Below are 72,089 nucleotides of genomic sequence, written 5' to 3' on the forward strand. Positions count from 1 at the left end.
GGATCTTGCAGAGAAGCTTATCGATGATTCGTTGCATTCCGAAACAGCGGATCAAATAGTGATAAAACGACAACTCGGTGTGAAATGTAATGGAACGTGGGATAATTCGTTTTGATCGCGGGAAATTTGATTTAATCTTGGGATACGATAAAGTTTCCAGTGAAAGAATTAACCCATTGCACTGTAATTTAACTGTAGATAATAATCTGGCACTACTTCATTTCCTTTTTTTAAATTTAAAAATAGGGTAAAGGCTAATACAGAAAGATAAGTGTTGTTAAACAATTGCTTGGATATTAATGTATAGGGATGCCTATTTTGTATGGTCTTTATGTGAATTTATGTATAGTAATGCACGGTTAAATGGGAAGAAATGTTAGTTAAAAATATAAGAAATTGGTGCCCTTGAAAGTTTTTTAAATGTAACCACGAAGACACGCGAGTGTTCAAATTTCGGTGGGTCACTCCGTATGGCAAAATATATCGTGTTATGCGAATTTTGTTTGCTGTTGAATAAAATGTCAGTAGATTCTATAAAGACGAGGGTGAATTTTGAAACCTCTTTGGCTCACCTAAGTGCAGCGCTAGCGTGCCTGAAACAGAATACGTAAATAAGGTTCCCCTTAAAAGGCGTACGGACGTGTGGCGTGCAGTTTGAATCATTTTTAAGTGCAAACGCGATATATATATACTTTTTCCTTTTAGAACACCTCTCAAAACGTTCAATTTCCCGAATTTTTCGAAGCGAACCTCGTATTTTCAGTGCAATGTTCGTGTATCCGTCTGCAGGCTGACGCACAACAGCTTTGTTTGCTTCTCTTCGGGCTTAAAATTGAATTAAATCGCGCGTTCGTAACGGAGAACAGAAATTAAAATACACTTTCAGTTGACCGACAAAGGTGCACGGAAATTCGCTCAATCTCGAAAAATCAACATTTCGCTGGAATTTGCATTGCCAGCTGAAAAACCGCACCTGCTCATCGTGTCCCAGATTCGAGTAACTAATGCGAAATGTAATTTTAATGAATATTACAATTTTCAATCCGTAACAAGTTTCGAATCAAAAGCGCGTGAAACGCATTTCGAATGAAAAATGGGAGTACCCGTGGTCCTAGTTACGATCTCGAAATACGTCGTTTAATGACGGCGAGTGAGGTTCTGAAAACTAACGGGAAATAAAAATTATCGACGAGAAACGGAGGAGGTAATAACAAAATAATTCGGTATTAACCGTGGAACCTTTGATAAAACGTTCACGAGCCGGTGAAATAATAAACGGGTCGTGTACTTGCAGCCTTCTCCCCTCCAAACGTTGGAAATTGCACGTTAAGACCGCGGAAGAAAGCTTTTGACGATATAAGCCAGCCGGATTAAACGCTCGGACTAAGCTTACGTTGTTTGAGCGTTCGCATTCCTTTATTATTTCGAAAGTCTGGTCAGCGCGTGCATCGAAGAATAGCGTAATTAAAAAGCGAATATTCTAGAAGATAAAGCTTGGCTGATCGATAATCGTAAAATATTCATCGTGTTGCAACGAAATTCCTAGCTTACGATGCATTTTCGTACGATCGATCAATTTACTAGTCTGATATTGTATCGTTCTTTATCTTTTTTTTATAAGGAAAGAATAAAATTTAGCGTTCAATTGGAAAACTATTATTCATCATCCTTTGGCTTCTTCCGTCTTACAGAAACTTGGTTAATCAATTTCAACGATAAATCAATCAGGAAGGATTCCAATGACATGAAAAATTTCCTTCTCAACGTTACAAGGTATTCGATAGAGGCTAAAATGATGAATCCATTCTTAATTTTCTAAAGTATCGATTTATTCGTAAAGTATATTCGCGTGATAACGCTTCAAATGTAAAGGAAAACAAAATTCAGGGTAATTGGCGGAGCGTATAAGCAATAGTTTCCATAAGTATCTAGTTCTTGTCTATATATAGATTCAAAATTTCGCGCGCGTTCTTCCCAGTTGCAAACGTTAAGGGAACGACAAATTAGAACAAATGGCCGCCGCGTCGTTCAATCCGTTCGTTCGTCGGAGAGTGTGTCGCGAAAATAAATTAATTGTGCTGTCGAAACAGACCTGGCCAGTGATAGATAACATTAGAACATTGAGATTATGGCATACGAAGGTGATGAAACAAGAAATAGTTTATTTGTATACGAGAGTGTCGTACATTTGCATACGTTGATATATTAACCTCACTCGCCGCTCGACCACGTGCACGTGTGTTAAACATCGTGTGTCCACTTTGCTATATACTGATATACGTCTGTCGTCCAGTGTCGTCCAGTGATTATATATAAGTGTTATCATGTGTGTATCGAATGGTTGAATTAACGAGAAAAATATTTTTCGTCGCAACGTTTACGTGTATAAACATTTCGGATGAAATTTTCTTACGAAACAATTTAATAATTGCACGGGATACCATTCGCTCTGTTGGCCGTTTAAGCTCACGACAGCCACGAATTAAATTTTTCGAGTGCGCGGAATGTTTCGCGATGGAAAAAGCCTTTATTGCATTACGCGAAACAATTTTCCAACATATCGGGAATGCGCTCGCATAAATAGCGAAATTGTCCGGATTACAGGCGAACGCGATCGCGTTTGATTAAAATCCTGGCCAGGCAGTGCTCGTGTACTTTTTTCGATTGCTCATCCAATTTCGTGCCGAACACATTGTTTTTCGTTCTCGTTATTACCGTAGACACTCCTCGTGCGAGCACACGCCGTGCCGTCGGACCGGTGCCGTCGGATCGTTGCCGTCGGACGCGTGCAAACGCGGCACGTGTTTCCCGTTGCGTTCCGGTTTCGTTGTCCGATGTAAATAAAGTTTTCGAAGGTGCGGGATTATACGAGATGGGCTGGTGGACAATAAATAGAACGGTGCAACGATGGAAACATTCGTATGCAAATAGTAACATTATTAATGTCGCGAGAATAAATAACATTCGTGCGTTGTGCGTGAATAGTGTTTGACAGAATGATGCACGTGCTAATGAAGGTTATGTGAACTTTCCTGGCTCATTACACATTTCAACAGAGCTTGTCGTATCTTTTCGAAGGCTATATATCAAGAAAATGTGAGTACTTTTATTTAGTATATAAATAAAGCTATTTTACATAATATGGTACAGATATTATATAATCGTTGATCGATCGAAATATGTCGTGTTTTATCGTGCGTATCGTGCAATCTTTTTATGCTATCGCCTAACCGTTTGAAATCCAGGAAATTTGAGTAGAATATTGTAACTATATTCAAGTGTAATTAGCAGATTATAATAAAGATAATGTTATACGATAGTTTTATATTTTATAAATTAAAATATGAAATACAATATAATCTGCTAATATTTTATACTTTATTTTGTAAGATATAAAACCTTCAAATAGAAAAGCAGATTATAATAACGATAATGTTACACGATAGGTTTATATTTTATAAATTAAAATATGAAATATAATATAATCTGCTAATATTTTATACTTTATTTTGTAAGATATAAAACCTTCAAATAGAAAAGCAGATTATAATAACGATAATGTTACACGATAGGTTTATATTTTATAAATTAAAATATGAAATATAATATAATCTGCTAATATTTTATACTTTATTTTGTAAGATATAAAACCTTCAAATAGAAAAGCAGATTATAATAACGATAATGTTACACGATAGGTTTATATTTTATAAATTAAAATATGAAATATAATATAATCTGCTAATATTTTATACTTTATTTTGTAAGATATAAAACCTTCAAATAGAAAAGCAGATTATAATAACGATAATGTTACACGATAGGTTTATATTTTATAAATTAAAATATGAAATATAATATAATCTGCTAATATTTTATACTTTATTTTGTAAGATATAAAACCTTCAAATAGAAAAGCAGATTATAATAACGATAATGTTACACGATAGGTTTATATTTTATAAATTAAAATATGAAATATAATATAATCTGCTAATATTTTATACTTTATTTTGTAAGATATAAAACCTTCAAATAGAAAAGCAGATTATAATAACGATAATGTTACACGATAGGTTTATATTTTATAAATTAAAATATGAAATATAATATAATTTGCTAATATTTTATAATTTATTTTGTAAGATAAAAATCCTTCAAATAGAGAAGTAGATTATAATAACGATAATGTTACAAGATAGTTTTATATTTTATAAATTAAAATATGATATACAATATAATCTGCTAATATTTTATACTTTATTTTGTAAAATATAAAACCTTCAAATAGAAAAGCAGATTATAATAACGATAATGTTGCACGATAGTTTTATATTTTATAAAACAATAACAATAATGTTACACGATAGTTCTATATCTTATAAAATAAACATAATCGTTATAAAATAACATTATTGTTATTACAATCTGCTATTCTATTTGAAGGTTTTATATCTTACAAAATAAAGTATAAAATATTAATAGATTATATTAGTTAATATTTTTATTACAATTCGATTTGAAGGTTTTATATTTTATAAAATAAAATATAAAATATTAGCAGATTATATTAGCAGATTATAATAACGATAATGTTACACGATAGTTTTACATTTTATATTCAATTTCATATTTTATTTTCTATTTTATTTCATACCTTATTTTCTACTTTATATTTTATTTTAATTTATAAGATATAGAACCTTCGAACATAATTGCTTCGAATAAAATATTTTCCCGTGAAAGATCATAGATGAAATAAAATATATTTATACCCAAATTTATTTTAATACTTCTATACTCGAGAATCGTTATTCATTTGATTACAAAAATTGTGATTGTATATGGAAAATAAATTGATGTTCTAAATGCCGGTAACGTTCAAATTTTGATATTTCGTGTCGGATTTATAGCTTGAGCGATGGCAAACAAATTAGAAACGCTAGTTCGAAACTAGTCGTGCGACGTAAACGCATAGTTCATAATATAACCGATTAATATTATTACGAGTGCACTGACCAGTTGAAAATCCACGAAGCACGTGTTACTTATCTACAAAATTTAACTGCGTTAACTGGGGGTCCATGGCTACTCCATTGGGCGGCACATTAATATCCGAAAATCAATTGAATCGGCAACGCGACTGATTAAATACCGTCACTGTTATATTACCCACCTTCGCGCAGCTGTGATTAAAACTATTTATACACACGTTCACTACATTGTTCGCGTTGCAACAGGAACGTCTCCACTTTGGGTATTGCTCGACCGGAAATTAACCTACAATTCGACGTTTCGAAAATATGTTTGTTCGATCGACGCATGGAATTATTTATATATGCATACCTTTTTTTTTCTTTTTTTTATCATACATAAAATCTGGAAAATTTTCTTAATTTTGAAAACGACAATTTCGAATTAAATTATTCCCGTTATCAATTTAAACGAATTAAGCAACCTAAATTCTGTCTTTCCTTTTTTTTAAATATTAAATAATCTAAATTTTTATATGATTTAAATTTTTTATAACCTTTTATTTTTTTCGTACATAATATTTGAAGAATTTAATCGATTTTAAAAACGAAAATCACGAATTAAATTGTTCTCGTTATCATTTTTAACGAATTCCTCAATCTATAAATATATATTTTTTTTAATATGGAATAATTTAAATTTCAATTTATAATCTTTCATTCTTTTCGTACATAATATCTTTAAAATTTGATCGATTGTAGAAGCGGAAATTATAAATTAAATTATGGCTGTTATTATTTTTGACAGATTCAGTAATTTATTTTTTTTTTTTAATATCAAATAATCAATCATTTTATTGAATTTTTAAATTTTAGCTCAATACAAATTTTTATTTAATATCGAATAATTAAATATTTATTATACTTTAGATAAAAATTGAATAAAGGAAAAGAGATTTCCACGCAGCTAAATGGACACCAATTATACCAATTGCACGTGACAGTAAAAGATAAAAGACAGAATTATTGAAAATTCTTTTTCATTTAGTTATATAAATAAATTAAAAGTTCTCTTTCCTTCAATTTTATAATCGAAATTATGATCTTGCAAATGCGAGCAAATATTCGAATAATTTCGACCAACGATTTATCCCGAAGTATTAACGTGTTTCGCATAAAATTTTGCGGCAATTTATCTTTAATCAACGTGGTCAGCGGAACGAGATCGAAGCGGGTGGTTTTTTTTTTTCACACGATTGAACGAACGAACGATGAAAATTTCATCGAAAATTCAGCAAGAAAGGAACACTCCGCGCTTCGGTTTGATTAATGGCAATATTATGAGACAAATATGTGCGGCGGAGAAACTTATTCGCAACGTCGGCAACGGGGAAAGTGGAAAGAGAGCATCGGAGCTATGCTACGTCACTGCTTCTTTCCTGCGCGCGCACCCACTATATCCGCGCGCGTATTTACATAATGTATTTACACAATACCGGCGATGATATATGTATATGTATATATCGCTCAGCGATACATTATTTCGCCGTCACTATGGAAAAACTTAAAACTGACAGCTGTGAAATATTTGCGGTATTAAACACGTCTAATATAAGTAACGAGTATCGTAAATAACACCTCTTTAGAAATGTTTTTCCTCTATGTATATATTATGGAAATGGTTGTAATGATTCAGATAATTACAATCTTCCATTGGCTACAAAATTTTTATTATGCGACAGAAATAATATTTCTGAAAATAAATTAAATAATTTCTAATTTAAATAATTTTATTAATTATAATTATATAATAATAGTAATTAATTTATTCGTTTTTCTTCTAATCAATCTTCAACGTGGTCACAGCCCTTTATCGTACATCGTTTTAATTAAAAATTGATAGTTTCTTTGTATAAAAATATTAATTGTATTATTTTTTTTTTATTATATAATAACAATTCGATTTTCGTTTAAAAAATATTCAAGTAACAAATCTTTCTCGATCGTTGGTTAGCGAAGTCACAAAATAACAAAAATATAATTGCATCTGTAAGCTGGGAACAGAGCAATAAATTCACACAAGAAATTCGTAACCATTCTGACTCAACGTCATATTCCTCAACCCTTGTGTCCTTTACTGTATCCAAATTTCTTCCCTGATTGATGGTCACCTTTCTTCCCATAAGAATCATGGTGACTATAATGCTCGTCGTGTCCATGCTTTCCATGATGACCTTTATGCTCCTCGTCAAGGTGACCCTTGTTATGATGACCTTTCTTGCCTTGGTGATCCTCATGGTATCCAGCATGCTGGTGACCTCCTTTCTTGTGCTCTCCTTCCTTCTTTTCGTGGTGTCCATGGAAGTCACCGTGCTTCTTATGGTGTCCCCCTTTATGATAATCATCATAGAACTTGTGCTCCTTGTGATACTCATCTTTATGAAACTTATTGTGGTACCCTTTCGTCTTGTGACCTTTCTTGTGTCCCTTCTTCTCCCCAAATTTGCCACCCTTGTGACCCTTCTCACCCTCGTGATGTTCTCCATACTTCTCGTGTTCGTCATGATGTCCCTTCTTGTGGCCACCATGCTCCTCGTGATGACCAGAATGATGCTGCTTGTCGTGTTCTCCCTTATCATTCTTGTCATGGTGATGATGACTCTTGTATCCCTTCCCGCCCTCCTCACCATGTTCCTCGTGATGATGCGAGTGATGACTCTGTCCACCTCCTGACTCGTGGTGATGAGCCTGGTGCCCTGAAGCAGCCGTCGCGAGGTCATCCTTCGACTCGTCGGTTTTCGAGCCAGGAATCAATGTGGCGGAAACCACACTCTCGCTGTCCTCCCTCTGGGCATCTCTGCGACCTCGCGCAGAGGTCAGTTCTCGCGCTAGGCATGTCTGCTGAAGCAACAGTAGCGCTACGATGACGGGGTACACGACACGCTGCATCTCGGTCTGGTTTCGACGCGATCATCCGACTGATGGACCAGGTTGCCACGGGTGACACTTAAATATCCACGGTTCGATTGTTCCGTCACGAGGCTTCCAATCGTTTCCTACGATTCCACTTTCATCCGCGCGACCGCAAGCCTTCCGTCGACGTGAGCTGATCCTTTCACACTTTCTCGAGCCCGTAATGAAATGGTCCGCTGTTTTTCGTGCGATTGACTTGGAGGGAAAAAGGCGGATAACTGGTCCGCTGTGACATGATGCAATGGCGGTATGGCTATTAGAGCTACATTGTTTGGCAACAGCGGAAGAGTGATCGAAGGATAATGACGAATCGAATAGTTCTTTCGGTATAGTCCACAAAGGAAGTAGGAAAACAAAAATGTGAGTATGGGAAGTAGGGGATGTATTCGAAGCATTGGACTAGGAAACAATGGAACTAGGAAACGATGTTAGGTTTCGTGTGTAATTAAAACGGTGGGAAAGTTCAAGTCGTTGATAGATTAATTCTATGAAGTATATAGGAAAGAACATGATTGGTCACGATTCCATTGTTTCTCCAGAAATAATGCGCGTCCATTCCATTTGTCACGCTTGTCGCGATGAACTAGAGTTTTTTTGTGGCACGTGTTATGGGAAACCAATTATTAGGTGATTTGTAAATTATCTTATTTCGTGTTTTGTCAAGTTTACTATCTGGTTCAGTATTTTATAACGAGTCAGAGAAAGTGGGTAATGGAGGAAAATGGTTCTACCTGACACCGCGATCGATTGCGATTAGATTTCGTATTATGAAATACGAAATAATTTCCTTTTTACTTAGCTTAATTTACCAAGAGGTATACCTGATTGCGTAAAACTTGGATACTGTTACGAAGTGACATTATTACTAGGTCCAGTCCTTGTGTTTTGCGAACACTTTGGTAAACGCTGTGACCAACCAGTGCATGACTAGTCCAAGCATCCAAAAACACTAGAATCTGTGACTTTCTATCGAGGTAATTAACCCAGGCATTCCATAGCGTTAGGCAATTTTTGTCACGATTTACTGATAGCCAGTAGAATAAAATTGCATTTCGGAATGGAAGAGAATTAGTAAGGTTATTATTATTTTATGATTTTATGTAGGTAATAAATTACCAAAAATATGGGTATTAATTTTCTGCAGTCCGGAGATTATTACACGAGTATACGCGAATCACAGTCATTAAACAATTATATAATATTTAAAAATATATATATATTCTTTCATATAATACCAATAAATGACGAATAAAATAATTTTTCTGACACTGCAATAGACTCATAGCTGTCAAGTTGGGTATCGTTACCGCAAAACTTGTCGTCGATGAACCTTCTAATACCACCATTAATCCTGTCTTTCGTGACGTGAATTCGCGGCTGAAATTCATGAAGTCCGCGTTATTTATAACGCGACAGGTCAAAAAACAATTTATGGAGTTTTACAGACGTCGGCAACGCGTATATCACAGCTGGATGGTCGCTTCTAGTTGCACCGCGTGCTCTGCTAACTGTTCGCCCATTCGATCCCGGTTCTGCTGACGATTCTGTCCCATGACCTTGCAAAATTCCGCCATCTAACGAGACCACTTAATGTCTTTAAGATATCAGCCACGTGCCAGCCAAGCATGAACGTACGTCTTCGAGGATATCCGAAACTCGTAGAAATCTCGCTACGTCGTTCGAGTCAATCGATCGGCAAAGTTGTTGTCCGAGCGCGCAAAATTTTGTTGGGTCTACTTGCTTCTAGAATTTCTGGGTTACGAAGTTTACGGAAGTTTCGTGAGCTAGTCGCCACCAGGTCAAGAAAACTCCACGTCCTGCTGTATAATTTTGTAATGTGTACCGCTCCGCCGTATAACGCATTCGTTCCCTAGTTGTTCTAAGGGATTGCATGCGAGCTTGGTGGGGCAGTAAGAAGGCTAATACGTGCCTTGGAGGGTGGTTTATGAGTCTTGTATGTTTGTGGGATGATAATTTCAGTGTGTATAATGCACAGGGGAAATATCTTTCAAGCTAATATTACCAGATGAGCCAGAATGGCTAGCCATTTTATATTTTCAAAATTTGATCAAAGTTAGGGTTGTAATTTGTTGGGATGGAAGTGTGACTAAATAAATTCAGTCCGCTTTATCAGTCTCATTGTTGGATATAAGTGTCTTCTGGGAATTTGAATCCCGATGGCTAACTTAAAATCTTCCTAAGCTATATAAGGATTTGAAATTAGTAGTAGCAGGATGGGGAAGCAATAAAAATTCCGAATAACCATCAAAAAATGTTCCCCAGGAATAGAACATAAATATATAGGAGGTCACTACCTGTGACAGTACCTCTTGTGTGCGTATGACTGTAAAGTGAATGGGAACGCCTGGGCCGTCCAGCGAGCAACAATAAACAGCGTCTTCGGGTTCGGTTTAAGCGTTCAGGATATTATCTAGAATGTGTGCGAAAGGACGAGTGACCACGTGCAAGGATCGTACGAATGGGATATTTATGGCGGTTTCGAATTCAAGTGAAGAATGACAGCTTAGGAATGCGTCCGAGTGTTTAGGATATATGACCCACCGATTGAAGAAGAGAACACGAGTATGAAAGAAAACAGAGTGCAAGGCTGAAATAAGGGTGAAAGGACGCAGAAGAGTCAGGGTGTGCTTTAGTGTCAGTTATAGAGTCAGTTGAGAGTTATTAGCGCTTGGAATAAGTTTCAGTTTGCAATCAATAATTTTTATACTTGCATCATTGTTTATTCTGTTGCCTACAAATATGAGTCGGTACTCGCCAATCCTGATTTACATAGTTATCTCTATATTTCCTCTAATCGAATTTCCAAGGCTGGAAAAAAATTCTCTACAGAAAGGAAAAGCGGAAGAGTAACCCAGAATTTCGTTCAGTATCGTAACTGTTAATAGAGCTATTAACGAACATTCATTTCTCTAACGAATCGATTTGAATTCAATGCCGAGTGTTATCCGTCCCCGGTTGTCAAGATTGCCCACGAAGTGTCAGGGGATAATCAGACAGCAGCTCGTTTTCTCTGCGCCCGATACAGGGAGTCAGAGTTTCTTCTGTTAGCTACTTATTCACTGGGTCCGCATCGTCGACGTCCTCATCCTTCTTCAATCTCCATTGCAAATCAGCAGCGCCGAATTTGCAGTTTGAAACGGTGATCGATAGATTCGGCCTCTTTACGACCTTATTTGGCAGCCTGTTCGGCTAGAGATTGGCTCCTCCGGCGTTGGCGCTGCATAATCAAGATAAAGATTGGTTACTGCCCAGTTCCACCATCCGGGCGTTCCTTTAGAGACTGGGAGAAAACCGGATACCGGAGGCTCTGCCAACTTCGATTTGGACTCGGCATCGTCGTAACGGAGATTAGATTAGGTGCCGTTCCCTTTGGACCTTCCCAGATGGAGAGATTGCTTTGTAAGCAGATCCAAGGACGCTGGTGGATCGCCGCTGAGGAGTATCCACCCCCTTCGTTTGGAAAAGAACAGGCCGCCGACTATTAAATTAAGGCTTCAAGTGCCGCTGGTAACTCGAAAACATTTCAACCGAGTGCCGCTGCTTCTACCGCTGGCTTTCAGAGTGCTGGCTTTTTCTCTTTCCTACCTTGCTTCCCTTTTTCCCCTTTGCTCGCCGTTCAAACGAAACCCCATTTTAGGCTCGATCCGTTAATTCTGCCATTCTTTTAACTCCGAGAGATCTCGCGTATTACGGGGGCATACTAAACTTGTGCAGGAGAGCGGAACTTGGATAGAATAATATTATTGACTCTGTTGTGTACTTTGGGCTTATGGTAAAAATAGCTGTAGTGTCCTCTTTGAACTCTGGGACAATTTCAGAATCGAGTTGCGAAGAAGGTTCTTAATATCGAACGTAAATGACAAAAGAAGTTCTTCAATTTACTAATTGAAGTTCCGCTTGAGTGAAGGTCAGATTAACCTGGGTTAAACAGGAAGGAAGCTTGTATTCGGATTTGTACAATGGAGTTTATTTCTTTGATATACGCAGAATAAAACGGCGACATAGAATTATCGAACACTTGATCGGAAACTCATCGGAACGTTTTTAGACTGCATACAAGAAGTTATACGTGGATGTTTCCCAACAGACGTCAGTTTCTATCTTCAAAGCGGAACAACTTCGATAAAAACGAAAGCAATAGTTTGGAGCGACATTGCACTTAACTCCCTTTTCCAAAGATTTACTTAATTGCACCGAGGTTGGAGCCCTTCTACGGCAAGGTGAGACAGCGGCACCCGGTCGCAATCAGTTGATGGCTCAGCGTAACCTGCGCCATCTTTCTTTCCTCCTCTCGCTGAAATTACTTTGCATTCAACTCGGAAGCTCCGTCGAACCAGCCACGATTTCACTCAGTTCGTTTTTTCTCCACCGCAACACAAGCATCCTTCGGCACTCTTTCGCCTCGGACCAATCGACCGATCGAGTCGTAGGCCGTGGAACAATGGCGTCTGTCGGGTGGCTAATGAAATTGTTTCCTAATTTGATCCCACTCCACTCCACAGTTACAAGCTCTGTTCACGAGTGGGAAGAAGGGTAACTAACATTGACATTCGACGATTCGAGCTGTCTGTCCCGAGGCACACCATGTGATTCGGATTAAGTGCACTCGAACATGGATTGCGTGCCGGTTTGAAAACGAGCCGAACTCGAGGACGGCTTGTTTATTGGGCACTGGGAAAGGATGATCGAATTTCACGCACGATACGGATTTTCGCGGAATCGTGCAACGGGCAAGAGTTGTACCTCTTTTCAGGGCATTTCAACGAAAGGTGGGTACACCGGAATAGTTGGGATATTAAACGGTTTCGTTTCGAGATTTATTGGAATATGATTCGTCCCATTTTCCCCTTTGATAGTCTTCGTTTCGGAGGCAGCTTTGTCAGAAGCTTTAGAAAATTTGGTATTTATTGTCCGTATTGATATTAGTTATTTTAGTAGATGTGATAACGTTCGTTATAATTTTAACTGCGCAATATTATTAAAAAAGAAAGAGGGAGAGTGAAATAGTTGCTGTCAATATTTTCCCAGAACTTCAGAGTAGTACTATGCATAGATAACTCGAAATATCGCACGGTCTTTAACCTGACTAAAGTGAAATCAAGTATATCACACGTACTCGAATCTTTATTTAACCCAATCAATTTTTCCCGTTGCCAAATTTTCAGTCAATAATGAACGAGGTGGGCAATAATGAATCGGTCTGCCCTTGAACGAAGATCGGTGAAGTTGCGCAACCACGGCAGAAAATTGATTTCCCTGCTAACCCGAGCCGGTGCTCGTTCCATATTCATCGAAATTTCTCGTTGAAAAATTAACAAACGAACGTAGTTCGGTGAGTGGCACGGTAGAGGGTGGAAAGTTTGACGAGTTTCGCGCGCGATCGTCCTCCAGCGAACACGGCGAATTAGCTAGGGGCCCCGATGACAGCGGCGGAATCATCCTTTGTCACGCGCGCGGCGTTTAACAATAATTATCTCGCGCAATTAACGAACCGATTGCCGGGCTGCGGCCGTCCCGAAAGTTTCCTCGTTATAAATAATTGCAAAATCCGTTGCGCCGCCCCCACAGGTTCCTGTGCGCCACCCTCCCCAACACGCGTCAAACGTCGTCCGCCCCTGAATGCGATATGGTCGCGTGACCGTTTGTACTTTTTAACAAACCGGTCTCTCGTTGCTTCTTCGTCAGCCAGAACCAGAACAGACAACGCTAATGGCGTACCGTTGGACACGGAGCTCGCGTTTTGCCATTTGCGTGAAACCCTGATACGATTTTAACTCTTTAACTTGGGCAACTTAACGAATTAAGTGAGCGGGGTTTTTAATGTTTTGCTAGCAATCAGTTGTTTACTAGGGGATGTTGCGAAGTAGATGGCGCTTGGGTTAGTCTTGAGGTACAATGGCGGAATGGTAACTCGTCTTCTGGATTGCTTACATCCATAGATCGTATGCAATAATTTACTGGAGAAGGTGCTTTCCCCCTTCTGTTTGGTATATTTACATCAAATCTTAATCTTGAAAATAATGTGTTATTCAGTAGATAGCGCTGTGCGTATTTATAATAATAATAACAAAGTGATAACTTGTCTTCCGTATTGTCAAAATATTAGAAATAATAATTCATTTGTCAATAGTCCTTACTTTCCAACTTCGTCTTTTTCTTTGTCTTTTCTTCTTTAATGTACTATAATGATTCGGATTGTGAATGGTAGATGTCTCCATGCAAGTTGCTAATATTCTAAAGAGGAATTAATTATTTACTGGAGAGTGTTAGTAAAATCTAAGAACTTAGTTTTTACATTGCCAATATTTTATTTATAAAGAATTATACTATATTACAGGAAACCAAATTATAGTTCTTCCATGGTCAATTCATAGGTCATTTTTCATTCCACAAATGAAGAAACTTGTACCAGAAAAGATTCGCAATCAGTTAATAAATCGATACTGCTATTGCGAAATCGTTTGTTACTGGGAGAAGGTAATAAGTACGATTTAAATGCGGTTGGCTTTATTTTTAAGCATGCATAGCATTATGGTATCGCCGGAAATATTACATGCTTTAATGCTTCGATCTGTCGAGCTGAAACAAATAATGGAGGCACAGGCAGGTAACAGATATATCATTATAATCTGCACAAAAAACCACGAGGACGACATATCAATATGTATACATCATTTCCATAAAGGGTTTACGAAATGATTGATAATGGAAGCTGTAGTATATTTTCTGAGATTGCTTAATTTACAAGTTTCGCCAAATGGATTCTTCTGTGTGCTTTCATTTCTTTTATGCCAAATTTGCTTTCAGCTTATAATTATTTTTGTTATATCATTGATTTATTTGTATCATTATATTTTTCGTGCTGCATTATTTTACTTTTCCCTTCCAGATGAGAAATAAATATGCATTGCAGTATGTCTTTCCATTCATTATACAGATATTCCGACATTAATACCGCTTTAATGAGGGACGAGCGAAAAAGAAATAATTTATGTAGATATTTTGTGATATAATTAAATTAATTTTAATCATAATTAGTATATTCTGCGATTGCCCAAACTAATCTTTCTGAATTCTCTTTGTAACCAAATTTTAATTCCAAATGATCATTAAGATTTATTATCAGTGAGCAAGGTAAAATTTTTTACTGGTCTATGAAAATCGAACAATCTGATATTTCTCTTTCATATCTCCACACACAACTCCACATTCTCAGGTAATAACCCATCAACATTTTTCCCGTGACTAATGACCAACCTCTGATTACAACTCTAACAGTTCGATCCACGAATAGACCAGGTAACCCTAAAAATAACAGAATGAGCGTGAAAATTTCGTAATAAAACTCGGTCGATGAATGTCCCCTAGGAAATGAAATTAACATGCCATCAGACTCAGCTAAATCCGTTCGAAGCGAGTTTACTTCCAGCCGGAAGAATTGATTTTCCGTCACAACCCGTCCCCCTATTCTTATCTCCCAAACCGTCACTTAACAAAACGGCGGGAAACATTCTTTTCTTTTTCAAATAGACCCTCCTGTCCGTCAATTATATCGATCTGTCCTCGAAGAAAATAGAAGGGTGTTGAAAAGTTAACTCGTATCCTCGTCGTTCCCTCTCAATTATATTAACGACGTCCGGAAGATCGATAGCTACTTATCACTTAACAGCGCGATACAGGATCTCGAACAAATTACTCACGCCAATAATCGTGGGTGGCTAGTGCAATGTAACAGACATGGAAGAACAACAGCAGTCGCTGACCAATTGCAATTTAGATCAGCTCATCAGTAAGATACAAGCATAATATCGTTAAATTTCGCAATAACAACGCCACCTTTGCAAGGAGGTATCGAAGTTGCGGGCCGTGCTCGTTACGCAACCGGTCCGCGCATGGGCCATGTTTGTTACGCAAGCGATTGGCGCATGCGCTCGTAGCCAGCGCGTTCCGCGTGTAATTGGTGTTCGCGTTATTACCGAACAACAATTGGAAGCATTGACAGCTCGAGCGTAACGCGAACGTGGAAATTCGTGTCCTAACAGGCTGCCTCGAAGCTTCGATCGTGGAATAATCGCGTTAAATCGGGTCAATCGATTTTTGATAACGTTGCAAACGAACGGATACTTACGTATTTATTATGGAACGTTTAATAACGGCATTGTATCAGCGCGATTATAATACGATACACGTTCGCGTTGGAGGATTAAAACAAAGCGCTTGTCGTTATTCAATGCGTTCTTTAAAATGCTTTGTCGAATTGTTTCCATTTTTAGTCGCGATCCGATTATTCCCGCAATTGTTCGAATCTGTGGATCTGACTTGTGCCTGTGTTCTGTGTTTTGTTTGTTCAAATTTTGTGTAATTTCTTCGCATCCATGTGTCAACCTGAAAAGAATCTTTCCGCAATTGTTGCTAAAATTTCATGTACCAGTTTCGTGAACTTTATTCAACTCCGGCAGCGTTGTGCACATACGATTGGAGAGTACAGGTTATATAGGTTAGGATATTAGTATCCGATATTTTGGGTTTCCTTCAGTTTCTGACTTTATTTGATGAACACGTGACACAAGGAGGGCATTCAAAGAGTTCATAATTGTGTCCCATTGTCAGATTTGTTTATAACTCGTTAAGCTAATTACAACGAATTTAGACTTTCTAGGTTAGTTTCACGAACGTGAGCTATTTATTTATAATCGAGTGACATCGATTGGAGATAAATACAAATGTACAAAAATAAATCTATAAATCTCATCTTGCTTAATAAAAACTCAGTAATTCAATTGTATCCTGTTTCGACAGTTTGTTAACAGTATCAATAAAAATTCTACTTCGAAAAGTATCACTTCTCGTTTCCATTCCACTATATAAGTTATTGGCATTTACTAGATATTCCTATTCGTAGATTTCATTTGGACATTCTTGATTCTCAAAATTATTTCAAATCACTTCTATTATATCGATACGTTGCATGGGAGATGAGGCAGCGAGATATCGTCCAATTGGCCAGAGATTAATAATAATGATCTCCGTTGCTGGAGTAGGAGCTACGGCTCCCGTAAGAACCGTCCTCGCCATTCTCGACCGTATAGCTCTCGCTGTGTCCGTAACTCGAAGGCTCTGGTCCATGATCCGTGTAGTGAGCGCCAACTTCGTGTGTATAGCCCTCGTGATCGCTGGCTTCGACGTGTTCACCGCTATCACCGCGATGGTCGCCCTCATCGGTTGCATAATGGGTATCGACTATGGTACCTAGGGAAATTGATAATACGATTGATATGGAAACTTCGGATAACGTAATTTAAAATCCATATAGTCACTGCGGAACGTGGACTTAAAGCACGACTTAAAAGTATATCTAACTCTACACGTTTGTAATTCGAAACCGAGATAATCGGTATGAAATGAATTTTAGAAGAAATAATAAAATTTACAGAACGTGCAGGGTAGTTAAGAGTGATCCAATGGCATTTTTCTGTAATGTAATTAGCAAAATGGTTAGGCGCTCGCGTTAAAGTAAGGACGAAACGAGCACATGAATGCGTTCAGTTAATATCGTTATCCCGATGGTGTAGTTTTATTGGCGATCGATACGCGGGACACTAAGTTTACGGGAGAAAACTTGCGATCGACGTTCATTAGAGTACCCTGTGCGACTAATGGCATGGATATATACCGTGAAAATTATGTACGGTATAAAGAAGAAAGTTTTGGGAACTTAGGATCTATCCGAACTTGGCAAATATTTTAATCATGTGGATTAAAAATACGTTGCTTCTCTCCCTCTATTTTCTAACTAAATATTTATATATTATAATTAATATTTTTTCGAAAGCTGTCGAAAGCTCACGAAAATTAATAGCTCATCAAACTTGGGTCACATTTTTCACATCCACTGCAATATATATTTCAGAAATATCTTTTAAATATTAATCAGGGAAAATCCCAATAAATATTTATATGCGTTAGGAAACATATTCGACAAATTTTCAAAATGCTTTCAATTTATTTCTGTAATTGCTCCATGATTAGTATTAAACCTGATATGAATTTCAAGTCATTCTGTCCTATACGTAATATGTATATATTGCAGTCTGTTTCATATTGTAATTATTGTAATTAAATCGTACAATATTACATGCCATGTCAAGTATGGTAACCGAATCATTACATTTTGTACCCAAGAATTAATTCCTAATCCATATTCAAGTAATGTTAAATTTTGTTTTACATACAGAAGGTACAACTAGCCATGTGATTACATTTACTATCTGATAGTTAATTCTAGAACACGATAAAATCAAATAAATTTTTTCTCTGAATACACCTAATACCGCTAAAAAGACCTACCATGACAAGATCAACCACGCGGTAAAGTTAAAAAGTGGCAAATTCTTATCTCTAAGCTGGTAAATTGACAAGAAGCTTGGCTCATCCAGTATGCTCTAAGGTTACCACGCAATTACGTACTCCACGTCGTGCAGTTTCTCTGTACCTGCACCCTCGTGATCACCGGCTTCCCCAGAACGAGAGGCTGCCTCGTCGTTGTGGCTACTTTTCTTGTCAGCACGCGCTTTGCCGTAGGCAACGTGCTTCTCGAATGCGTACTTGTCACCATCCTGCTTGTGGAAGGTGTCGAGGGTCTTATAGCCGTGATTGCCCTTGCTGTAGGTTGCCTTCAAGTAACCCTTCTCGCCCTCGGCGTCGCTGCCGTACGTCTTGTAGTATCCTCCCTCGTCTGATTTGCCTAAAACCACGGAATTATTCCTGCTTGTTACCGTCCACGATACTCTGAACACCGCGACAACTCGAGGGCCTGTTTAAGGCTCGTTTTCAGGGAACCCCTTTCACGATTTGTCTCTCTGAATTTGTTAAACCCCTTTTTTCCTTGGTTAGGCGTGAAACTCTAATGGTATCGCATTAACGAGTTGTGTAGGTTAAAGAAAAGTATAGATTTATGGGTGGATAATGATTATGAGTGATACTGCAATTTTATTTTACTTTCTAAGGTCGGGATTATGAAATTATATAAACAAATTGCTCATGGTTGAGTAGTTAATCTTCTAAAAATAATTTTTCTCTTTATACTCATTGATTGTGGCTTGTATATCGTTTATTTAGTCTCTATTCTACAGGTTCTTGATATGCCTAATGAAAATATTGTATTAATAACAGATATTACCGATTAGGAACTTTAGTTGATAAAAGGATACGTATTACCATACGAACATACTTACTTCTGTAGAGGATCAAAGTGGAGAAGATAAGTGAACGGAGCCACTACCCTGTGAATCACTTACATGACTGTGCTTTGTTATACACAATGTATATTGCAGAAAGTCACACAGACGCAATGGCTATCTGCACCTCCGACTGTTCTATACTTCAACTCTAGACTACTTCAGTACTCTACTCGAACTTTTAACTAACACGAACTCTATTCTACTAATAGAATAACGCTCTTGACCCCTGGACCCAGGCCTTAAGCTTGTCCAAAAGGCAAGCGCCACCTGAAAGGTGAAGGAACTCCTTACACGTTTAGATTAGAGGTGGAGAAGACCCCTCATTCATGGAGAGGCCCCCCGAGGTTACCCGTAGTGTCCCATCTTTGCCGAGGGATAACTGCGGCTGCGCAACCCTCAGTTTATGGCAGGAAAGGTCTGGGTTGCTCGAAGCCTGCGCACGTGGCCGGGCCCCGACCACCTGCGGTACATCTGTTAGCCAGACCCTAAGTGCTGAAGACTAATAGCTTAAACTAGACTTTTGAATGGCGCCACGTGTCCAGTGACCTGAGGCAATATGGATGTTTCACTACAATGCACAGTAAACAGATAAACACCAGAACCCGAATTACTCAGCATTTAGGACTTGGCTGACGGGCCCTGACGGGTCTTTTAAACCTGGCGCATTGCTCCTCAGGGAAACATTTCAGCTATCGATCTCTAAAATCATGTTCCACTTCTTTGAATTAATTGTACTAAAGTGAGTTTACTAAGAGACAGTTTAATTATCGTAATTGCTTGAAAGTTTATTCAACTTTTTGGAATATGTAGGACAATTTAATATTCGTTGCAATATCATCAGTATTCACACAGATCGGATAAATATCATTCTCTCAATTTTTTACGAATCAGCACGTTCGTTTATTTATTAACGTTATTTATTATACTGTTTACCGAGCATAAACAAACCGCTAAATAAGTCAATAAATGCAAATTCATTGATTATGCGAACGTAATTGGTCATAATTCCTGCTCCGAATATACCTTTGCATGCATGGTTACAATTTACTCATTTTAATTTGATTTCGTGTTATAATTAATTTTTTATGAAATCAAAAATACATTTATGCAGTACTCATTAACATTTCCAAGACACTTCTTTTTAAGAAACTGCATTAACGAGTTACAAATTCCTTTCCTTAACGCATACTTATTTTACTTTCTCAGCTCCCTTCACTAAATTGTAAGGAAATTAGCAATCCTAATTAATATTCCTAACTCCAAATATTTCTATCAATAATGCACCTAGTTAAGACAATTATGAAACATTTAGAACTATTCTATAATACACAACGATTTCATTATTACCAATAATATCGTCGATAACTACTCGGAAATTTCGAGAATGATTTAACCAAGGTTATCAAAACAATCTGTACGCAGACGTGATTTATGTTTACAGATACCGAGATATAAAACCATAAAACCGTAAAATACGATGAAAGATAACATACCGGATGTATTCTTCATACCCTTCTTAGATGCCTGCTGTTTTCCCGGCGAGTTTCCCTCGCCGAGCAAATCCTCGACTTCCGTAGCGAACGCCAACAATGGCGGCCCTCGGACGTCTTGGCGAGACGTGACACTAGCGACATCACCGTCGCGACCTGTAGCCACGAGCGAACCGCAACAGACGAGAAGTAACAACACAACGACCGATCCACACCACATGCTTTCGACGCTCTCGATTCACTCGATACCGATGTCGATCGTTTGTTGGTAAACTTCGGCAGAGGCTGCTTTATCCAGCTCCTCCCACTCGGCTCTATCACGAATTTTCTTCCAAGCAGAAGGGATATCGCGGCAGACGCCGGAGATCGAAGGGATTTCACAACGATCCCGAGGTCTTCGGCAGTCCCTGGATTTTGGTATAGTTGACAGGAATCGACGCGTTTCGATTGGGATAGGAAGAAATACGTGTAAAATGTAGAAGAGGTTTTCGGGGCTTGATGGAATCGGTTTCGAGACTTTCCAGTGGAAGCTTAAGTGCTATAATGGTCGATTGAAAGGAAAATGTGTATACTCATATAGTCACCGGCGGAAGTGTGCTTAAATGATTGCATACTGGAATATTTCTTATATTAGAAACATTTTTTGAGATTTTATATATATCGTCGATAATAGGAGATACGTTCTCTGATTAAATTGACAACATATTCTCGAAGGGAAGACATTACTGGTGAAAGTGAAGATCAGTATATAATTTGCTTATCCCAAAGGAGCCTCATAAATACAGGCAACCCTCCTATAACACGGTAGATAGGTTCCTAGGGAAAGCCGTGTAGTGTGAAATCGTGTTGTATGAGACCCAGAGCCAGTACGAAAAGGTGGGTTACGTTCCGAAGGCCTACTAAAAACAAATTTTTTCTTAATTCTACGTAAACAACTTAATTTTTATCAAAAATATAAATGTATGTACAACATAAAACAAAACAAGAAACAAAAATATTATTTTAATTTAATGCAACTTTAATTTAATAAATTTCTTCGTCGTCACTGCTCATGTAGAGGTACAGTGTTGTACAAAGGTTCTTGCAGTTTTTTTATTGTGTTAGAAACCGTGTTATAGGATGCCGTGCTGTAGGAGGGCTACATGTACTCCAATTATAAAATAAACCATAATTGAAATCCACGATGAGTACCGCTTTCTAATTTATTAAATTACTCGTGCATTAAAACGTATATTATGAACAACAGGAAGTAAATTTCGACTAACCTCACAGTCAGATGTACTCTGGACTAAGAAAAATCTCTGTGTCGCGACGAAAAGTTACTAAACAGAAATTTCCAGATTCTTTTTCCACTCGTCTATCTCCATCTGCAATTCCATTAGCGACGAATTTGTCTTCGACCGACTCATTGTTACCGAGTCTCGGACCAACGATCGATAAATCGAACAAAATCACGACACGTGCCGCACGAGCGATTTCACGCTTTCCACTGGATCACTGGAACGAAACGACCGTTAAGATCGTATCGATCGCAGCGCTATCGAATGACATAACGGCACTGAGACTGTTGGCCCTCGCGAAAGCGTTCCGCTTCTTGCCCCCACGGCTCCTTTCCTCCGCCATCGGATAAGCATGGCGTTCTTACGTGAAATCGTTTCCCGAACGGTTCGCGTTATCTCACGCCTGTTACGGGGACGTTTCAGTTAGTCGATTGTTACACGGAGTACATAGAACTCGCGCGATTGACCGTTTCTTGGCCGTTTTTGCCAGACGGTTTGCCGGGTCGCTGGAAATTGTGTAAGCCATACTAAGCGAAGAGAACGCGAGAAACTTCGTTGCATTAACACAGCGATCGAATATCTCGGACTATTCCGAGAAGAGGGGCTGGATGTTATCGTTTGGTAGCAAAGGAAGGCAGCGGGCAAGGAGGTAACCTTTTTTGTTGATATTTCTCTTCTAGCTGCAGGATAAAAGTCCTTTGTAGTGGAACTGTGTGATGTTTTGAGTTGAAAGTGAAATTTGAGGACGGCTATTTAGACGGGATATGAGATTTATTTGGACAGTAATGCAATTTCTTCTTTTTTCATAGGAATCACCTTTTGCACTCGAAAGAGATATTATTCCAGTGGGAATACTTCTAGAGGCAAAATTCTCCTTTTTAGAGAGGAGAAGTGTTATAAGTATGAATTTATTTACACAGTAACATTACTTCTTTTGTCCTCATTGGTGAAAATAGAAATGAACTATAAAATGCATATTATCATTCTCACCATAATGGCTACAGTCAAATGCAGAGAATTAAGGTTATCTGCTGGGAATAAAGTAACATTGTATCTTTAATACTATTCTTTAATATTATTTATTATCAGCAAATCTTATAAATCAAATTTATATACATACGTAGATATACATAACAATTTGTATATATACAGAGTGCTGTGCTGTGTATGTGTATCATAAAATACTTATCATATTGGAGCTCCAATCTATCTGCGTTTACATTTCAATATTATTATATATATACATTCAATTACATTGTAAAAATTTAGAAAAATTGGGAGTACTCTTTCTAAATCTTGAAATCTTATTATTTTTCAAAGAGCAATTTTCTTTTTGATGATCAGAAAGTAACTATATATATCTATGGGACAGTTTATGAATTTTATTATTATTAATAAATTTTAAAGAATTCTCAATTCGCGTGCTGCACGTGCCCCAGGCCATCTGCTCGATATTTTCTGCCACAGTGAAGAAAAAAATATCGCTTAAGAGAATTACCGGTTTCACAATGGAATCTCAGCCATTCGTTTGGAGCGCGATTCTTCTCCTCTATTTAAAAAGAGCCAACGCGTCGGAGGAGGCGTCGACATAATCGAGCTTAAAACCGCGCGGATGCCGCAAGCCGACGCTTAGCGTCCCGGATCCCTGCCACGCCAGCTACTTTCCATCCAGATAATCCGGTAATTTGAAAATCTGGAATGGAATGTAGCTCCATGGAACTAGTCGAAGTCTTGTCTGTGCCGCGAGGATTCCTCTTCTTTTCGGACCTTATTGCCAGTCGGGATCTCAATGGAAGGTGATGGATCAGGGTGAAAGGGAGGATGAAAATTAACCTAATTAATTTTGCATTTCAAGCGGCCTTCGTTAAAGCGTCGTTTGCGTTTGAGGGATTTGAAACGTGCAGAGATATGAGAGATTTCTACGCTGTGCGGAAAGTAGTTGGACGGGTTACGCGAGAACGTGAGAAAATCTGGCAATTTCGGTTTTCGCGTAGCTTGAAGGAGTTTGTTGGAATTTAGGCTGCAGGGGAACTGAGAAATTTCAAGGTATTCCAAACGTGGAATTTTAAGGGTTCTTGAAAATGAGAAAGAAATATGCAGTTTCATCTAACAGTAGAAAATTTAGGAAATTCGAATTCTTGTTTAACATTATAAGATTAAATACTTTAGAATATGAACAAACATTTGAGACAGTCCATTTGAAAGCAATTCTTACGCATTTCAATCATATACTACCCATTGACTGTGCTATAAAATTTCAGTTACCAAATTTTAGTTTACACGATAAAATGGAAATATCCCACGAAAAAGGGGGAAGGCAAGAGAAGGAGAAATTTCCGGTTGTATAAATTCACGCGAATGCAACCATTTACTCGCGTACATCCGTCTGTAGGGACCACAACTTGTTCGATGCGGAGGGATTTGACACGCACGCGAAGTCGATAGCCAGCTGGATCGTCGACGCGGGTGGCAGACGTTCTAATATATTCGGCGCCTGGAATATCGACGTACACGTGTCGTTCCGCCTACAGATACGACGCTATGGTTCGCGACGTCGTGTCGGGGTTTGGGATCCGACCGCGAAAAAGTGCGCGTATCAAGGACGACTCGCGTACTTTATTTCGCAAGAATGTCCTCCCGTTTCGCGATCTCGTGTCTGAAATCCGTGAATCGACGCGTCAAGTTAGAGCGTGGTTGGCGTGGTTTTTCCGTTTCGACGCATCCGCGTGCTTCGAACGAGAAAATTCGAGTTTAAGCCACGACTGTCAGGAATAAATCGTGAGCGACGTTTACTTTTAATTTCGTTGCAGTGAAACGGAATTAGCTGTTTCAATGGAGAGCCTGTAAAAATTGTGACACTTCGTTTTTGCCGAGTTTCGCGGTCATTTAGTTCCCTTTATTTCCGCTTGAGAGCGCTGCTTGTCGGCGTGGATGCTTTCTTTTGATCTCCCGCATTCTTAATCATTAATCATTTCGCGACGAATTTTTCGACGAGTACAAAGAATAACTTGTAGGTACACACTGATTTGTGATCGTTTGCGTGTGTTGTGTGCTTCGTGTGTGGATTTAAAGTATAACAGGAATACAGTAGAGTTATAAATTAATCTAAAAGACATAAGTTAATTTAATCATATTGAATGGATGTGAAAGGAAGCTCAAAATATACCTAATATTGTATAAAAATTATAAGCTATCAAGCAAGCTTAGTATTACTTTGATACTGATCACACTTCCTTTCCTTTTTTTTGAAAATTGTCTAAAGAAATGCTAGGTACTCGCCAAATTAATTGATTTAAAGCAATCGATAGAGAGATATCTTCGGGGATAATGTCAAATAATTTGAAAAATTATTTTTTAATTCTTCAATACGTGTTCTGTAAAATTTAGGTTAGGTCTACGCTTATGAACTGGGAAAGACTATAAATAAGCAGCCTCAGGAAGGAAATATTTAACGATTCATTTCCATATTGCGGCATGTGGAAACGTTCCCTAAAACTATGTTTAGTCTCCGATACAAAGCCAGTAATGTAGATGGTTTAAGACTTTTCCAGAGCCCAGTAGGTACACCGTGTATCCAGCACGTGATTTAAATTTAATTACGCAGTGGAAGAATTAAATGTATCCCGTTGTACTTTATATCGACCATACACGTGAAGCGTCGTTACGTATGGATCTAGAAACTTTGCCATAAATTTTATGATATACACGAGTAAGAACTACATCAAGTCATATTAATAAATCATCATAAAAAAAGTATAGAAAATATGTATCACGAAATAGAAAATTTAGAGAATACACGGAGTTTAAATCATGCTTCATAAAGATAATAAAGTAATTATCCACGTATCAACAAATGTTCGTCGTTCCAGTTGTATATCTACAGATTTATACCTAATCTAAACATCAAAATGATCCCTCGGTTTTACACCTTAGTTTCTTTATCCCTTCCCTTTGTACAAAATTCCTTCCTCAGTCCCATTCACGTCATTCTTAGTGGCAAGGAGAATCGATTACACAATCGACTGACCATGTGGAGCCACCTATTGAGGGATCTATGAAGCGTAACGCGTAACTTTGGATACTCAGGACCCTTTGTCTTGCCCAGCATCATCGTGTAGTGAACGTTGCTCTCGTCGGTTCCTTCATGTCTCAATTATAACCATATTTAACTTACTATTAACCTACGTGTCCCCTTCTTTTAGTATCCAATTTCTATCCACTCATAATCGCTAATACTTTGTTTCTTGATTATATGTATGTAGTTGATGATTTTAGGATTCCTTTGTTCAGATTGAAGACTGATACAATTATAATTGTAGGATAGGCACTTGTCATGATTCGGAATATAACTCAGAAGCATTAGGTGGACGATTTATTATTAGGTAAACGATTCATTCCCCATACTCATTATGCAATTTCTTAGATGCTAAGAAACAGAGAGTCATGATAATTTTCTATCGCTGATTTTTAAGCAACTGAGTTTCTAACCTTTGAAAAATAGTAATACTATTTTAACGTAGATACATTATGTGGTAATATAATCATGAAAGCTTTAATGTAGTTTGAAATTGCGATATATACATAAATTATGAAATTAATTCTTAAAACAAATTTATATTGTCCATAACAAATTACCTAGAACAGAAATTGATAATTAAAGGTGAAAGATTAATGACATATCGACTATCACAGCGGAAAAGCAATTATTAACGGAATCGGTAAAGTTCGGAAATTTTCGGTCGGTTTCGTGTGTCGAGCGTAGGCTTTATAAAGCCTGGCGCGAGGATTATCGAGTTATTTGCCGGTTCGAGTTCAGTCGTGACACATCTAGTTTTTCACTGGGAGGTGGAGTGGAGGGGGGTCGGTGTTGGGGTGGGAGTAATCGGTGGTTATTGACTAGATTGTACGCTAGTCAAAACCATTATCTACTCTGTCCTCACTTCACTGCCTTGATTTAGTTTAATATCTTGTTTTGTCGGATTTCTTTAATAAGATTTTTTTTCCAGACTTTATTTTTATTTCTTGATTCTATTTTCTCGTTTCCATTTACTTTTATTTGAGAATTCGAATGTCCCGTCGTTAAGTTGTTAGTTCCAGTTACTTGTCCTATACTTTTCGCGTTTGTTCGCATTTCGTGCCTTACATTTGTTTCGTTTTCATTTCCTTTCAGGTTTAAACATTTTTGTTTTAGAGCTTTAGAGGTTTCTCTAGACTTTACTGTATGACAATTTCGGACGACACGGGATGCATGTATTTAGACTTAATGCGACTAGTTCTGAGATAGATTCCTTGGCCAATTATAGGTTTCATACGCCGACATTTTGTACAAAGGTGTACTATCTAGCTTCGAGCGAATACATATAATCTCTATCATTTCACTCTTATTACTCTCATTTTTTAAATTTATATATCAGTTATATGGATTCGTTTCCTCCACTACCGATCTTCTCATGCATCGAATTCTAGAATAGTCGTCGGGCTGGTGGTGCATCCAGTATCAATACGAGGGGGTGTGATCCTAGTCGTCGTATGTATCATCGCGTAAACTACTAAGGTATGGGCCCTGTAGTCTGACCTGCATGAAGTTCCTACGGTCAGACCACATGGGATGATTCCATAATTGGTTTCTCCCCCATGTGACAAGGGCACCGAATGTTCGTCCGGTTAGTAGGCCTCATTGAACCCTCTGGTTGATCCTGCATGTTTCATCCATTCGTCGATTTTCTTTGTCTTCGGCTGAAATGTCAAGACCGGCAGAGTTCAGTTCAATCTTGTCGCGATTTTCACTCAGTTTCTATTTCCCCTTTCGTATTTTTCATTCAATCCCAATTTGTCCAGAAACTTACGAATATTAGAGTCCGGTATGCCGAATGGAAGTCCCTTTTATGAGACACGAAATTTGATAAAGTGTCAGTTGAGTCAGTAGATGTTAAATTCTTTCGCTCCAAGTTGGACAAGCTAATCTTTGTTACAGATTGTCGCCAGTAGGGTGATTTGTCTGGATCTCGCAGCGTAGCCACCTTCACGGGGTGAGATCAGGAGAGAAACCTTTGGAAAATGGTTCCAAGCTAAGAGTTACGCATAGAAGTTAAAGTACCAGCAATTTGTTTAAAATTTTCAATGTTCCGTTGTAACTTGGGAATCTAGAATACACAAGGACTTTTGTACGATGGTATATATTAACACAAACTAAGCTCTAGTTATAAATTAGGCCTGTATGCTCATATAATAGAATACATCATTTGAAAATGTCATAATTTTTAGAAAATGGCGAGAAGCTAGGATCTACGAATGGAAGTTAACCTTCCTCCAATCCTAACCAATCCTAATCACACGTTCTACACACGAAAACATATTATTAGAATCCACGTGTCACAATAAAAAGGGTTCCACGCTGCACAAATGACAATCGACAACATACGGGGAGTTAATTTCTGCGTTCTAACGATTACCTGAGCAATTTTGTTGAAAGAAGAGCCCACTGGATGCGACGGTAGCTCCATGGAAAATTTACGCCCGGATAATATTTAATAAGAGCGACGAAGTTGTACGGCAGCTTTTGAAGAAAGGGGGTAGAAAGGCTAGCAATTGGCGCGAGTAAAGAACGCGCTGATTAATGGGCATCCTTTAACGGGGTTTGAGAGAAGGGTGAGTTGAAACGAACCCTCCAGGACAAACTTTGATAAAACCTCGTGGTTCATTTTGCAATGTTCGTCGATACATCGATGACTCTGGCCGTGAAAGAAGCCCCGTTATTTATATTTGTCTTTCGGGCCCGCGTTCTTGCGGCAAGATTGATGGCGGCGCGTTTTAAAGACAACCATTTCGCGAAGAAAAGGAAGAAAATGCGTTTTACCGGTTCTCGCTCCTTTCCAACGATTTTGCTCGCTTTTGCAGGCGGGCCGTAATACATCATTTCGCGATGGTTGCGCGTTACGTTGAGTCATAGCTGATGCACATCTAGTAGTTGTACTATCTATAGTTAGGAAGAAGTATTTTAGGTGTAACACGTATTTATGGACATAAATGACTGAACATGGCATAACAAGATCTAATAAATTTCAATTTTGTGGTTTAAAATAGGAATTAGTCGAACAGGTAATAATGCGGGCAGAAAATGATAAATTAAATGTAGGATTATTGTATAATAAATATTTTTTTCTACTTTAATGACAGTTTATATAATTTATGATGTATTTGGTATATTTTGGTTCCATCCGTTGTCTTTCCAAACGCATACTTGTTAAACTTATAGGTGTATGGCCTTTGAATGCATAGTAAGAGGCATTAATTGTAACCTGAGATTTAAATTTCCCATTTGCGAATGTTCTTCAGGTTTCTGCTTGTTTTGGAAACGCAAATACGTTGAGGCTAAAAAGCTTCCTTGATGTTTAATTCACGAAAAATTCTTCCTCAGTGTTTCATTTGAAAAATTATATTTGTCTACATTATATTATACTCTGTTTCATGCTGGTATTTAAAAAATAGTAATTACCTTTTCACAAATGCTTTATTTTCTCAATACTTTTCCCCATTACTTTTGTTATATATCATTGACTTATTATTTCGAAATGATATCTACAAGAGATACGCGTGTCGTTTCATTTCTATACTCACAGAGAATTGTGATCTTTCTGCCTATAATTACGCGAAAAATTTGGCGTAATACGGAAGAAAGGAGGATAAACGTTCGCGAGATATAAATGCAACGAAAAATACAGGTGCCAGAACCTTTTACTCGCTTACAACGTTCACCTTTTATCCATTCCACTGCGACGTTTTCTCTTGGATTTGATAACGCGAACTTTATGGGCCGCGTTTAAAGCGGGGTTAAACACGAGATACTATTTACGTTCTCCTAAAAGGTGCAACCGTAAAATTTCACTTCCCGAAGGATCTCGTTGCCGTGACGGAAGATAGATTTTTAAATTCCTTCGAATGAGACAGTGCCCGTTTGCGGAATCTCGCAATCCAGGAATCAGTCTGTATGAGTAGTTATAAAGTTTCCGAATCGTTCTCCATCGCGATTCAAATCGAATTCGGAAGTCTGGAACTTCGTCTGGATCCCTGTTTCCGTGTTTGTTTCCCTTTTATCGATTTCCTATTGGAAATATCATTCGCCGTTTCTTCCATTGGATTTCTTCCTTTATATCCGGGGCTAAATAGAGTCCAGAGAAGTTTAACGAACTGCTTAGCAACGCGCGAATGCGGCTAGAAATGCGAACGTGGCTTTCACGTGTAATGGTCCACCGTGACAGTAACTATGTCCAATGAAAACGAACACTACGTTCATCTAATGCACGCCGCTATGGTTTCAACGCACAGTGGCGTTCTACATCCTCGTGCACTGTTCCCTGGTAGCATTACAATTAAAAACTGATTTCGAAAGCAGATTGGGTCAGAATACCTCGATTGGTTGTCTGCAGTGAAAATTGGAAAATTGAAGACCTGTTGTTCAGTTGTTGGGTAGTTATTTAATTGGAGGATGGGAGGCACAGCGGCCGAAGCAGGAGTAAATGCTACGCAGATAATTGCGTCTGGATTAAATATTTACAAACTTTTTAATTGCACCTGGAAATGGAGATGTTAAAAAAATTGGAAAAAAACAGAGAAGTAGTGGAATTTAATTGCAGTAAGGTATTGAAATAATTGAAGTTTAGTCAACGGCTATTAAAATTCCTGCAAGATGTAGACCCTCTGAGGATTCCAGGATGAACTTATTAAGCGTACTAAGATCTGCTTTAGTTCGACTAAAAGTACAGCGACCAGAATCAGTCAAACATGGAGACGTAGGACGTTGACATTCCAAACCGCAGAGAAGTGAGACCTGCTGCGAAATAGCTTAGGGTCATAGAACTCCTGCATCTCAGAGCTAGGAGTCGTGGGATCCACTCTCACTTAGCTCAGAATCCAGAGACCTTGACATTCCTGATTTTGTCGTGGAATGTTACAGTAGAAGCTATGAGTAGTGAAACTTCTGTACCATTGACCCCAAAATCGTGAAACCTCCTTTGATTCAAAGGGAAGCCATAGGATTTGACTTCCTAAAGATTTGGACGTAGAGCTGGCCTAATTCAACAATAACTAACTCTGAGATTCCATTGCATTGAACTTACAGGAATTAAATCCTGTATTTTAATTAAATTGTGGATTTCATGTTAGATTAACTCTAGTGTAAAATTAACTAGTATATCCTGGAACTTATTTTTGGCTGTTCCAAAAATATTTCCAAATCATATTCATAGTCATTTTACGTGGGACATGAGGTGCCTGTAAATATAGAATTGTTTGAGAGTCTTTTTCATTAATAATCAACTGAAAATGAAATTAATAGTCATTTTCTACTTTTATCCTTTTCCGACGTTTGGACCGAACTGGAAATATCGAATTTGAGGTTATGATAACCCTGTAACTTTGAATTTATATATTGGAAATGACATAATAGATGTCTGTAAATCACAGAGACGTTGAATCAGAGGTATGCTTCACTTTTTTGCTCTGTAATACATCATAGCATGTAGATAACACATGCATGATATACGACCTGGTCAGTGCAGGAAATCAGGATCGATACACGAAATTTCTAGTCATTTAAATCCAAAGTTCTCCAAGTGAAACGTGATACCGTGTCGAACCAATCGCTCAGAAGAGATAGCAGTAGTAAAGCTGGAACTTTTACTTCGAGTCCTGCATATCTGGCAGAAGTCCATGGATTTCCTGCTTCTCTAACCGCTGTTCTATTGCTGTAATAATTATATTTCACTCATATTATCGTAATTATTATAGGAGATATCAATCTACCTGAAAATTGTTGCCAGCGAAATGGTGAAATTAAATTTTGCTGACATCCTTTTTTTGAATAAATTATCACGAATTTTCGAATTCCCTTTGAAACGTAGGACATATGTATCTACAATTAAAAGGGGTATACATTTTTCATTTAATAAAATATTTTGTATATCGATTAGTTATGGAATCGAGGTATCAAAGGATTAAACGTATAATATCGCGTTGTAAATTATACTTCTTCAATTTGGAATTTCGTGATGTCATTATTTCCCCGCATCAAAGCCGAATCGAAATAAATATTAAACTCCTGTTCCGCATATTTTTGAATAAATTAATTATAAAGGTATTCAGCTAATTGAATGAATCTAGAATTGGAAGGAAAGATTACAAATCAAAACGTTGAACTGTGAAATCAAAGGTACCTAATTGGGAAAATAAAATTTGTTTGATCACTTTAATGTTCACTTTACATTTATTATTTGCAGAATTGAAAGCTATAAAATATCAAAGTCTATCACTTTGAAAAGTATAACACCTTTTCGAAAGATTTAAAATGTATTAATTAATTGGGATAAATTTACATCCTCTATGCACTCGTAGTACCACTTTTATCCGCTGACGGTTCACGATGTTTGGCGCTGCTGCGACAATAAAAAATGGCGGATCATGATTCGTCCTCTTTTCAACGAAATCGGGGAAATAAGTCGCGTAAGGAAATCAGCAGATACAATAGTTTGATTTCACTCGACTGACCTTACTTCTGGCAAGGATTCCGCAGATGTCATCATAGTACTCGTTGCCCCTCGTCTCATGACGTACATCGGTGATACTTAGCCATCGCTAAAATGCGTGAATTCCGACCTTCCTGCTTGCCAAGTGATTTCTATCCCTCTCTTGTCTCTATATCAATTTCTCGTATTACTTTCTTCGCTTAACGTTTCGCCGGTATTTATCGCATTTTTATTGTCATAAAACCTTTATCGTAATTTCATCTTTGATTTCTCCATGACAATTTAGCATCTGTCGGGACGCAAAGATTTGGAGATTTATAGGGATGAATTGAAATTGTTGTAGTAGCAAGCAACGGCCAGGGTGGAAGCTCTTAAAGCTTAATTGGATTCTGAAGAAACTGGACGGGTCGTCGAGACGTTTCTCGAGGTATCGATTCCAGTCCGTTTTATGGACGATGTTACGCGTAAAACGTTGAATATCAGGATGCCTGGTTTCCTACTAGTTCATCATTAAATCGGTAGCCCTCACAGTTGAAGATTGACGCATCCATTAAAGCATTTCACTCCATTTAATTATATTTAGTTACATTTGTATGCTATCAAATTACACGATATGTTATTAGGAAATCTGAATGTAAGATTTAGCAGAGTTAAAGAATTACTTTATGTGGAAGGGATATTCCTGTGGAAGATACCAATGCTTGATCGATACAAAATTTGAGGGTGTTTCGGAGCAGTGAAGTTAGATCTAAAGCATAACAATGTTAATTTCAGGTATTTATTAGTTTGTAATAAAATAAAAGTGCATTTATGAGAACATAGAGTGGTATAATAGTTATTGAGCCCATATCAACGTTGTGCCATCTGCAATTCTATGGCCTCTACTAAACTGAGAACGATATATTATCAACACATAACTAGCTAGAATTCAATATGTAACATAGATAATTTGTTTAACGTTTATGGAAATAACAAATATTCGAATTTAATTCTTCTTCCTCATCTTCCTCAAATTTCCCATTGATTAGTTATATCAGTGTCATGCAGTGGTGGAGCTTTGAGAAATGTCCATAAATATTTTGCGAGTCGAACAAACATAAAATGGCGAGCTATAGAATGTTTTGTCACACTTTCCCTTCTTCTGACAAATGAAACATAACAAGGAGCATTTGTCTCCGCAATTTACGTGAAATTTCCCTCGAACCGAACCACGGGAAAGCTGCAGGACTTCAACAAATTCATCAAATCTCCATACGAACTAAAATTCTCAAGTAGTCGCGCGTTCGCTTGCTTGCTTATTCAATTTTCAGCGCTACCGGCCAAACAATTCGAAATTCGCCCCTGAGAGCTCAGCAATCAAGCATATTGTCTCGCGTCTGGCCGGGCACTGAAGGGCAACATAATAAAAGGCAGTGAAAACTGATTCGACCAAGCGTCTCCCCCGGGAATCATCTCGTTCCGTTTCGATCGTGTTGTCGTAGACAAGTGTGCGATCCCTTTCCAACCTTTTATTCCACTCTCCTTTCACTCCGTCATTTTCAGAAACTTACCCGAGTCTCGCTTATAGACGACGAAGACACTAAACTTCCTCGGCGTCGCGACAGGGTGATTTATCCGCGACGAAAAAAGCGTGTTTTCTCCTCTTCTAAATGGCATCAGATGGTTATTATCATTCCCAGAGTAAGGCAAAAAATTGATTTATCGTTGGATTGCAATTAACTGTTTTATTCGGTTACGAAGATATATCAGGATATCTTCTGCTCGTGTTTGAACTATATAATGAACCTGCAGGAGTTTAGCTGTGGCTTTACCTATTTTCTAAATTTAATCAATTCAATAATAAGTTAATTTAATTTGGCCAGTTTATTGCACGGGGGTAATGCTTTAATTAAATTTATTAATTGAATTACAGGAGAGTCAGAAGATGTTAATATATTATTTAATACCAAATATCTAATGATATATTAATTTATTGTTAATATATTATACAAGATGTTAATATATACGTATAATATGGAAATAAATGAAAGTAAATGATAAAATTTTTTGATTCGTTTATAAATAAATTATACTTGGAACTTTTCGACCCCCGTAGGCTTCACCACCATTCAATACAACCAGAAAAGTTTATTAAATATACAACAGGAATGATAATAATTGATAACATCGAGTAGAGCGACGGCTATCTTAAATTCGATCGATAAGAAAGCTACGGTTCCCTCCAGTAATAATAGTTATCCAATAACTTGCTATATTAAAGTAAATTACGTCACCTTCCACTGGCGAAGATAACATAACATCCAGGGAACGTTTTCGTCCTCTCGTTGATATCCGATGGAATTTTCCACCTAACGAGGTGTCAGGAGATCTGGCCCTGATTCGATTTCCCGAAGAACTCTTCTCATTCTTTGGCGAAATTCAATTTCGACTTGAATCTCGGATCCTGTCACGGAACAACTTAGGCCGCGTTTAAACGAGAGCGGCAGCTAATTAAAAAGCCCCGAGATTTGCATTCCTCGATCAACTGAACATCCCTCCGGTTTTTCCTGTAAGTAAATTCCACGACGACGTCCCAACGAAATTCCTCCTTGATACTTCACTCTAACATAGTTGCGTGGAAATAAGTCCAGCCAGTCGCCACGTGAAGTATCTCCACGAATATTTTTCTATGGTTATCATACCCCTAAAAGCTGAGTGGTGCGGGTAAGGGAATTGGAGCGTTAGTCCATTAAATAAGCAAATATACTAGGTGATAATTTATATAATATATCATACACACTTCACTCTATTGGCTTTCACCATTTCTAAACTCACACTGGCATGCACATTTTCCATTCCTTCGTACCTAAGGTGCATTCAGTTTATCGTTCCACTTAAGATAATAACGCCTGTTACGCTGTGATACAGGCTTAAATCGCACATGCCTTTGTTCTGAGCGCCAGAAAGCACTCGCATGGGATGTCCCTTTACCGAGAGTCGTTGTACGATACATGTCCAAATTAGACCTTAATACCCGCATCTTCCACCTCGCAAGTTCCCCGAAGAAACTTCAAGTGAAAAGTGCTCGAGTCGTAAATATCATCGGGAAAATGTCTCGATCTAATCTCGGGTCCTCCATCGCCACAGTATCTCGCCCCATGATCCGACTCGATCGGATGAGCTGTGGCGAAAAAGTTGAAATTAAGGGAGAAACATTACTCAACCGTTCGATCTTAATTCTTCGACGGACGCGTGACATGGCTGGGGAAAAAATCGTGCTGGAAATTTCCCTGGCGGGGGTAATCGCCGAGACCTAACAGCGGTAGGAAGAAGCAGCCGGCGACGAGGAAGAAACGAACGAAGAAGGGGGGTGAAGAAGATGGCTCCTGCTGGCTGGTAAGTCGGAGGTGGATGGATTCTGTCGGGATTCAAGCGGATGCCATTCATCTTCGTCTCCAGAGCGAGCAACGAGCCTGGTCCAAGACTCCACGCTGCTTTGAGACACGCTCTTCTATCATGTTCACCGATGCCTCGATCCGTTCGCTGTGTTTCACCAGGCTCCCATCACCCGACTCTCTGTATATGGACGCAAGCCTCGTCCCGACTCATTGCGCCCTCTACTACTCCCACTCTGCCCTCCCGGCTACGTAGCCAGTTCGCCTGGACCCCTCTTTTTCGTTCACCATCCGCCTCTTTATCAGCCGTTTCTGCACGTCAAACTTTTATTTGATCAATGACGAAGTGAAAACTTTTTGGCGTGCCGCGTGGTTGATAATTGAGTTGCATGCCTCGCCACGGTCCCGCAGCAGCCACGCCCGGCAGATTGAAAGATTAATATTGCAACAGGGATGGCGTTCTTTGAATTTTGCAAAGCGCCACAGGCAGAGACGAAGCCGGGTTGGAATTTATTTTGATAAGAGTTCCTTTTACGCTATGGGCTCTTTTCAACTTGGGGTGGCTGGTGGAAAGGGAGTTATGAGGGAGAGAAGAAGGAAGAGATTGATTCGGCGAGAGTGGAAGAGATTGATGAGGTTGATTATGAAACCTCCGAGGCCTTGGGTATTAAGTCCTAATGGTAGTTACCGCGAGTTTGGTAAATGGTAATTACTGCTTTCGCGGCAGAGATAATTGTATTCGGCTGGAAGAGAATATTTGTGATCTCTAATGAAATGCATTTTTATGATGTCATTACGATTTTCCGTGCTGGAGATTTATCAGAGACCGCGGATACGTGGGCTTGGTAGATCGTTGGAACTCTACGTGGCCAACTTCACTTCATCCGCTACACTAGCGCCACTCGCAGGAAGTACTAGGCTAGTCAAATTGTAGTTTCGGTATTTATTGTCTAGGACAGTAGTCATTTTCTTCAACGTGAGAAATACTTCCACTTTAATGGCGGCTGTGTAATTTCAATTAATATATTGCTATACTTAACCCTTTACACTCGAGAGGCGCCTTTCAGTCACCATTTAAACAGATTCTAAAGATGGATGTTAATTAATATATCGAATCTACAATTATCCAACGATGCGTGGAATATCGAAGTAAAACAATTCTACGTCTTAATTTGCATACGATTTCTTATTTACCGATTTAAAAATATCGTCGACCTTTTGGCAGAAGTTCTTCGAACTATCATTTCTCTGGAATGAAGAAATCAACGAGTGCAAAGAATTAATATCTTAAAAATACTTATTTCCGGTCATGACAAATATGAGAGCAGCAGCTAACCTAATATTTCTATTTTACAATTTATTTTTCTTTAGTCTAGCAAAATTTGTATCGCGGTCAGCTTATTATAAGTATTATAGAAAAAGCCTTCGGCGAATAGGTTTAAATCTACATTTGACGTAACCGACTAAATGTTACATCACTTAGTATCATTACTCGGAGGATCGTATAAAGACTGCTAAAATTTCGAAAATCTAAATGGAATAGAGAATAATCTCTGTTAGAAGCATTAACAATTTTCCTCTCGGGATATTCGATGAGAAGACTTCCGGTGACTGACCGGAAAAACACGTATTCTGGTAGGTTGAATCAATTGTAAGCCGGCAGAGCGTTGGATCTATCGCGTCTTTCTCCGACGTAAACGAGATTCTTTTCCATGAGGAGGCCATTAATCACGCGCGTCTACGCCGAAGTGATACATTCCAGCGGGAGGATTGGTTCGATCCACGGCTCGCGAGGAGTTTTCACTCGATCTCATTTGCCGGCGCAGTCGAGCATAACCCGCGACCCTAAACACTTTTCCAAGCCGATCCGGCTGCTTGCGATCCAACTTCTCAGAGCCCGTCTCCATGTTACACTTCGCTTCCAATCCTCCCTGGTTCTCTTGCCTCCCCTGCTGCACCCTATTCCACTATCCTCTTTTTTGTATCATCCTTCTCACGCTTCCTATCGCAGATAACCCCGTTCCATCGATTTTCTTTTCGTTAATCCGCTCATCTCACCGTCGCGCCATCGTCTCTATCGGTGGTTCCCGAAGCGATCTTCTCGATGACTTCGCTTCTTCCCTGGGTAAGTGTTACTCTTGCAGGCACGATGGATTGAAATGTATGACTTTCCTCTCCTCTCATAGCTTTTTTTCTTTACGTGTCGAGGTTAATGCACCGTGGTGATTATTCTGGTGAAATGTGTGCTTGTGAATCGGAGTAGTTGTGCGAAAGTAGCAGAGCAGGATTTGGCATAGGTGATGGTATTAGTGCCAGTTGCTAGAGGTATCTTATATATCCCCGCGACTTGACTGAGGGTATAATGTGTTCCTTAATATTGGAATTATCGACCTGTGACATGTGAATATGATGTAGGTGATATAATTAAAGAATAATTAAAGCGATGAGATGGAGTTTAATATTATCATTGTGGTCCTGTAGTGGAAGTCAATATTAATTTTGCCAGGAAGCTTTACGTATGATCATCTACCATGAAATGAAGACGGTTAGATTTTGCCCCCTCTAATAGTTGTGGACTTAAAAATATCATTTTGTACTTAATTAACAATAAGCAATAAGGATATATATTTGGTTACTGCTCAAATGATTCTGCTTTCAAGTCTCGTAGTTTGTACTCCTTTTCAAGTGTGTCATGTTGAATAATTATTCTTTAATGACTGAATAACGAGAGTAGAAAGATCGATTAAGAGTTGTTTATTCCATCTTTATTACCAATTTTAATAATTGATTTATCCAAATAATTGATACTCGAATGCCAACTCCGGTTTTGGAATTCGTGAATCTGTTTCTGATTTATTCCAAGCTTTAACCTCACCGCTATCGGATATTTCCCTTCACTCGAAAAAAGTCGCCGCACACGAAATCGCAATTTATGATCGTTTAATTGATAGCCGAGCGTAACAATGTTTCCCGAATTTCATTAAGAGGAATGCTTCTTCGAATTTGTCGCTGTGTTCAATCTCCGCGATGTCTTTTTTCCCGGCAATTGCACGGAAAACTGGTGCTAAAATTCCATGGACACTCCATTGGCGCGTGTTAGACTTTTTTTCCTTTTAAAATATCCACTCGGAAGCAGAGGCGTGCGGATGCGACGAGAGAAACCGGATAATTGCCGGAACCGGTAACAAGAACCGTGGAAAATTTAATTGCGCACTATCGCGACTGTCGATCGCATATTTATAGACTGCAATGCCATACGATGAGTGAGAACATGCTCTAGACGACGAAAAATTTGTAAATTCTGGACAAATTTTACGAAATGCTGCGACACGAAACGAAATCTCGGATATCGTTGATACTAACTCCTTATATGACCACTATTAGGGGTTTACATTCCTCAATAGAGTCATCTTCGGATTATAAATATAGTAGAGCAGTGTTGCAGAACAGTGATTTTTTGTTGAGACTATTTGCAGAACGTACAAGTGATTATGGCACTGAGAGTCTGAGGACACTTGTAGTGGCAATGTGATGACTCTTTAAGTCACCACCAAGTCGTGTGGATGGTCATGGTTCTAAGATGCTCTCCTAACAATACTATCATTCTTCGGCAATTATTTCCAGGTTTTGGGGTTTGGTATTATGCAGCTTATAAAGTTCTCGCAAATCTCTGTGATCCATTGTAAGGTCACCATGAGACTCAGATATTATGTCAAAATCTCTAGCATGTATCAGCAGTTCTAACAGGACTGTGATGTTCAAACCGGACCTTATATAAATTGCAAGAATCAACATAACACTTCTGTCAGGGCTATCACCAAATCATTATCATAGCAATGATGTTAAAACTTTTCATCCAAATCTTCATTATGTTATCGTAGCACTATGATATCTAGTCAAATCAACCCCTAAATCTCTATCGAAGTTATGCTACTATTATTTTTCTTCACATTCATCTCTAGGTCTTGGATATCAGTATAATACACTAATCCTCCATTAGAACTTCCTTCAGGTTGCCGAGATAACATGAGACCTACCGTTAAAATTCCCTCCAACTAGTGAAGATCATTGTAACTCCGTGATCTTCTGTCAGGGTCGTCAGAGAAGCTGCCAGAGTGGCCTTGGTACTGTTACTTTTTCGACAAAGTCACCTCCAGGTCACGAAGATCGACCTAGTACTGTGATCTTCCTCCAAGGCTAATACCAAGTCCTGGGATCTATCATCAAAGTCGTCTCAGGGCCGTGAGACTACTATGATCTTCCATCGGAACAATTACTAGGTCGTGTCGGCCATGGTAGTCGAAGGGAAAGAATCATGGCCAGAAGTTAGCCAAGTGGTTTCTCGTTCAGTCGAAACCGGATGACGCGAAAAGAATCACGAACCAACTCCAAAGTATCTTGTCGGTGGCGCGCGTGATCGATATCTTCGCGACTAAGATCTCATTTAAATCCCTTTCTCTTGGAAACTTCGTCTCGTCCCACGAGTCGCTCGTGACTTTGTCCCAATCTTATTCTATCGCGGCTGGAGAAGCTCGTTAATTCGATGACACCAGTTTTTGAGCGTCTTTAGCTGCTTCGTTCCACTGAGACCTGTTGTTTAATCTCCCATACCGAACGTGACTACTCAGGGAATGTTCACATTAACACCGCTAAGTATCTACAGACTTAGAAACTCAGAAGAAAAGAACAGGGAATTCAGTTTCCCAAATCTTCCGAAATCAGAAAGGAAAACGGGTATTTGGATGCTCACAGTAGTTCAATAATGGGTCCCGAGATAAGATCTCATTTGAATTAAGGCGGGTGCCTTTCTTTAAGCCCGTATTCTTCCGCTGAATCGCCCCCTTCCGGTCACTGTCCCACTCTCGCGTCGCGAAACACCGTTTCGCAGCAATGGCCTTATCAGATGCCAACTGCTTAATACTCTATTACGCAGACAAAAGCAACGCTAGGCAGCCGACAAGCTGTAACAAAGTCGGCGCTTTCATCGGGGTTCCTTCAGCGTTCGGACTCGAAGTTCGTAGCGTGCCGCGGGAACACGCAGCAGACAATGCCGTGGCGATCGTCTGCTAACTGGTCTGAATGTAATTGCGAGAAAATGGCTAGAGAATGGCCGCTCCCTTTCTTTTTCCGCACAAACGACTGCGCGCCTTGTTTCCCGCCAGAGAAAAGAGTTTCTAATTGTGACCAAGAGATTCGGTGAAATGGCGTGGAAGTGTTTACAGTGCCGCGGAGGATAATTGATTTGGAAGTCCATTTTGTTGCAAGCTGTTTCTTTCTTATACTTCCGCCACTGGCCGACGAGTATTGGCTAATTTTTATTTGATATTCTCCATTTTCTCTTGGACCTTCTTTAGATGGTTGGTGGAATGTCGGGAGAGTAGCTGTTTGGGAAAATTTGGGCTAGGAACTTGCAGAGGTTAGGAATGCTTGGAAATGAAACTTCTTCTCATCCTTGGGTGACATATGGATACTTGTCCAATTTGAAAATAATCTAGTAATTATTTCAGATGAAATGGCTATTGCCATTAAAATGATTTATTCCCAATTTTGTTATTACAGGATGAAATATTGGAATTACACGTGAAATATATTTTTATGATTATGCAAGTGCATTTGAGTGTTTAATCAACTTGATCCTCTATGACTCCGATATTTTTCAATTGCACTTTAAGTAGAGGAATTTATCTTAAAAAGGGATTTTCATTGTCTTATATAGCATAAATTAAAGCTTATACATGGTACATCTTACATATCTGATTGTAATAAATTTGACTACTCCTCGAAGGAACTTAAACCGAAATCCTTGAAAGGAAAAGGTAAAGAATGGAAAATTTCAATGGATGAGGAACTCTAACCTCAAACTTCATTCACGGCCGCATAGAATGAAACGAAAATCGAGTTTCTTAGCCATTGGCTTGATGGCACAGGGCAAGATTATTTCGTCCGAATCAATTCGTCGATGAAGCAGCACCGGACTTTCCTCCCGATTCGAATTCATTTTGTAATGTAACCGTTCTCGGTTGTAATTTCATCGAGTGATCGCGATTAAACGCGATCATTTCTCAGCCGAAGTAATATACGCTTCCCAAGAAGCCGAGCAGTTAGATCATTTTCCACTAATACACGAGCGATTTGTTCCCCCGAGTGAGGCGATAAAGGTCGTTTCTCAAGCATCGTGAACGCCCGACATTCGAGTGGACCGGATTCCTTTAAAGTGCAATCTTTTGTGCAAATGGGGCAAAATTGAAGCCCTCGGAATAAATGGGCCATCGTCTGGCACCCTCACACATACACTGAAAATCGAATTTAGTCGCATTTCAGCACATTCGTTTCTAAGACCTTCTTAACCTTGTCCTGAGATCATTCTGGTATCTTTAAGTTCTGCACTCTTCACGCAGCATTTACAAATCATAGATTTCTTGTACATATACAGTAAAATTTCGGAAACATATTTTTGTAAGGAACAAGTGTCGGGTAGGACAGTCGAAAGAAAAATTTATTCGTATCTTGATATACGTTTAAATATAGTAGACACAGGTATTAGTAATTAAATTAATGCATTACATAGTAATAAATGAGCATGGACTATTTCAATAAGAGTCAATATTAATTCTGCCAAAGGCAGTTCTATATTTCCAGTAACTGTTCAAGTGGAAATTTGATCTAGTTTGATAATAGTTCTTAAAAAATATTGAATTCTCAATTACCCAAAATTCTGGGTTGCCTCCTTCAGCCTACGTTCTACACTTCGCCAGAACTAGGACCATTTTCGCCAGCAAGCACCTTATCTTCCCGGCAGTTAGACGAAGCATAAAACTCCTCGAAATCCCATCGATATTTACGTCGTGCTGAGCGAAGCGTCGCAATGAAGAATAGTCTCGAGCGTTCGACCAGGAATCGCATTAAGCGTATTGAAGGTCGTCTAGCCATTTCCCATCAGACTTCCGACTGCTGGTGCTACCGGTAAATATTATCTCTGCAAACGGTAGTCGACGAGATTCCATATCAGTCTTCCGCGATTCTCTTCCGTCGAAGAGATCGTCTTATCGTCACGATGAAACTGTTCGAGGCAAGGATATCGATACTCCGTAGCGTGTCTTGAATATCGCAGCAGCCTCGGCAGACCAGGTATTTACTATAGGTCCTTCCTCTGTCCGCCGGTACTATCGATAACACTTCGAAGGCTCTCGCCAAGGCAAAGAAGTTTGCATGATACGCTTCATGGGCCACGATGAAACAGGAAGTCCCAGCTACCTTTTGAGCTTTGCCGGGACGCAGTTCCACTCGACTATATCCGGCAAAACTGCATTAAGAAGTTCTCAGAACGAGGGGAGAGAGAAGATATCCTTTCCTGCCGCTCGTTTCCTGTTCGTGCCATTCACCGTCGCTTTGCTTTCGCCGTTTCCTTTCCCCTAGCGTCGACTCAAATGGTCCATAGTCCTCGCTGGACGCGCTGGCTAGCGATGGAGAAAAAGAATTCGCTCATTGCTGTGTCGCGACTTCGTTCCCCCACTCACGCGCCCCTGTGATGCACCGCGGAGTGGGGCAGTGAAAGGCGCCGCGGAGAGGTGGAAGTGAGAGTTGCCGCGGAGTGGGGACAACGAGGCTCGCGGCGGAGCCGCTGAATTTCAATGCGACGATGCGGAATCCGTCTACAGTCGGTGTACTCGGCTGGATTTCCGTTTGTCTGTAACTTATCTATCGATCGTTGACTGGACGGCATCAAAGCGGAGATGGCTTGCGAATATCGATGTCGAGCACCCCTTAAAATCAACTCTCCTTCTTTCGCTTGATGTCAAGATCGGAGTGTGAGGAGGAGGCACGTTGGTCTTTGAACGTAGTGTAGTGGGCTCAAAGAAACTTGCTTTAGCACGATCTTTGTTGTTTTGAAATATCAAAGATTTGGCACACATTGGAAACGTTTTTTCAGTTGGTGATTTCTATGAACTTTATTAGTCGGTTCTTCTACTTTTTAATTTATATGTTGTGAATAAATATGATTATAATCATTTGTTGACTTCAATTTTTAGCAGATATTGACTTGAACTTTCTTCCTTCTGGCTTCATATTCCAATAGTCACAAATGTGTGATATATTTGTATATTATTATTATAGCATAAGCTTACTAAAAAAAGTTCTGATGCTGCAAGTTAGGATATTGTTGATGAGGAATATTTGTTATTGCACCAATCCTTTTTCTGGAAATATGTGATACTCTATTACATATTTATAAATACATATACGAATGAAAGTGCAGAGTGAACTGCACAGGCAATTTGAAATAAATTGTACGTATTGAACTGTTAGTTACACTGTTCATATTAATTAAAGTGTCAGGCTTCCGGGCTGCGTGACAGAGTAGGTAACAGCCTCGTCAAGCGTTAACTTTTACATCGGCGTATCCCATTTTCGAAACGGTTATAATGCACTCTGAATATGGCGTTCCTCGATCGCGAGATACGCAAGTGCTCATTAACCCAGAAACGTCCTAATCAATTTTCTGCGGTTCCCATTTAACTTGTCGATGATGCTTCTCGTTGGTCAAGCGATAAAAACGATTTTGATTAACTTCGCATCGGTATCCAATTTAGCAAGGCATATTAATGGCAATATGTTTTAATGAGAAACGCGGGGACACGCGTAGCAGGGAAACGAAGTGTGCTTGGTTTGAAGTTTGTGTTGCTTCTGTTGGATCAACTAAAACTTCGGAATCAGAGCCGCTATTTAATTAATAGTTATTTCGACGATCCTTTCATTGATATTACAATTTTTGCGTAAATACAGGACCCTGTATGTGATTGATATTACGTTGCTCGAGACTTGATAAACGCGGAATAACTTCCAACTGACTATTTGAATGTTCTTTCTTTAAATACACCTTTGGAAGTAAAACAATATTATTAAATAGCAATCTTTCAAATTCGGAATTTTTACTACACTTTCACACGAACAGGGTAATAATACATTACAATACTTTTTCTTCTACAAAATGACAAATTCGGGTAAACTTATGTTTTTTACAACATCGATTCATCACCACAGGAATTTCCAAAATGATCTAATAAGTTACAATAATAAATCCAAGCAACCCGAGTATTCCCAAATATATGCAATACCTGAGACCATCTATATCCTAATGCACAGACTTCACAATAATTCCTTTGAAAGTCGAACCAAATTCGACCCATAATAGATAGAACAGCAAATCTGCAGGGTCCCCAAAAGGCCGCTTGTTCGCATTAAATTCTAATTAACCGCGACTTATCAACCAACGATAATCATGCTAGTGCTAACAAACGGTAGCAACTTCGCGGCAAGCGTACGCTCTCATCAGGAAACTTTTGCCCTCCACCTTGAGGCAAGGAGAGGGTAGTCGTTTCACGAGGTAGGTAAAAGATACTTTGAGAAGGAAAAGAAGAGGAAAAAAGGCGAAAAGGAGAGGAAGAAGAAGGGATCAGCCGCCCCTGTTACGCTGGGAAATTTTCTGTTGCGTCGTGAAGTGAGATCTCTGGCTGTCTAAGCATGATAGTCTTGTTCCCCATTGAAAGGCGGCATGAACCGAGATAGAACAAAACTACATACGAGCACCGGCAAAGGAACGCCGCTGCCGCGATTGCGTAGTAACAAGCATCGCTTCCTCCTCCGGCTTCTCCTCGTCTGTGTACTGAAAAGTGGTTAAGCTGTCAAGGATGCAGCCCTCGACCATATCGTGGTCATAAAGCTTTGGCTTAATGCCGGTCTGCGTGGTTTTGCGTATTCCGCGACTACCGGGAAGAAACTGAAAAGGACGAAACAGGATGAAAAAAGGAAGAAATAGGGGAGAAGAAAAATACGAGGCGGAGATGGAACGAGTAAACTGACGTTCCGCTTGGACGAATGAACAAGAAATAAGCTTTATTCCGTGTACGGTGGTGGTGTTCCGTGAATTATCTTTTTCCGCGACAGACACGGGCTCCTATGAATCTCCAAGTATCCTTCGGGACACGGCCAGGAATTGTGACCGAGCAGCCAGCCGCGCCCTCTGTCTTCGGATGTATGCAGATGGCGCGCGTTTGTTATTGCGAAAAGGGTGTCGTGGTACGTTGGTTTTGTTAAGCGGGTATTCGTTGAATATCGAATGGGATGCAGAATGTTTGACGTTATATTAGAATGGAATATTGAATATTCAATGTAATATTCGGACTATGTTGCAAATATTTAACGTTAAATCTTAATCAAGTATCAAATATTTAATTTAATATTTTGTATGAATTATGTGAATTTATTAAAGCACTGCCACACCAAACGTGAAAAATGGACAAAATCTCTATCGAAAGAACCTCCGAGAAGACCATCAGCATACTTATTATGTGATAATAATTATTATTATAATAATTATAAATTAAAATTTATAAGCTTAACATAATTAACACTAATACCAAGTATTAGTTATCAATTCTATAGAATATTCCATATTAATATTTGCTGTAAAATAGTGAATTCACAGTGAATAGAAGAAACCATGTATATTATATATAGATGGATAGCTCCTTGGATGTAATTGTATAACTTTGCCTTCTATATACACATCTAACTTCATTTTGTGTAAAATAATGTTCACCTGAAGCCAGTAAAGAGTGTTTGGTAGGGAGACAGACGTGTAAACTGAGGATGCTTGGTCTAGAGTGTTAGAGGTATGGAGGAAGAGTGTGTGGACTGACTACTTGACCAAGGTCCAGAGTCTTTTTACTTGCCTTTTTGGTATAGCTTCATATTATGAAAGGGGTAGAGGAATAAAGGAAGTGAAAATGTACATACATACGTGTAGGCTTCCTAGTTAGGAACACTTCTATAACTCGCTATACCTCAGTTCATACTAATCACTTCTTGCATACTCATACTGTCCTATAACTGTTAAAAGGATAAATTCAATTAGATATGCCAAAATCGTTGTATAGCAATTTTTACAAAATACCACGAAGCCATTTAACAAATTCAACACAAATATGAGGCTAGTAAACATTTCTGTACCTAGTCAACTGATACATAGTTATTTCAGGTGGTCATCCTGATGAGCATATCACTCTGTATGCCAAAAAAAAACGTCCATGAAAATAATTCCACCCATCCAAATGTATTCCACTCGCATAATTACTCTCGTCCTCGAAAATATAAAATTTCAATACTGCAACGTCCTCTACCCATCCCTTTTCCCGCCACGTATGCGTAATCCACGAGCCCCCATCCACTGAGCCAAACTACACACAACCCCCGTAACAGTCCGCCATAAAGTGGAGGGTTTTCGTAAATCATCCTACCGCCACAGCACACGGCTACAGGAGCGTTCGTTATGGATTCTAATCGATTCGATCGCGCTGTGATATTACCGTTATCATATTGGCCGCGGTCGACCCGGAACCCCGCCCGTCGATTTATCACTTTATCTATCTTACGTGTACATTTCGCGCCGGTGTGCATTTAATATCCGTGGAAATCGTTCGCGCCGCGAGATTCGGTTTACTTATTACGCGATTAAGCGAAGTTCTCGTTTTGCTGAAAGGAGCGCGGATTTACAGTCACGAGCACCCGGGCGTTACTCAAACGGCGGCGCTCCGCGCGCCATACTCCCACTCTGCCACGCCGTTGCCCCCACCCCTTCGCGTTGCTGCTCCCCACCACGCGCGGCGAATCGATTTTTCGCGAACGCTAATATCGACGAAGGGACGGGAAATTTAATTTCACGCCAGCAGCGAAACGGTCTCGACGAAAGAGAAAATATTCCAACGCTCGCGGTGTTGGCTGGTTCGGTGTAGGTTTGGCACGGACGAGGGAGGAGGGGGCGAACGGAGGAATGGCACGAACAGTTTTTGAGAACATCAGAAAGAATTCCGTCGTTCCGAGCGAAACGTGTTCGCCTGGCACTGGGCTTTTCGAATTCATTTGCCGCTTAAAATTACGCGGGAAATCCGCTCGCGAGCCTCCCCTTTTCAGATTGGAAACCCATTCGCAGCGCGAGTGTGCGATAATTCGACTTCTCCATTACCACGTGTCCGCGTGGATGTACCTTTCCATTCGGTGCACGCTCTAGCCCAATGCCGGAAAGGGAACAGCCGGAGAAAGGAATTTCATGCACACGCACACGCGTTCGCTGTTCATAAGGCCAGCGACACCTGTGCTTCTATTTCGAATTGTGCACCCGACGGAAGTGTTTTGGATAAATACGATAACAGAGTGAAATGGCTTCTCCGTGTTCATTCGACGGGTGTAACTTGTTCGCTGCTGTAATTTCGACCCCTAGACCGATTAATTGTGGACATTGTATCGTATTTCCAGGTTCAATGTCGCTAGGTGCTTTTGGGCAATACCGATACATACATTACAATATTACTGCGTCAGTTTAAATGACTGATTTTATATTACCTATTTTTTAACCTTCGACAGATGAAATAGCTTTCGGTCTCACATTTATTGACTTGCGTTATGATAGGTAGAATTGGCAGTAGAATTATGCTTGATTCCTTAGTTTTAATGAAAACCCGTCTTACCGTTGGGCGACAACAGCGCCATCGGATGACAGTGGTGACATACGGAACCACGTGACTCACGGTTCTCGGGAGTGGGGATCAAGAAGGGGACTAATTGATGCCTAATGTTTACGAGAGCGTGATCGATCGGAATGACATGTTTCTCGACATATATCATAGTTTGTGTTGCAATTTCTATTACATATTAGTCTTCTTGAAACATCAAATGGGATCCTAAATTTTGTATTTACGTCACTGTATGATTACTTTAGCCTACGTTGTCCAATACACGGAATCGATACTCAGAGGATCAACGGCATTGTATCATAAATCATTCCGCATACACTTGGTAAAGGTTTACATTCACGCGAGGGAAGAACGACTCCATTTTAGAGTAACAATGTAAAGGAAGGTCAGTGTTCCCCTAATCTCTCAACCCTAGCATGAGTTCCCAAACTTCTTGACTTGTTGTACTCGAAGGGAACTTGCTTGAGGTAGTATCCTCCGGTTACTTATCAGGAGAACAATATTCGCATAGACACCAAATAAAAGGGTTTGAGAGTGTTAAGGGATATAATTCTCTTATGGGTTACCATAATGCTAATTTCTTCACAGAAGATACTATAACTTAAGTTTATTCAGATTCACTGATTCTAAGTATTGCATTGATTCTCTCGTGATCATGATCATGAATTTTGCAACTGGTTTGACAATACTTATGTTTGTACATGAGAAATGAAGAATGCATAATTAGAGCGAAGTTAATTGAACGGAGACAGAAACACATAGAATTATTACGAAATAATAATGGAATCCCAGGTAAAGCTGGCAAGCTGCCAATTAAACGCAATTAAAGTTAATTATCCGCTACATCTAATTATCGAATGTGCGATCAATTTCTTTTGTAAAAATTCTGAAAAATCGTGAATTACAAATTACTCGTTTATTAAAACCCTTTAATGGCTTTTATTTGATCACTTTAACAATGTATCAGGTACGGTTCCGTCAAAATTACCAGATTGATTCTGCAGGCAGTTAACCAGACTATATTTTAAGGGAAACAATGAGAAAGTGATGAAAGGAATAAAAGGGAGCAAGAGAAAGATACGCAAAATATAATACCAATGAGATGAACAAAGAGAAATTTGATCAATAACGAGGGAAATAATGGCACTACTGGTAAGCCGCAAAGCAAGAAGCATTCGCATAAAGTAACAGGTACTGGTGTTCGGTTAGAATGTTTTATCCCGGACTTACATTCACCATAATAAATCATGAATTGCGATTTTATCCTACCTTGATATTAAAGATTACCTCTTGCTGGTGCACTTCTCTATAATACCAACGACGAAGCTCGCTAAAGCGCGTCGTCTAAACCCGCCTAAAGCGCTTAAATTACACGATGGAACCCGGACGAACACTAGAAGTTTCCGTGAAAGAGAAGATAAGGAAAGGTACAATATCTTGAAACAAAAATAATCGACAACCGATATTTCCCAGCAAAAAAAAAAGGAATTCATCTCCGACTGATCCCGTTCCCCAGTCGCGTCTTCAAATTGCATCATCGATCATCAAACTGACAAAACGCATCCCTCGATCAATAACTCTGTCCGTGTACACTTAACAGGAAATTACACGTTGCACATTACGTTGCAATGGCTTCGCAATAATACATAAGGCAGGTAGGAAAAGGGAAACGGATATAGACAATTGGACAGCGAGGAATGAAGCATCGTTGGATCGTGCAAGGAGATTTTCGATGAAACAGAAACAAACATGGAGTGTTCGAAGGTGCACGGATGTGCACGAAGGTTCATCACACAGGCACAGTAGGGTATGCAGAGTAGGGTACATAGACTGTACAGGACTGTACAGAGGCTACAAGGATAAAGAAAAGAACACAGGTGTGTATAGAGCACAGGATATGAGAGGACAGGAGCACGCATGAATGTGCAGAAGATGAATGGACTATATAGAGCTGGATAGAAAAACGTTAAACTATACAGAGATGGGCAGAAGGTCATAGGGGTACACCAGAGTGTACAGAAGGACAGAAGGCTACACAGAGGTGTATATGAGAGCACAGGGGCCCACAGGACTATATCGAAGAGCACAAGGATACTTAAGATTGCATTGAGGAGAGCAACAAACATAGGTACATAGGAGAACATAGATCTACTTAGGGGTGGGGGTCACAAAGGAACAAAGATCGCTATGGGGATACACAAAGATGCATAGAAATGCATAGAAGATCCCAGGACTGCTCTGAAACACGCGAAGACGTGCAGGAGAACTCAGTGGCAGACAGGAATGCATAGGGGTGCAAGGAATTGCACAGAGGTGCACAGGTGCGTGTGTCGGATAACCGGGATAACCTTGCGCTGATAACACAGGCACGCATGGCTGTGTAGTTATACTAGGGACGATCACATGGTGGCCTGGGTGTGTACAATTACCTAGGCTTTTCGGGATGGCGCGAGGGTGACTGTAGGCTGACGCGGAGAGAGTGGTGGACGGGTATCTAGCCGAACTGACCGCCGAATGAAATACTCGCAGCGTACGGGGCAACGAGTCGTTGGTTGCGCGTGATGGAATTGGTAGGTCGACAGATAGCTGCGGTGGTGACGTCGTGTGTCGATGCGCCGCTGGTACCATTCGTTGAATTGTCCATTGATTGCCTTCGCTCGCTATTTACACTGGTACAATTACCCAATAGCGGTCGCGGTAACGTGACGCGTAATGGAATTCGTGGGTAACGTTCTTAATTCAGCGAGGAAGAACCCGACACCTTCCCGCATGTAGTCCCTCGCCACGTTCAACTCTCAAACTTCAACCCCATGCCCTACAATTTAAGTTCAGATTGCAAAGGTGGATTCTACAGCATATTCATAGCGTTTCAAGATTAATGTAATAAATAAGTTAGGAAGACCACGAGCCTGTGCTCGTGTCGTTGTTGACGTTGAGACCCATCTATAAAACACGTGCCTGACTCGTGATACTTGTGTTTAGCCCAATCGCCCGACCATGAGTCCCAAACCATATCCTAAGCGAAGGGATTCATCTTTGTGATATCTAGGGGGGCATATACGTATCCTAGACACCACCATTGCAGCCACCGTTCACAGTCTCATCAGTGGATAGTATCAAGCAGGTTCGAGGCTCTTTGCAAATCCTTGGTGAGTCCTTCCCTTCCTATAAATGAAAACTTCTGACCTGCCTATAGTCTCCCCTGCCTAAAGCACGTGCCTGCCAGGTAGCCTTATTGATGAGACCATTAGCAGGCCCAGAAACAAATGCATCTTTTCTTTTCCATTCGTCCTACCCAACCACTACCTGAACCACAAAGTTTGGAGGATACAGAAAATATCAAATTGGTCCTAAATGACTATATTGTTTTCTTTATTTTAATATCAATACTATTATCTATTAGTTAATATAGGCACTACTGAAATTGTAATCTTAATTATCTACATAGTGCTTTCTTTTGCTATCTGCAATACCAAAAATTTGCGTCTCGAATATCTCATTTCCATGGCTTTCTAATTGCTCGGTCTTCTTTACTTCGCAGAAATCAAAACGAAGGTTATTTTATTAGCCCGAGGGAGCTAATAAAGCAAGCTCAAGCTTTTGAACTTGGGAGAGCCAAGGCAACTTCATTGTTCTAACTCGATAGAAACTGTCAGTAACTTCGGTCTTATAACTAGGGGAAAAGTGAGAAAAAAATGGACGTTTTGTTAATTTTAATACAGCGTAGAATAAGTCTTTTTCCTTGCTTTCACGTTAGTTGCAGAGAAATTAGTAGAAGTTTAATTTTTTTGTTTCAGAGTAAAACGTTCTCACATTTCTTCTCATATTCTATAGTCACGTAAAAAGAGAAAGTTTGGAATATGTGGTTAAGCTAAGACACAAGAAAGCGCGATTAAACCGAGCTATATTTAATCCAAACGCAATCACATTAGTTAGAATGTACACTAAACGAGGACCTTTGTAGTCTAAGATAAGCCAACGTATATTAAATCACGTGACAACGAGTTTAGACCAGACTTTCATGATCGACCTATCACCTCAGTTTAATAGATCAATTTTAACTTTGTTCAATGTAGTTACTACAAGCTCACTTTCTAGAATTAACGAACGATATTGAACCTATTATTAAACTATTTCATACTACAGTACATCCAATTTGCTTGCAGTTAACTAGACTTGGACGACCAAGTATGTTTTACAGAAATATTCATTCTCTCTATGAATTATTTGAAATTGCAATTTTGAGGAAATATAATATTGGGTTACAATAAATGGAGATAATGCTAATGAATGTAATAAAAATTATTACTATTTGTTTCATAGATGTATAACACAGGAAAGTCATAGGTGACATTTATAATGTTGTTTGCAACATTGCACTGCTCTTGTAACATATCGTATCATTGAATAAAGGAAAGCACGCCTCATCGTATCGAGTCCCTCCATTTCGATTTAACTTACTCCAGTCTGACCTAACTCGGTTTGATACACCAGAATTCCGGCTAACCCGGTGTATTTCGACCATTAATAGTCCAATTTCTGCACAAACAGGACAACCGTTTCCAGCAAAAAGGAAGTGTTAACTAACATTTGCATTATTTACCTTAACAGTCAGTTATCCTTAATAATTTCCAATCCAACAGACTGATACTTCTGCTAAATGTAATCTTCAAGCAGCCCATTTTATTAACAAATAAATATAGGGAATCGAGGTGATGAAGGCGATACACCGTGAATCACTGATAAGACTGTGTTTTATCCGTGATACAAAATATATTGCAGTTCACAGAGACGCACTAGCTATTTGTAACTCCGACTGTCCTGTACGCCGAATCTAGACTGCTTCAGTCTCTACTCGAACGCTTAACTAACCCGAAATCTACTCCCTGCTAATCGACTAACTCTCTTGACCTCTAGACATTGGCCTTTTTGAAGCCTGTCTAAAAGTCAGTGATGGAGGAGACTCCTCCTTTAGAGCGAGGGTCACCCTCATGGTGACCTTTCTTGACGGGTGACCGCGGCTGCGTTACCCTCTGTTTACGGCAGGGAAAGTCGGGGTTCCTCGCAGCAAACACACGTGGCCTGGCTCAGACCTGCTGCGGCTCATCTGTCAGCCAGACCCGAAGTGCTGAAGCCTAATTGCCTAAATTAGGCTTTCGAATGGTTCTAGTGTCTGGTGACCTGAGGAAATAAAGAACACTGACCGATATACACAATAGAACACCAAGCATGAAATTATACAGCACTTGGGTCCTGGCTGTTAGAGGACCCTAAGGGGTCTTCTAAACCTGGCGCATTGTTCCACACAAGAACACTTCTGCGCTCTAACCATAAACATATTCTACATAAAGAACGTTAACCTCATCAGAGATACTGGCACATACTTGTACATTTAGGTTCTTTAAAATCATATACCCTAGAATTCCTAAACAATAGACATGAAACACCTCGTTGAATGTCACTATTAATTATGGTTTATTCTAGTTTATAATCGCTGTTGTAAAATCATTCTAATCTTAACTTAAAGAAAATTGGTCTCCGAAGAGGTTAAAATCATTCATAATAATTTCATAGCACACATAATAATAATATATGAAGGTATGGTAATTTATTTTCTGAAAAAGGAAAAGGAAAAGGAAATCACAAATTTCCTCCTATATTCCAACCAATTGTAATAAAAATATTTTATCTAACATCGCTGCTTAATCCATTACTTCACGCTATTTAATCAAAACACACACCCTGTATATGAACATATTGACCTTCAATCTCGTAAAATATAATTTACCTTAAAAATCAGTCTCCAAATATCGTTCTGTGCTAAAGCATGGCTGACATTTAAAGGTGCCAATAGGATAGCGTGTCATAAACTGTACGGAGCATGGTGCATGCGCATATACCGTGGGGTTCGAACGTTCGGAAGCTCGTGTCTTTTCGAGGAACAAGGATTCAACGTGCTCATCGGAACGGAAATTGGCCGCATCTGCGCCGTGCTCGTTACTGGCGCTGCCGAATCCGTGTAGCCCGACTTTATCGGCAACCTCCAGCGACGGGCCTCTAATTGAACCGTGGAAAACTGCATCGGAAAGCGGTCCATCCTTTCGCGACGGTTCCGAAGGAAAATAAGAATTATATCCCGGCGAGGAAAAATTCACCTCGGGCGCTCGAATCATGGTTAGGTTCTGTAGAATATGCATTTCCTTCGGACGCCTTTTAAACAGGTTCGTCTCACTCGTCAATAGAATCGTCTCGAGGTGTATCCAGTTTCTCCTTCCATTGACCTCCTTCACTGCGAACGTGTCTCGATCGAAATCGGCCGACTTGAAATTCGATATACAAGATGGCGCACTTTAATCTGCAAATGGATACGTCTTAGATGGCTGGGCTAAATCGAAGAAATCTAGGTGCAAAGAATGTTGGGTTACATGTATACTAATACCGACTACGATTTCGGTTATAAAGGACTCGTATAGGATTACTGAAATCACTTGGCTAGGTTAGGTTAAGTATAGTTGTCTGTTATGTTTATATATGCACAAGATTAGATTCACTTTCTAAGGTGTGTAGTACCTAATTACACATGTGTTTGTATTTCGAAGAGTTTTTAATTTTTTCCTAATATTTCATTACTCAATATTTCACCCACAAGTATTATCATTGTATTTAGTATTTAGTATTCGTATCTTCACTTCTTTCTAGATAAGTGAAATACCATAAGGTACTTGTGGCGATTTAATTTTTTGTTACGTATTATTTTGCGCCTATAATAACTATACATACATGTATAGTTAGTAGAGATAATATTATGACAAATAACATTGATTATTACACACTGCGTATCTGTGTACAAGGTGACTTAACCCAAACCATTGAATTTATGCCTAATAAGATAACATAATCGTCAATTATTGACATCAGTATCACATATATTACGCTATACGTGTATAGCACGTGTAGGATATTTTAGGGTTCGAGAGTGAGTGCATAGAACCACTTGGGTTTCCCTAAAGATGAGGGATAATAAACAGCGATCGTGAATTCGGCTCGAACGTTTAGGGTGATATTAGAAATGCGTGCGGAGGTACAAATGACTGCTCGTAAGGACTGTATGGACGGGATATTTTTATGATTGTATCGAGTACCAGCAACGAGCGTAAGTTTAGGAATGCATTCGAGTGTTTGAACTACCTGACCCATTGAGGGCGAGGTCTAGTGATCGAGGAGAAATACCTGCGTATGAAAGAAGGGAGATTTTTAGGTATAAATAAGGGTGCACGGTCGGAGACAAGTCAGTTTATGTACAGTGTGTCAGCGTAGAGGCAGTGTCGGTTGGAGTTGGTACTCAGTGTTGGAACAAGAATTGCAGAATGTACGCTGGAACATCGGTCAGTTGCGTAATCGTAGATCATTTATTAGTTTAATCGTTTAGTTTTAATTCTCCCTTAATCTCACTTAGCTCGTGATAAATATATATACTTTAGAATTGAATAACATCTGTTATTCTTGTATGCCAATTAAATCTATCTCTACATATATATCCTTATTATTTCCATCGGTTGGCAGTAGTTGATAAAATTCGACGACACCTTCCAAGACGCCTTCTGCTCGAGCAGGATGGATGGAAGGAAGCAAATCTCTGCAGCTCTGGTAATTTCGCAGTCACGGAATATCAGGTAAATAATTCGTTTCATCATATCACAGCGGTATCAATTTCGCGCTCAGGACTCGTTACTCGAAGGAGAATTTGTCTGCGGACAACGTACGTCGCAACAGCTCTGCAGGAATAGTATTTAACAGATGTATAATTGCGCAGCGTTGTTAAAGCAACAGTTCGTGGGCCAAGAGTTTCGGTGTTGCTTGCAATTCCATCCATGAAGGCAAACTTTCGACGAAGTAGGCGAGCGTTGACATTAACGTTCCGGATTTGTTTTGCTTGTATAAATTAATTATTAGGGATGTTACATACATACTTCACGAAGACGAACCGCACGGTGTTTAGGTTAATGCAGTCTCCAAGAGGGTAGACTCGCGCCAGATGGCGCGCACGTCGCACACAGATCGCTACCAACTCGCGGTCCATTGATATTCTGCAAGTTGTGATAACATTGATTTTAGAAGTTCCATTATACATATATAGGTCAGTGCAATGAACAGAATATGCACAAACTTATTGGATTATCGGTTTATTATTTATCGTGTAAAATATTAATTAGTCCAAATACGATTACCTCGCTTGTCAGTTATGTTCGACAAATCTGAAATAGTTTCATAATTATCAACGCAGAGTAATAACGAATGACTGCATCGAATTCCCAGGTACGAACTCAAAGTAACAAGTCTTTCTTCATTTCAAGAAAGAATTTTCCTTATTACGACCAATTACCTACCTACGTTCGTTAGTCACGTAACTAATATCGTAATAACAGCGAATCAACGCGAACCATGGGAAAAGGTACTCGGAACGCGAGGCGGCCATTTTTTCCTTCGTCCCACATACGCGTGTAGATCTCGGCACAGCGATATCATTAAGTGCACGCAATTCGACGATACAGTCCCGAATAAGCGGACGTGCCAAATATCGGGGTGAAAACTCGTATCGATTCCATCGCGTTAATTACCAACGAGTTACTCGTTAAAATCCTCGTTTTTAACATTCCCATTACATTCTTGCGCACGGTTGCCATCACCATCGGGACGCCCAGTCAGTCTGTTCCCGAAATGAAGCCAAACTCACCGGGGACATTAAACTCGAGCTGTGTGTATTTATCATTGTGTTTAAATAATTATTAATATTCGTTATCATCTTTTTTTCTTCCCTCGTTGAAATCGTTGCGAGTCCAGGACGCAACATCGAAAATGCGTGGCCACGTTCTCGCGAATACCGCGCTACGTTGTCCGCGTACATGGCCATTATTTTTGTCGGTACTCGTAATTAATCATCGGCATTATATCATCCGCAGCGGCGACACTCCAGCTGGGCATAATCCGCGCACGTGCAACATCAGCTTGCCAGGCTGCAAATAATATTCGGCTGCCGATACGTCTGTAGTATTTGTCCAAGGTCGTGCAAATCACAGCCAGCTGGAACGAGCGCGTTTAAACGCCTATGCAAACGAGGCGCAAGACATTCATTATGCCTGCACGCGAACCGCCTGGCGCGGATTCACCGCGCTTTTTACTGCTTAGCCCTCAAAAATCCTCCATTCCGTTTCGATCAAGAGTTTTCGAACCGTGGAAAAAAGTGAAGAAGGGAGGGTATTCGTGATTCATTGCACGAGTATTATTCGTTGCTCGATTCTTCTCGAGTTCTCGATTTATGACTTTCGTAGCGTGGCTGCAGTTACTGGAGGATTGTGACACTTGGGACAAGTGGTTTTGGAAGAAAAATCGTTAATACAACCACACATGAACTTGAAAGTAGTTTGTCGCTCATACATGCTGATTATATTAGTATCAACTATTTTTCTTCTTTGTATTATTTCGCAATTTTTGGTATTATTTTGTATTTCATCAAGATTATTCGTTTAGGTATTATATTCATTATCTAAAGATTTTCAAAATTTCTGTCGAACAAAGTCGTTGAATGTATCATGGTAAAGTGTCATAAAATTACAGATTGAAATTCCACCGAGGTTTAAAAATTTCTGCCTTTAAACGCTGACATGAATAAACATGTCTTTCCCAGACGGTTCTTCAATTTTTAAATCCCCTCGTTAATGGAACGAACGAAAGTTAGGACGAATCAGAGAGGTTCTCTACACTTTGTAATCAATTCGTTTATTGCGTTAACCAAACTGGATTTACCACCGAATATTTTCAGAATTTGCGTTCTCACGGAAAATAAATTGTAGGAATATTTTAAATTCGAAATTCGTTGATCGCTCCCCTCGATATCTCGAATAATTGAATCGGCAATAATTTCATTTATAAAAATCGATTACTAGCTGGTTATATTTCCTCCGCTTCAATTTCAACAATTCTTATATTCGCTATTGATCATTATTACATAATATCGAATAAGACTTTTAATTACGACTAACCACTAAGATTCGAAATGTTCAGTGAAATTGGAGGAAGAAAAAATTTCCTTCCCACCATGTCGTTATTCCAGAAATCGGTTCTCCATAATTATTCAAACTACGCGCGCAAACAGGGGACCCGTTTGACCGTTAATTCGTTAAACGGTTTTCGTTGCGTCCAATATGGCGCGCGCATAATCTCTTACGTTATGTATGATATAATTACCGAGTCATCGGCGCGAGAATAATATTCTATCCATCACTGATCAACGAACTCTTCTTATAATGAATTTTCCGTGTAATATATATACAAGACCGACATTCCGGAGAAAATGTCCGCGCCGTGCATCCGGCGCAAACCAGCAGCTGTAATGGAGAAATGGCGCGGAAGAATCGACGCGATATTGGCAACACTGTACGAAAAATCAGTGTGACGAGAAATCGGTGGTAAACGTTAAATGCGTATTAAATAATTGAATTCTGAGTCGGCGTATTTTATTACGATGAATGGTTATCGAAGACGCGATATTGCACGTCGAAAAGAGATGAATAATTACATATATATATATTAAATAAATGGAGGTCTGGTGGAATACATAGTGGAATTATTGATGTCTCTATGTTCATATACGGTGTATGTAACACGAAGTAAATTCACAGTTATAGATATCGTTTAATAGGAATAAATTGAATGTTGCAAATAATGTTGTTGATATTACAGACACGAATTAATTATATTATTTGTGTATATGATTCCACGAATAATTGTACACGAATTAAAAATTATTCAATGGGGTATTAAATTTGTACTTACATATTCATTGTGCATGTGCTATCTATAACACGTGTAACTGTTCGAACACGATTTATTTTATATGGCAACACTTTTGTATATTCATATCTCACGTTCCGGGATTTTGATTGTATTTATTTTTATTTATTCTCATTATTATCATATTTATACCCGACATATTTTTTCATGTTATTTACATTTATTTTATGAGATGCAGTTACTACATTAATACAACGTGTAATTATGATTATTTCTAAAATGGAATGTCACGAAATATTCAACAACTCGTGTCAGTTAGCCACGTAGAAAATTCTGCACCCATTCTGTAGAAGAGGTGCAAGTCCCGACGTATTCACAATTTATTTTTAATTATTCCGCAAGTTGGCATTAATTCGTATCTCCATTTATACAGTTTATTCACTTCCGTTCCGCTTCCAAATTCAGTATCGACTACAAAAATTGAGCTACTCTTTGCTTCATGGTCTCTGTCCAACACACGACGATATTTCAGCGAGTAACACTATTTGCCCGGTGTGCATTAAACGCTCCGCATGTTTTGACACACGTCACAACACCGTCGGCCTCAGAGTTTTATCTGTCATCGAATCACGCTAATGAGGCAAGAATAAAGCGATGGCGATAGGGACTCGATGACGTGCTACACATTGCAACGAGTTCGCCATTTAACGGTCGTGCCGATGAACACCAACGATAGAATTTCTTTTCGCGCGCACCCCGTCCCCTAGGTATTCACCCTCCTCGTTTTCACTCGATAATGAATTCGATTTATGCGCAACTCGGAATGCGTGCATCACTCGAGCGCTGGATTCTCGTTATATCGGAAAGCTATGCTACCCTTTGCCAAATGGTTTGCACCTTTTAGTTGATGGTGTGCTAAAACAGCTCTCATTCCATTATGATCCTGGATTATTGAACCCGGTTAGGCGTAGCAATTGTTCATTTGAAAGTTTGTCCAGTTTAATTTCGACTCCTGGAATGAGTTTCAGTATATAACATATATACAATAACAATGATAATATTTGTTATGAAGTATCGGATATTTGTAGTAGTTATAGCAGGCACTATTTGCATTGTCTGAGGAGTATGCATTTACATTCGGCTGTCCTAAGTAGTGCTGCTTACAGCGAGGCCATCTTACATGGTTTTGCCTCGCTGCATATGTTGTTGTTACGATTCAAGTACATGGCATTGCTACGTACCAATTCCCTACGGAGACGAAACGTGTGATGTTTTGATTTAATGTACCCGCTCGAAGGGTTGCCTCACGGCTAATGAATACATGTCTCGCTCATGAACCATATTAGTTTGTGCCACCACTGGTCTCTGTTGCTTATGTAGAGTTCACGAGGAAGTAAGACTATGCGTATCAATATTTGTTTCTTTGTTTACCGACAGTCATCCCTACATGACACTTAGATATTGCGGAAGAATGTATGATCATTAATAAGCTTGTTATAGACATCGAGTGGGTGTTAAGGTACCATCGTAGACCTGAACTTGGTATGAGAACATAAATAACTCGGTGATCATTCGTCTCCAAGTTCGTCTACATTTATACGTATGCTTCAGCGCCTAGCGTTAGTCACAACGAATCGCCCGATTCTCTGCTAAAAATGCCACCTATCCATAAATCGATGTCATTCCTTGACGTATAGTCTGCGTCCAGGTCCTCGTTCAGGTACGGCGAAACTATAAATCAGAGCTATAAATCAACTGATTTAATATGACTTGTAAGGTATTTTCTGAATAGCTAGACATAACCCTAATATTCGAACAGAATATAACCCAGAAGTAATTGAAATTTAATGAAACTGTGGAATCTTGTTGTTAGACTATAACAATTTGCTTCTCACTTCATCGTGGCCCAATTATTTTCACTCCATTTAAATTAGAAATATGTTATGGAATGAAATGAACAGTCTAATGGGTTGACTGTAGTGGTGGTCATAGATGACTGGTATAATTGTGTTCAATGAAATTGCATAAAACACTAAAACATAAGCGGTAACAAATTTATAAACGCAATTAACGTTAAAATTATTGTTAAACTAATGGTTGTAAAAATCGGCTTGTCCATTCCTTTGTCTCGTCCTGTGACGTCATCCTTAATAGATTAATATAATTAACTTTATAAATCGCATAAACCCGGTACAAACTCGTATTAGGTGCAGATAATGCACAAAATTTGACATTCAAATGTAGCACAAATCCTCTTTGATTTCAGATATATTCGATTCATCGAATTACCAATGATTGGAACATTACAACGACGATAACTCGTTAGGATAGACCATTCGTCGCGATCATTCGGCATTAGCGTTGTTTTCCGTGTTTGACAGGTGTTATATCTCGAGGCGTGGCTGCGGCGAAGCGTAATTGATAACGAAACGGCGCATAATTCAGACTGAAAATGCGAGCATGCGGCTAGAAGCGCGGCCGGTGTACGCAAACATTCGCGGCACACCCCGTGTTGCGTGTAATTTGTGAGCTAAACAGTTCGTTACGAGACACTCATTTTCCGTGCAATACAGCGAAAATGGAAATTTGTCCGGTTTTGGTTGCATGCACGCGGACGCAGCGACATCTGCACGCGCTGCACACTACGTACGCAGCGCCGCGTCAAGGTAACGCGTGGTGTAAAAGCGACTGAAAGTTCGACCCATACGATGGTTATGTATGTACATTCACTAAAAAATCTTTTTCGCTGTCACGTTTATTTTGACCTCGATGTTTCTTATGAAACATCGCGTGGTCGTAAAAACTTTCGAAGCTGTTACTTTTGGATGTCATTCAAAAACTGGTATGTAGACGATCAGGATATTTGATGGCGGCGTGTGTAGCATGCAGTCTTGAAGAATACCTTAGAAACTTTGCAAGTCAGTTCAGTTTCCCTGGCCATCTTCATATTACATAATTGTAGTGTCTTTTTATTTCCTTTCTGTCTTCATCGCATTGGTGTGTTAATTAAATTAGGCTTTACAATTATATACAAGTTATAAATTTTCGACGCCACTAAAATCTGATCCAGAGAAAGATCGAGAAATAGGTATTTTAGAATATCTTCTTAACTTGCAACTACAGTTTTCGAAGCAGCAATTTTTAATTATTTTAATAGTAATGGAATTAAATGTTATAATCCGGCGCAGGTACTACAATTTTTTAAACAAACGAAATTTGGTAAGTTCTTGTACCAGACGATGAAAAAGAAATTTCGTAAATCTTCCCAAATGCAGTGCTTATTTACAAACCAGTCATTTTAAATCTCTTGTAAGGTAACAATTAAATTCACGCGAAACTCTCGGCAACAAACCATCAGAAGCCTAATTGAATGTCATAATGGATTAAAACGATTAACGTCGCAATGCTGTTGCACTTTAAAAATTACATACGCATGTACATCATGTTGCACCGTCCCAGGCAGTCTCGCTATTAATACAGGAATCCGAGTAATTAGCCAATTAATCGATCCAACCTGTCGTGCTATGTACACGCGACGGCTATAAGGTAATATTAATGATCCGTGAATCTCCATTTATAACGATACGGTTTAACGATGATCCCACGTCTCTCAAACCTGGGCCAGGTTCAATCTTCGGGAAACGCGTGAATTCGCCGAATCATCCTCGCCGAGCAACGCGATAAATTTCACACGTGGCTCGAATCCAATGGAATTTCGGAAATGCAAATTCGATTTTGCGTTTCAAGGCTGCGGGCTAATCGGTGGCCTACATTCGTTCTACGCGTTACAATTATTATCTAGCAATTGAGCACGAGCAACTACAGCCCGTGAAAAGAGCCAGTGAATAGTTAGCTCTCGCGCTATTCGACGGAACAATTCACCACGATTGGCAGCCATTGGAGCAGGATAAAGTGTCTCCTTCTTTCGAACATGCGCACTACGTTGAGCTAGGCAGCCAATTAATTGTTGGCCAGTATTTTATTTTGTTATCGCGGAAGTGTGTACTTGCAGCTCATTTAATTTTGATTGATTACATCGATGAATAACATTCGGAAACATATTCGACCGAGCGAGAAATTTAGTGTTCATATCCCTTCATGGGTCATTCTTAATACTAGAACTACGAGTCTGTAATAGGTACCCCACGTTTTTAGCGATTGCAAAAAGGATAATTGTAGGACCAGCATTTTAACTACATCGGTGTTTCCACCAATGTGAACCCGCCAAAAGAATCGAGTCAGGATCGAGACATACGGCGTGAAGATTAACGCCTTGCTCTATGATTTAAGTTCCTATGGCGTGTGCCATAATCAGCAACGAAATCAGTCACACGTTTCTAGTTAGGAAGAAAATTCACCACGGGCCTGACCCGTGCTTACGATCTGCCTGACCAACAATCCACGCCTCTCATTCATAACTCTCACGTTTGGTTCAGTTTCCTTGCGACCCCCACGATATTCTAGACGTATTAATAAGCTACCACGCTTGCTTAAAATTCAACGCCAGGGAAGATGGCGCTGAGATCGAAATGGAGCGCTCCGTATATCACCGTTTCGATTTTCAAAGCGGACCACAAGGTCGCGCGCAAAAACGACTCCGGAGGGGAAACGCGTGGCTGCCATTATATTCGATGAAAGAGGAGGGAGTGGAGGATATTCACGGATTCGGTGGGGATCGGCCCGGTGCTTGTGTTCCTTCTACGAGACCTTTGTCAACGGGGCGACCGAAACGGGTTACGAGTGATTGGTTGAACAGGCCAGAAAGCGTATACTGGGGATCAAAAACGCGGCCGTGTCAACCCGTGACAATGCAGTCGTTAAATAAACTGCCGCATCTCGAAAACAATTTTTTACACAGCCAACGATGCCCGTTATCGTCCGAACAGCGGTTATAGGAGAGGCTTTTCGGCCGTGTAAAAAATGTACAGGCTGATCTGAAGCGCCATTCGCTTGTCAATGGCGCGTAAGCCGGACATTCATTGATAGATTCATATTTTTGAATGTGATCTGCCGTGTCTACGTGTCAGATATTTATTTCCTCTTTTGTTTGATTAATACCCGCGATTTATCCGCCAGTGGTTGACATAATTTCGGTATTCTGTAACTCCGAAGGTCATGCTTGATAAGCTTACAGTACCGTAGATTGGGTATAGTGCACAGTCTTTATCGCATATTGTAGTAGGTAATGAATAGTATCTATCATGCATTGTGTACGTATACATGACGCCGTGTGGTATTCACGTATGGAATTCGTAGTCTCCTGGGTATAGTCTATTCTATATATTATAATACCTTGTACAATGCACAATATATATGTATTAATATACGATAATACCCTAGCAAGTGAGTCAATACAGATTGAAACTAAAGGGTCCCAAAAGTTATTTAAAATTTATTTTAGATGCACGAATATCACGCGGTACTGTCATTTAAATATCCAAACTTTATAACACGTGTCGTAAAAGCAATTTTTATTCATAAAAATTCCACCAAATTTTTATTCGTGTCTGTCAAAGTCGGAAGCACGAATGCACAAATTTGAACAACGACTTTTATCAGCCAATAACGTTCACCTTTGACGCTATGAATTTCTGTTTAAACGAAACAGGCAAAACTATCGATTCATGAACCGTTTTGCACCCAGTGCCTAACTAAATCGGCCCATCTATCGATTGTTCGTAATCTCGCCCAATTAATCCTTATCCACGACGATCAACGTGGCAGCGCATTTTGACGTGGCCTGTCCGCTAATCGCGCGAAAATAAAACGCGATACAGACGATAACACGGTAGATTCGTGCGTATTCGAAGAAGGCCCGTTTTCAAATCGGCACAGGCACGAAACGTGTCACTTTTTCATGTTACGTTTTCTGGAAAGCGTATCTCACGACGCGCGTATCTGATCTTCCACGACTCATTAAACACGTGTAGCTGCATAGGGAGTTCCCCGAACTCGATGTTCTAGATTCGACTGAATAATGAAAAGATTATTCAGACCGACAACACGCGGTCTATACCCCGTTGGTAAAAGCTCCGTCACTCGCGGAGATTATCTCTGCTCCGGCGTGCTTCCTCAATTATTCATATAGTAAATTATTTGCATGAATCACGATAGACTCTAGGCTTTCGTCGTTCATTTAAATTTACAGTCTGCGCTGATCGACGGAGTACTCAATTCTCCGTATTCTGCGCGAGTACCACGAGCCTTTGTTTACCATAACCTCTTTGTTTCTGGCTTATACGTTCGTATGTGGTCGACGTTGTGTATGAAACTTTGCGATGAATCAGGGTTAATAGTGATACATAGATTCTTTGAAATTCTATTCGATGAACTGAAATTCATTTTATTCTGAAACGAATGTTTCGCTGGTTAATATTTTCGTCGCATTTTGAAAAATTTACATAGCACAGAGTGTGCTATGTAAGTTGAAAATCTAAATAATTTCCGTTATTATTGAAGTTGTAATATAATAAAAGTTTTTGTAGGGTATTTGAATAGCTTTAAGACATTCATCTGATGACAGTAAGAGAAACTTTTTGTCAAGATTTAGCTTAAATGGACACTCTGTGTACTTGAGACGATCTGTAGTGAATTTTTGAAAATTACATGTGACAACTTAATTTGAAAAATTCGATTCGCGTACAAAATTGGTAAATTCAATGATAGAAGAATTATAATTATAAAGAGCCAATCGTTCCGTTGTATATTCTGCATTCAAGGAATTGCTTTCACTATTGTCCTGCCAATTGAAGCGTAATGGACGTTCGAACTGTTGCCAGATCTGCTTCCTGAACGATTGAACATGCGATTACCGCGTCGAATCTTTCCGCGACAGCGCCAACTTGCGTCGAATTCTTGTACGACAGTGGAACTCGCGTTGAGTGCCATGGCGAGTTGGAACATCATGCATATTTTCCTGAATTATTGTTTACGACTCTTCTAACGAAGATCTGTGCTTGATTAAACGTAATCAATAAAGCATGGCGATTTAGAGGGTCAATGGTATAGTTAGTAAGTAATTCCCTCGTGGTATCTTCGTGGCCAGTCATTTTGAGATTGCAAGCGCCCACTATTCAGTACTCGAGAGCGACATCTACTGCGAAGGCTTAGTAGGCGACAGAGCCAAGGTGTCGACACAGCCAGCAATCTGTTAATTGCTGCGACACGTCTTCGGGTTTATGATAATCTCCATGGGATCCAGAACGATGGAACGATTTCCATCGCGTTAACTCGAAATTGATACGTTACAGTTACAAATTTAATTTTTTATATACTGGTCGGAGCTTCCAACTCTAAATAATCTAACACCAATAGAACTCGTATATCGTATAATAATTAAATAAAGTAAATAGTGGATCTATCGAAATGAATAAAATATAAACTCGTTCTGACATTTCATTTTTATTTTATTTTCTGTTTCAGTCGGGATAATCGAACAGCAGTATCAACAAGTGAGAAGAATAAAGTGAAAGAAGCTGAAATATCGTCACTTTGAAAGATGTTGGATAAAGGACGCGGTATTATGTTAAAATCGGCTGGAACTTTTATCGTACACCGCTTGCTGTTCGCGTAAACAGTTTTACAAGAAGTTTTTAGCGCCACGATCCATCACGATCGATCTTGCGCGTTGCCATACAGCCTCGTATCCACGGATCATTGACGCCTCTGTCTCCAGATTTCGAGCTTTCTCTATCAATCACTGATCGGATCGATCATGGCGTTTCTTACCTTGGCGAAGATCTCGACTGGTTTTTGTTCACCGTTCCGTGAAAATCACGCCCTAAACTTAGGCCATCGACAAATCCTGTGACGTTGGAAGTTTACATTATTCATCGTGATACAACGAATTGCTATCGCCAACTTCGTGAACTTCGTGAACTTCGCGAAGTTCGTGACGAGGAAACTGCGTATCTTCGTTGGTTTTAATCTGGCCCCTTCCAGGTAAGATGCAAAGTGATACCATGTGCCTATTTTATAAACGTTTTAGGTTATATCGTTGAAACTATTATGAAATATCGATTAAAAAACATGCATACACTCCGTTGTAGCGGAGTATATTAATAATTCAGTGACAGGAATTGAAAAGTTAGAAAATATTTGACAGACTACACTTTACAGTTGCCATTCCTCGTTGTTATAATTTTGTCCATTCCGCTGATAAACATATTGTCTATTGCATGAAGTTTATTGCACATTTTTATTTGTTTATTACATATGTTTGTCGCATATGTCTATTATGTGTGTTTATTGTATTATAATGTATTATATTACATATATACATATATTGTACTATATTGTATTATAAACATTATTTCAAACGTTTATTCTATATGACTATGTATATATGTATTTGTTATATATGTTGCATATTCTTGTTTCTACATGCAATTCTTAATGATTGAAATCTATTTTTCGTTTAATCCACTGGCATAAACATCTTTTCCCTGAATCCAAGTGGAGAGACTAGAGGATTAATCAGACATCATACAAGTGTACCTATACTTATCTCCTACTTGGATAATTTTGGAAAAGAATCCTTCATGAATGATCAGAGATGCATTCACTTATGAATGTTGAAATCGAATTTATCTTCATTTACATGCCAATAAAATAGCTATTATTAATCTTGAACTTTAAGGCTTGAATAGAACATTGTGAATTGTATGATTTTGTAGGTCTCAGCCTGGCACTGTTATTCAAAAAGAATCTTGTCGCAAAAAGGACCCATTGGTCGTATAAATTTCCCCAGCAAATTCACTTTCTACGGATACGTATTACTTTTTCTTGTGTGAGACATTTGGTGACAAAGTAATTAGGCTAATTGTCGACGAATGTTTCTTCCTTCGTCGGCTGAGACGGTTCCTGAGAAGGGCGATGCTTCACACGCTGTAGGATCTCGCGAAAGTATTTTCAACCGGTTGGTGTCAAAGACGTGCACGAATTCAAGACGCCGCGTTACATACCTAAGTAGCTGCCGCGAAGGCACTTTGGTAAAATACCTTGTTCGCGCTAAGAGGCTGTTTAGTATGCGAGAAGAGCTTCGAACAGATTAACTTAGCTCGGAGGACCGACGTGGTGGGTGTTGATTTGATGTTGACGCAACTCGCGTGCCACGTGACTGTTCTAAAGTGATTTCGGTGGTGTCGAATTCGTCAGTTCACCGATTCTCGTTGATTTCGACCAACGGCTAAAACTGGCGTTGGAAACTGTTCATTTCATGTTTTTTTGTTTTTTCTACTTTTTTGAACAGTAAACGTGAATACCTTTGTTCACTAGACCAACATTTTCCTCTAGCTGACATTAGCTAGACATTGGTCCTTGTGGTACAAAATGTAACAAAGGACAGAGCAAAAAGTACCAGGCTATTGGGATTTAATGTATTTTTATTTTTATAATTAAAAGATGCTTTATTTACATTATGTGCGTGAAGTATAATTTTATTTTGCTTTATCAGTGTCCAAAATGCATTTCGCAGAATGTCTAGACTGTAAATTGATCATCATGCAATTCCACGCACGAATGCATGGTTGTGCCTTAAAAATAGAGTACAGCTTTTAAGGGCTTACGCTTTTGTCAGGCAACCAATCTATCGAGGCTCTGTCCCGTTCACATAAAGTTATCGGAGCTACGTATAATGATCAAAGGGCAATATTCGAGGAAGGAAATGCATGATAAAAAAAATATCGCACTTCGTAAAAGGTATCCTCCTACTTTTACACTAGAGTACACCCTTTTATGTCCTTCATATGATCATGCTAATAATCAGATACACATTTTATTATTATGGTTCATTGAAAGTTTATCATCCTTTTGTTTCGCCGGGAATAATTAAAATGATTAAGAAATACATAACCACTTAACCCATACCATTGTTAAAAAATGGATTATCGATACGATGATTTCTAATATGCAAATGTTCATTTGAATTTCCGAATTACGTACGAAAATGTTCAGATACTGATATACAGATACTTTTTAGTGTTAAATGAGCTAATAGTACATTTACAGCCACTGCCTATTCAGGATTCCTTTTTTTTTAGAATAGAAACAAATTCTAGGCCAATCGCTGACCTGCATGGCATTTTCTAGAAGCAAATGGAAAATGATATCGTTATGAAGAGTTATCTTTGGTAGCAAAGCTATGTTGTGTGGTCCCTACGAGAAGGTGCAACGCATGTTAACGAAATCGTAATCGTCACGAGGAGCAAATCGGTAATGTGTTGAATCTTATCGGCCAATTAGCGATTGGAGAAGGCACGTCATCGAGCTTCGCGAAAAGCATGAAAACAGGACCTTTGATAACACAAACAGAGTCCTTAGTGAGAAAGCGGTGGAGAGTCTTCATAGAAATAAATTGTGACAGGCATTGGTGTCAGTTGTTCGCTGTTGGAGAGAGTGAAATTAGTGCGTTCCTGTGTTTTTAGTTACGTTATTTCAGTGTTCTTTTCCTGAGTTAAATTTGTTTACCGAGTTTAGTGTTCGCGTTGTTCTGCTCTTTGTGTTTTGCCCGTTTTCGGTGCTTCAAAACGTTTTGCGCAGACTCGATATTTCTTCAATTGAACAGGGACGACAATAAAACCAGTTTTCGGCATCTTATATGTTATTAATACAACGAACAAAATCATTCAGAACTTTGGGGATGAGTGTGAAGCTGAAATTACCCTTATGTGAGTGGAAAAAGTGATTAAAAATCATAACCTCGGCAATGTACGTATCAAGACGCGCCAAGTAACCATGTTCAATCATTTTCTTTACGAAATGGTGTATTTAGGGAAAGATTTAGGGAAAGAATGTCGAAGTGAAATTATTCTTAGTTCCAAACACTTATTACTTCATACGAAACGAAAGAGTAATATGAGTTAATGAGTAATGGTGAGTACAAAGTAAACCAGAACGGAACAAATAGCATGAGTAGAGGTAGAAGCAAAATGAGGTGGTAATAAAAACGTGGCGACATTTACCGCACTCTCCGGTAGAGGGCCACCATCACTCCCTATTTCCGCAATTTCTCCTCGGGCCATCGATTTCCGCACATAGATCCTAGGTCTTAGCGTCGATCGTTCCTACTCTTAAAACACGAGTCGACTGGATAACCTTATTGACGAGTCCACTAGCAAGTCCCTGGACGAAATGCACTTCCCGTTACCTATTCCTAGCCTTCCTCGTGAACCGCCTTTTTCTCAACTTTTCCTCGCCGCTAAATTGGTAACCCAAATGCGTAAGAAAGTTGTAACAAACGCTAAAAAGGCATTCCATTGAGTATCGACTTCGAAATTTCCCGATAGTAGGAAACCGATGCTTCAAAGCAGCTCGGGCGTCTGTAAATTTCTTAAGTAAAAGATGAAAACATAGAAAGAGAACTATTTCGATATCCGGTGAAAATTCTACTTAAATGCACTTGCTTTTATCACAGTGCATGCTTATCGAGGAAGCAAATAAATTATACAAATCATTATCGTACTTTGAAATAATTACATACCTTTTTAATACGGTCTTAAGTTAAATTTATTAAGAATAAAATTGACCACCTCATTTTGTAGAGTGTAACGCAGTTTAGCCAAGGGAAATAAATGTTGAAAGACAGTGTATTAAAAATTTTTCATAACTTCATGAAATAGTGCGCGAATAAATATTTCAAGCAAATGCACTATTACTCCTGGGACAAAGCTCTGGACCAAATTCAATTATTTTATCTTTGACAATAAACAGAAATTTTAGTTGTTAACACTTATCTGTATTCACTTCACATCATATCACATCACATCACGGCTTATGCTATGTCATTCTACATCTATTAACTGATTATAAATAATTTTGTGTTGTTGAAAATTTGTGCCCCAGGGGTAGTACATTTGTGCTCGATGCTAAAGTTAGTGCCAAATAAAAAGCACCAGTGAAATCCCTCAAGATTGCGACACTGGCGTACAGTGTGTCAAATGTGCATGTGTTAACAAGTTAAGTGCTCAACTCGTTTTACTTGCAGTTCAATTCAGACCCAGACTAGGCTGTCAAGTGAGCGACAGCGGGCAAAGTGGTCATGAAATTCGAAGATACTATACCAATCGTTATAACAGGAATTCCCAAATGTTATGTCCAAAGATGACGAGGAATTGAACACCAAAAGTTAGAACCTTTAGGTTCTCATACGAAGTGAAGGCAAAGAAAAGTGGAAAATAATCTAAACTTGTGTTCATCCTCTAGGAGAAAGTAATTGTATCAATAAGGATATGGTTATAATTTTTCCATACCCCACCCTTCCAAACAGTGAATCAAAAATCAGTGTCGTTTAGTTACACATCACACAGGTGCAGCACGTGCACCTGTACATACATCCATCGTAATCGTGTGTGGTATTCGAAAGTTGTAATGGACACAGTGCGCGGTCTGCGAGACGGTGGAGCTGCAGCGAACTACTTCCAGAAGTGGAATTGTTCTAAGATTCGTGTTTATACGTAAGCGCATATTCCCCTGATGAACCCTGCCTCCGGCAACATTTACCGGGTGGGTCGTAAATCCTGCGGAACATGGCGGCAGTTATCAAGGAACGTGTCTATATGCAAACGGAATTGCACAAAATGGAAGCGCAGCTTGTAACTTGATTCCTCGATACGAAGCACGCAAGTAGTTCGTACGGGCAGGCACAATAATTCAACCAATATCAGGTAAGTCATATATACGTACATATATATGGATACACGTACACAGAGGTAAATCGGACACGAGGCAAAAATGCTTATATTTCCGTTAGCCCTTGCTCCGTCCACCCTCACCCTTCTTTTCTCGATACCACGAAACGGTAGACCGCTCAATTGTTCGTTTTAATGATCCCGGGAATATTAGTTCGACCTTTCCAGTTACTAGTCCTCTAATTTACAATTCTTTGCTCTAATGGAAATA

General features: G+C 39.3%; 2 protein-coding genes across 2 annotated transcripts; both read right to left on the minus strand.

Moving 5' to 3' along the window:
• Positions 1 to 7,091: 7,091 nt before the first annotated feature.
• Positions 7,092 to 7,922, minus strand: LOC108547149 (histidine-rich glycoprotein). The gene has a single exon (XM_017899541.1). The coding sequence runs from the start codon at positions 7,920 to 7,922 to the stop codon at positions 7,092 to 7,094; it is 831 nt and encodes a 276-aa protein (XP_017755030.1).
• Positions 7,923 to 16,977: 9,055 nt separating this feature from the next.
• LOC108547050 (stress protein DDR48-like) lies at positions 16,978 to 20,917 on the minus strand. The gene is made up of 3 exons (XM_017899400.1): positions 20,701 to 20,917; positions 18,460 to 18,711; positions 16,978 to 17,216 (listed from the first exon to the last, which is right to left on the minus strand). The coding sequence occupies exons 1-3, from the start codon at positions 20,915 to 20,917 to the stop codon at positions 16,978 to 16,980; spliced, it is 708 nt and encodes a 235-aa protein (XP_017754889.1).
• Between the last annotated feature and the right edge of the window lie 51,172 nt (positions 20,918 to 72,089).

Source organism: Eufriesea mexicana, unplaced genomic scaffold, assembly GCF_001483705.2.
Source record: "Eufriesea mexicana isolate 0111107269 unplaced genomic scaffold, ASM148370v2 scaffold474474840, whole genome shotgun sequence".
Classification (NCBI taxonomy): Eukaryota; Metazoa; Arthropoda; class Insecta; order Hymenoptera; family Apidae; genus Eufriesea; species Eufriesea mexicana.

Coding starts and splice junctions, on each gene's coding strand:
- LOC108547149 (XM_017899541.1), bottom strand. CDS start 7,922: ATGCAGCGTGTCGTGTACCCCGTCATCGTAGCGCTACTGTTGCTTCAG.
- LOC108547050 (XM_017899400.1), bottom strand. CDS start 20,917: ATGTGGTGTGGATCGGTCGTTGTGTTGTTACTTCTCGTCTGTTGCGGT. Junction 18,712..20,700: donor GGGTATGAAGAATACATCCG/GTATGTTATCTT, acceptor CCGTGGTTTTAG/GCAAATCAGACGAGGGAGGA. Junction 17,217..18,459: donor CGGTGATCACGAGGGTGCAG/GTACAGAGAAAC, acceptor CAATTTCCCTAG/GTACCATAGTCGATACCCAT.